This window comes from Vicia villosa, unplaced genomic scaffold, assembly GCF_029867415.1.
Source record: "Vicia villosa cultivar HV-30 ecotype Madison, WI unplaced genomic scaffold, Vvil1.0 ctg.000494F_1_1, whole genome shotgun sequence".
NCBI classification, from domain to species: domain Eukaryota; kingdom Viridiplantae; phylum Streptophyta; class Magnoliopsida; order Fabales; family Fabaceae; genus Vicia; species Vicia villosa.
In genome coordinates, this window is record NW_026705239.1 from 400,228 (window position 1) to 453,342 (window position 53,115).

Below are 53,115 nucleotides of genomic sequence, written 5' to 3' on the forward strand. Positions count from 1 at the left end.
GAGTTTTTAAACTGCAATGTATTTTCAACCATAGTTGATAATTTTTGTAGTATCTAAAAATAATCTCAATATTATTTATATAAAAAATAAATTTAGAAAATCTTAAACCAAATTTGTGGTATTACATTACAATAGTGCTTACTAAAACCATGTTCAACAACAACAACTAAAACCTCACCATGTGGATTGGTTTGGTTGAGACACAGACGTTTTAGCTTTTCTTGGGTCACTCAGAGTTCAGACACCAGAATGCTAACACTGCTGCATGCATTCTTGTCTCAATCCCTCGGAATCAAATAATCACTCTTGAAAAAATTGATATGTACGTACATGTGTAGGTTAATTGATGTTCTTTAAACTGATGTTCTATGTTAGATCACATCTACTTGTTTAAAACGGTGAACATTAATTTCTTTGAGGGGAATTTTCTTTCATAAGCCAAAATTCAAAATAATTGCAACTAGTATTGAATAACCATAATAATATCATGTCTGGTAAAAGTAAACATAATTAAAATATCTTATCAAATCACAGTACAGAACTTCAAAAGCAAACCAAAATTACCAAAATTGTTAAGAACTTCACCATACAGAAATCTGAATTACTTTCAACATAGATGATAAGATCTCTATACTAAGAGTGCCAACCAAATCTCATATGCCAGAAAATGCCTTCTTTGCACCACTGGATGATCCAGCTGGGATCACTTTCAACACATTGAACCTCACTGTCTTGGAGAGTGGCCTATAGAAGTTGCAAAAGTAAAGGCAATTTAGTCAGACATATAAACCAATATCTAGATAATTATATACTAAAATAAAGTATCTTTGGATTAATACAGAAATGATAGAATTCTGCTAGAGTTTCACCTGCATTGACCAATAATGACATGATCGCCTTCCTTAACACGGAAGGCAGGTGACACATGAGCTGGGATGTTTGAATGCCTCTTCTCATACCTAAGTAGAGTAAGTAAGGAAAAGGGGAATTAAAAATATGTTTATCCAAGCATGCAAATTAAAAAAGAAGAGCATAGTATTATACCTCTGATACTTCTTAATGAAGTGAAGATAATTCCTCCTGACTATAATAGTCCTATTCATTTTTGCACTGTGACAAGTTCCAGCTATGATACGACCACGGATGGAAACATTGCCAGTGAATGGACACTTCTTGTCAATATAAGCTCCTGTATTTGAAAACAAAAGGCCATCTCATACATTAAGAATGCTCTGACTATAGCTTCTTTTGTAAATTACAAGTATTTCCAAAACCATGTTCCAAAATACTGATATCGATGCTAGAAAAACTTCAGAGACATCATACTAAAAAATAAAAGCCAATAACTAAAATAGGTATTTTGCATCTTTAACCACGTCATAGAGACCTTATTTCCAATAGGAATCCAATATATACACAACACAAAACAGAGTTAGCAGCACTGCCAGTATCAAAATATAGACAAATATACAGTTGTAAAAATTATCCACTACTAAAATCAAACAGCTCTACTAACATTCTCTTGCATTTCTCTATACTTCTCTAATTTTGATTTGCATTAATTCACTACTGAGATGTGTGTATCTATTATATCCTTCCAAAGGCTACAATTCACTACTGAGATTTGCATTAAACTATTGTTTAACTATATATATACAAACACTGATAGTGAGAGAGAGGCACCTTCAATGGCTTCTTTGGGAGTCTTGAATCCAAGCCCAACGGATTTCCAGAAGCGGTTTCCACCTTTTCCAGGCCTCTTACCCTTGCCAGATTTCTTTGAGCTACGAAATTGAGCAAAAACAACAACCGAATACGGATCAACAATCATCACAATTGAAAACAAAACACACATTGAGATTTGAAGCATTGAATATACCATAAAAACACTTTGGGTTGCTTGAGATAAGCCTTCTCAGTCTGTTACACAAGAAAAATATACATCAATGGAAAATCGAAACATAGCTGAATGGGAAAACGAAAAACGAAGTGACGAGAAGTTACCTGTTCAGCCATGGTAGAATTGCGGAGGGGGTTGTTGGTGAAGCCGCACGGAGTTGAAAACCTTCTGGCTCAGATTTTTGGGAGAGAATAAGAAACCCTAACCAACCTGAATGTTATATGTCTACCCGGTTAGATGGGCTTAATTTGGTCTTAGCCCAAAACATGAAAACCCAAACCTTCACAAACGCCCTTCTTCGTTAAAAAAAAATAATAATAAAAATAAAGCATAATTTGAAGGGAAAAAAAGTGTCGTGACTTTTAAAGTATATTTATTTATTAAAATTTAAAGTATATTTATTTATTAAAATTTAATTTGTATGCATTGTAAATGTTTTCACACATATATTAAATCAAATCATAGTACAAATATTTGTGGAGATACTTTATAAATTAATTTATAAAAATTAACGCAGGAAATTGCTTCTTCACCCAAGACAAGTTGGGCATATTAATATTTCAATTTTTAGGGTTGAGATATCGTTCATTATTCACATATTCAACATACTTATATCCTCTTACGATCATCCTCGTAAGCAAGATCTGTTTCATTGTGATTTTTACAAGTATAATTGTTGTCCACCACAGTAAAACTAACATATATCACACTCACATTCAACTTCCACTTGCCTTAGTCATCTTCCTCAACATGGTGACACGAAGAGGTACCACAATAGCTAGCAACACTTCAAGGTAATACATCCAAACCAATATATGTTTATGGGAGCATTTCAAAGTGGCTTGAGGGTGGACATTTCAACGAGACTCTTGCCCTAAAGCCTATTGTTTCCATGGCTGGAATCAGGGTACAAGTTGAATGTTATATCAAATGGTAAAAGAGCAATATGGAGAAGAGTGTCAAGGAGTCTCTCAGCCGGATCGAATTAAAACACGTTGAACTAAATCTCACCTCATGTTTCTCCTAAAATTTAGTCCGAAAATGCATTTTCGGATTCATTTTTTTTTTTTTGTGTAAGCAAGAATATATTAATGAGAGAACTAAGGGTTCTCCAACCTTGATACACAAGAACGGGACAAAGCCCGACAAAAAGAAACGATATTACAACCAATTACCTTACAACATAAAAGATATAGGATCTTTAATGAAATTGTAAAAATTGCAATTGGGGTTCACATATGCACCTTGTCGGAAAAGTTTTGGAAATACACTTTCGTAAACTCCCTCTACCTTGCTTGATAAGAGTACTATCAGTAATAGTGCTTCTAACGTCGGACGCAAAATGCATTTTATTTCGGCAAAAGAATCGTGATGACGAAGGGAGTCATGAAAACTAATTACTTAACACTTCGGTTTTTAAAACAGTGAGGTAATGTTTTATTATGACATGGGTTCGAACCCTGGTTTCTGCACTTTTATTATTTACAAAAACTAACGCCTTTTTTATATTGGTTTATCAGAAAAATCGAGGGCTCATTAGTTTTTTTAATAAATCTCGTTACAATGTTTACCTTAATATTACATTTTTTTAATAAAACTTGTTACGGGGTTTACAAAGAATATTACATTAATTGTCCATGGAGATCATTTGTTGGATCTTTAATTTCTTGATATTATGGAAAACATGAGGGTGAGATAATTAAAATCTATAATAAAAAATATTTTTGGTACAAATAAAAATCAAATTAAATAAACCTTGAACCTGGATGATTTTCTGCTTTTGCAATACATCAAAGAGAACTTTTCAAGTTTTCTTAGGTTTCATATGTTTCATTTAGATTTTTCAAAATCGTAAGAGAACTTATATAATGGATGTACCTTAGATTTCACGCAGATCACTAATGGTGGATTCTTGAGCGTTGATAACCTTTAAATGGACGACAAAGATTTGCTTAAGGTCGTTGATTGGAAATAGTGAAAAAAACACTTAACTATCATCTCGGTTTTTAAAACAATCGAGGGGGTAGAGTAAAATTATCATTTTTTTACAAAAATGATTACATTGTTTACCTAGAATATTAAAAATTTGTTGTATGAAACAAATATTCGCATAATATCATATTGTTTGCCCAGAATATTAAAATTACAGCATGAGCATGTATCGTACAATATTTGTTGCATACAATTAGGGGTGGGAATAGGCCAGGCCGGCCTACAGGAGCCTATAGCCTAGCCTACTTAAGGCCAGGCCAGGTCTATTTGATAAAAGGTCAGGCTTGGGCTTTTTTAAAAGCCTATTTAATAAAATAGGTCAGGCCTAGGCTATTAAAAATGCCTATAAAGCCTTGTAGGCCGGCCTATATTTTCATATATATTAAAATTAGTCTAAGTAGGTTGGCTTATATATACATATATATTAGAAAAGTGTTAAATAGATTGGTCTATATATGCATATATATTAAAAAAAAATGCTAAATAGGTCGGTCTAAATGTTCATATATATATATATATATATATATATATATATATATATATATATATATATATATATATATATATATATATATATATATATATATATATATATATATATATATATATATATATATATATATATATATATATGACCTATAAGGCTTCTTAAGAAATATGAATTAATTGAAAACATTAATAAGAAAGAGACTTTTAAATAGGCTTTCAGGCCAGGCCAGACTTTTAAAAAGGTCAGGCCAGGCTAAAAAAAACGAGCCTATAATAGACCATAGGCCAGGCTCAGGCCTTATAAGTTTATTGTAGGTCAGGCTCATGCCTTATAAAGCCTAGCCTAGCCTAGCCTATTCTCACCCCTACATACAATGTATTTTTAATATTTTGGGTAAACAATGTAACCATTTTTCTAAAAAAAAATTACTCTAACCCCTTGGTTGTAAAACAAAACCGAGGGGTTAGAGTATTTTTTTATAAAAAAAATGGTTATATTGTTTACCCCATAATATCAAAAATACATTGCATGCAACAAATCTTCGCGGAATATTAAGATTTTTTATCCAGAATATTAAAAATACAGCATGTTCAAATCTCATACAAGATGTTAGAAATCGGCACTTGAGTGTCAGACTTGCCTTCACCAAGATGGATTGTCAATGCTATCATTATCATTATTTTCACTAGCGTATATAATTTACATGCTTGGAATGCATCAAACTTCTAATTAGGTGTTTGTTCCGAAAATTGAAAAATGTTTTTTCAGCAGTTGCAATCCATCAGTAAAGACTTTTAGGAATAAATCATAGTTGTTCAAAATATTCGACAACAACAACAACAACAATAAACATCAACACCATTGTTTGAGATGAATTGCAAAAGTTGGAAAAACAATTTGTGCAAGGTAGAAGAATTTTTTTGAGAATTTCTTTGGCCACCTCCCAACCTTCTAGCTCACCTCTGGTGAAAAACCCAGAATACCCCTGACTTCGGAAATGAACTTCCGAAATGCAGGAAAAAGGTGTTTTCGGAGATGCATCTCCGAAAGCGCCTTTTTTTTTGAAAAAATTGTCTTATTTCGGAAGTTCATTTCCGAAAACACCATTTCGGAAGTTCATTTCCAAAATACTGCGCGTTTTGCAGATTAAGCAAAACAGCCCCCTCCCCCTAATCATTTACCCTAATCTTCTTCCAAACTCACACCCCAAGAGATTTTTGTGCAAACCATTTCCAAGCTACCTCAAAGGCTCCAACTACTTGCTCTATTACATTCAAAAGTCCTCAAATCCATTCAATCGGTAAGCATTTTGATTTTAAGATCTATGATTAAAATGTATATTAGGGTGTTTACAAATAGCAAACAATGTATTAGGTTAGGTTTATACTGATATTTAGGATGTTTAGAATGTGTAGACATAGGTTTGATGTTTGGTTTTGGGGTCTGCCATGGGAGTTGCAGAAAACTCCATCGCAGGGGTGTTTCGGAAGTTCATTTCCGAAAACACCTCCATCCCAGTTTTCGGAAATGAACTTCCGAACTGTATCAGAATTTCAATTATTTTTGTTTCTTCTTTTGTCTCGCATATTAATCGATTTCAATTGTTTACAGGAACATGTCAGGCAACCAACCAGCACGCATCAGACAGGGGAGAGAGTCTCAGACTGCGTCGGCTAGACGCGAGCGGGCGGCGGCGCAGCTGGCGTCGACCCAGGGACGGGGGCAGGGCCGGGGACGCCGTGTGCGAGTTCCCGTGGACGTGGGAGAGGGTACATCTGCTTCAGGATCTAGGAGTCGGCTGGCTCGGGTATCTTCTTCCCGCCAGCGAGAGGAGGAGGAGGAGGAGGAGGTGCCAGTGCCATACTACGAGCCGGAGGGTGTACCGGAGGTTGACCCTCCAGCCGGGGAGGAGGATGAGCAGGAGGATGGCTATCCCGGAGGGCCCTTTGACACTTCCGTGCTGATTCACTACCACGATCACGTCGCTCGGCGAATCTGGGAGTGAGAGGTATTTTTTTAATTTAACCGTTTATTTTTCACCATTTTTTATAATCTAACCGTTTATTTGTCGCTTATTTAATATATGTCCGCTTATTTAATATATGTCGCTTATTTGTTTTTTTGTAACAGGAGAGAGAGCCGCTGAAAATGGTCAACCACGCCCGCAAGATTTTCGGTCTGTTTAAACCAGCAGCTGAGTGGTTTAACGACCATGTGCGAGGTTCAGGGCTCAGCGGGCTCTGCATGACGGGGTACACCACGATCAGCACCGGCATGCAGGGGGCATTTGTGGAGCGTTGGCACAAGGAGACGTCCTCTTTCCACTTGCCGGTTGGGGAGATGACGATCACCTTGCACGACGTGCAGTGTCTTCTCCACCTGCCGATTAGGGGGCCGCTGTTGACCCACTCCAAGATCCAGAGGGTGGAGGCCATTGAGTGGATGACGCTCTACTTGGGCATGGAGCACGAGGTTGCTCACTATGAGTGCGCCACGACTTCTGGGCCTCATGTCCGGTTCACCACACTGAGCACTTATTTTGAGCATCATCTGGACGCGGCTGCCGAGGCTGAGGGTGCGGGTAACGAGCTATTCACAGAGTATCACCGCGGCTGCGCTCTCCGGTGCTGGTACATGCATGTGGTAGGCGCTGCATGCTTTGTGGACAAGAGTGCCAGGTACGTCGACGTGACCTACCTCCGCTACTTCATGGACCTGGATACCGTTCACCAGTGGAACTGGGGGGCAGCTACTCTGGCATACCTCTACCAGAAGCTGAATGAGGCCTCCAATTGGAGGACGAGGCAGTTGGTCGGTTCTTGCACACTGCTTACGGTACGTTTTATTTTAATACATTATCGTATTTATTTATTTATTTATGTTTCGTATTTATTTTTAATACATTATCGTTTTCTGTTTCAGAGCTGGATCACCTCCTACTTCTCCCGCATCCACGGCTTTCACATCGATCCTGCGTACGTGGACGCCATGCCCAGGGCCGCAAGATACGATCTCCAGAGGGGGAACGATGCGATGGGACCATACCGTCTGTACTTGGACCGCACGATGCACGACGACGTCACCTGGAGGCCGTTCGTCGACTACGCTCAGATTGTCCCCTTTGACGGCATTGCTCTATATTCAGGCTGGTTGGCATGCGGGACCGGCATCATGGTCCGGTATCTCCCAGAGCGGTGCATGCGTCAGTTTGGATTCGTGCAGCGGATACCCAGGTCACCGTTTGAGGCTGCTCCCGACACAGTGACCCGGGTGCAGCTCACTGCCATATGGGCGGAGTGGTAGCAGCATGTGGTACCGCAGGAGTACCGTCTCACTCGGGTCACACAGGACTGACACAGTGAGGAAGGGTACGTCACATGGTTCTACCGGGTGTCCCATCCTCTACTGAGACCCGACGTTCCCGGCGCTCCTAGGCCAGCACATGAGGAGATCCTGGAGAACCAGCAAGCCGAGGATGACCACGCCATTGATCTCCTGCCGATCTGCCAGCGGATAGAGATGCTTGGGCGGGACGCCTTGGATCGGGGTGTCGTTCTTCAGGGCGGTCCAGACGCAGTCGCCGTGATGGAGGCGATCGTCACTGATGCGGGCCGTGCGGCGGGGTACAGGCGGCAGAGGAGGGCTCAGGGTGAGAGGGTTAGGCACACCCAGTAGTGGTCGGGTTTATTTATTTTTTGTTTTCGGATTGTATATTGCGCACACTATTACTATTTGGTTCGGCTTGTATATATTATTTGGATTTTATTTATCGTATTAGTATTTTCAGTTTATCTGTTGCTTATTTTATTTGGCGTTTGCGTTTAATTAAAATGCGAGACTGTTTAAGAAAAAACATAAAAAAAAACACAGTTTCTGCATAATTCGGAAATGAACTTCCGAATTCACCCATGAGGTGTTTTCGGAAGTTCATCTCCGAAGACACCCCCCATGAGGTGTTTTCGGAGATGAACTTCCGAATTATGGAAATTTTTTTTAAAAAAAAAAGCGCTTCGGAAGTTCATTTCCGAAGCAGGGGTATTTTGGGATTTTCGCTGGGGGTGACCCCCATAGGGAGGTTGGCTAAAGAAATTTTCATTTTTTTTCCCAGTTTTGCAATTCATCATAAAAAAATTTGTTCAATGAGTGTGTTATAATAACATCTTATTATTTTATCGTTCGGATTATCAAAGAAACCAACGGGTTAAATTATTCATTAATGTATCTTTCAAAAACTCAGAGCATTATTTTATTTTCATGTGATTTGGTAGTAATACATAGAGTGCATTATAAAAATTCTCATGATGCATTATCAACTAAGAAAGTTCACACTTCATAATCCATCTCAAATCCAATAACAAAACCCAAAGCCATATTCTGAGATGACCACCTCAGACTTACAAAATTTATAAATTAACACACTTATAAGTCATGTATTCAAAAGCTTAACCATGTTCGTATAGTTTTGAGCTATATGAAGCATATTTAAATAAGAAAAGTTTAATCATTTCTCTCAAAGTTAGTTGTGTTAAGGAGCTCACACTTGTTCCCTAATAATCTTTGGCATTACCTTAGTAGAGATATCTATTGCATAAATTATATCAGAGTCTTACCACTCTATAAATAGGAGTTCAGGCATGTTAAACCAACCATTCTACTCATCAATTACCTACTATCGCATTGTCTTACTTAACAATATGAATATCTTTTGCAGATATTATTTACATACAAAGAAGTATGAGAGCTAGAACTAGGAGAGAATATTGAATCAATATGACCAGTGACACAAAGCTCGCATCACCCATTCAAGTGACTCATCACGTAAGGTTATACACAAACAAAACCAACAAAAATCAAATTATTTTAATTGGTTTAGATTGTATTTTTCAATTAATCAAGTTACTAATATGAATTCTACTCCTCTAAATATCATTTTGGCTTAGGAGACGAGGTGGTGCCTTGAACTAAAAGACCTAAACGAATGGTACATGCACATAAAAAAAATCTTGCGACATAAGAACATTTTTTTTAAAAATTAAAAGCTCTATTTTAAATAACTCCTCATTCTTTGAAAAGTGATAGATTACTAAAAAAAGTTACATTTTGTTTTTGTCATAATTTTAAAAATTGGATTAGAAAATTTAGAAAAAGAATAATAATATATTAATAGCATATGTTAAAATTCAATTATGAGTGGTTAAATCTCACATCAATTAAGAATAAAGAAAATGTTGAACATATAAGAGATGCGGTCCAATATATCTAATATCTTAAAATTTTGAGTTAAGATAAAGTGTCGAATTCGGTTATGTTTCTTAAACGTTTAGCTCATTCCTACTCGCGATGCTCCCTAGACTCCCTAGTTGATGTAGGACTAACACTCTCTTCCTCAAGTGTGAGTCATATTTGATCTACATTAAAATCTCACTCTCACCTTCCTGTCCTTCCACTAAATTAAACCAAGACTTTGATACTATTTGTTAGTGAGTTTGAGAAAGATTTTGATACTATTGGTTAATGAGTTTGAGAAGCGTCAAAAGCAAAGACTGGTTAATGAGTTTGAGAAGCGTCAAAAGCAAAGGCAACGTGTAGAACCCATAAGCGACCATGACACATTTTCGCCGGAGTATATATATAATGTCTCCCTCTTTTGTTATCATGGAGCATTTGACTCATTATTGCTCTTGACTTTTTCAAACTATTTGACTTTTATTGCTCTTGACTTTTTCAAACTACGGTAAGTAGGGGTGATCAAAACCAAACCAATCCAATAGAAAACCGCAAACCAAACCAAACCGAAACCGCAAAAAATCGCATTTGGTTCGAATTAGTTTGGATCAGTTTTTACAAAACCGCAAGGTTCGGTTCGGTTTGCGGTTTGTATTTTGTAAACCGTACCAAACCGAATCAAACCGCACTATGTTACAACCTAAATTTTACTAACTCACATCCAACCCAAATTTAAACTTATTATACATTAGCATTATGATTACGAACAATTTTCTCATCCTTACACATATAATTTCAGTCCCGATCTTCTAAAATCTCTAATAACATTATCGCACCTTCTTTGCCACATACATCTTCCCTCTTCTTCTATAATCTCTACTCTCTTATATTCTTTCTTTTTCACCTTCTGATTTTTATGTAAATATTCCGTATTTCAGTTTCGTTTTTATCGCATATCTTCTTCTCTAATCTCTCAACACTTTTTTTCTTTTTCACTTTCACTAATCTTTCGTCTCTTCTATTTTTTTTTGTTATAATAATTTTTATATTGTTTTATGCTATTATTTTATGTTTAATATTCCACTTTTGTCTAATTTAATTTTTACATATTAAATGGAAAATTGTTGTCAAAATATAACGAGTTTTGTTGTTATTTGATAGTGTATGAATGTATAAATACAAAATTATGTTATCATCTATATGTGTATGTATGGCTCAATAAAATATTTGTAAAAAACCGAACCAACCCAACCAACCCGCATTAATTTGGTTTGGTTTGGTTCGGATTTTTTTTAAAAGTCAACCGAACCAAACCAAACCGCACTATTTTTTCTCTTGCGGTTCGGATGATTTTTTTCGTTAAAACCGCCCAAACCGCACCGCAAGCACCCCTAACAATAAGTCTTGGTTAGATTTAGTGGAAAAGCGGTAAGTCTTGGTTAGATTTAGTGGAAGAGCAATAATGATATTCTATACTAAATCAAATAGTGACGTGACTTGCACTTGAAAGGGATATTATTAAAATTAAAATATTTGTCAAGTCCCAAATCGACTAGAAATTAATCAATAGAGAGAAGATGAAGTCGATGAAGTGCTAGCTAGAGATGAATCATTTTTAAAAATTAAAAAAAAAAAACAACTTTTTAGCAATTTTTATTGTTTTTAAAAAAGACATGGTTGTTCACTTAAAAGACTCAAGTATCTCTTTATTAACAAGTCAAATTAAAAATTTAGAAAAAATGAAAACAGAAAATATTCTCCCAAAGTAAACGGACCATTTTCCCTTTTTAATGGGTATAAGATTATTTTTTGAGCCAATGGTTGGATATAAGGTTCCTCTCATGCTCTTTCTCTCATGTTTCCATCATGCTCCAATCTCAACCATTAATTCAAGTTTCTCTCTCTTTCATTTGTACTATTATTTTTACTTGGTGTGATATTTAACTATTAGATTAGGAAAAGGAGAGAAAGCATGAGAGAAAGAGCATGAGAGGATCCAAATCCGTTGGATAGGCATAATTTTTGTTTCCCATTTTCTTGAATTAGGACTATTCATTAATTCAATTCAGATGCTAAAATCAAACTGCTACAACTATCTCTTCTTTACTTCTTACATGTAAATGAGTCAGACTGAGGTTTTTAAATCCTGTTGTATGAGTCAATCCAAATAACATTTGGCAGCGAACCAATTCCCATTTTTAATAGATAAAACGGGCGAACAAAGCAAAAAACACACGGTGTCAGACCCGTTCAAATGGCACCATATTTTCTCTCTGTTGGTCTCCATGAAGCTTGAGGTTGTGAAGGACCAGGAGGACGCTCCCAAGTGGTTTCGCCGGAGGCATATGTGTCTTCTGGCCGTGAGTAACCTTGCCCAGCCCCACTAACCTATTTTTATGATACATTGAACAAATGTTAGTTTAGTTTGCAAATTGAGGTAACAACTAATCATACTACAACTTTTAAAAGAAAGAAAAAAACTGAAGTGCAAACTTTTTGGTAATTTCCATACCAACAGTTTCAATAAAATATAAACATTAATAGAAGTTCTGAACTTACTGCCTCTAAGCAGGCAGATAGGTATGTCATGCCGGGCAATGCATCAACTCCACGCTGCAAAAGGTTAACCGATAGTTAAGTCGTGTTTTTATGATAGTTAACCGTTGCTTAGCAACCATCTTATTATGACTGTAACATGGAAGTGAAAGAGACAATCCTGACCTGACGCTCCACTTTTGTCTTGTAAATGAATCCTCCACAGCAAAAAAGTGTCGATGCGACAAAGAATCTGCCCAATAACAAGATCTCTCATATTTGATATGAATAGAAGAAGAATGAGACAACAACGTGAATGTAACTAAGTATATTTGAGCCTTTATTCATAGGTTTTAGCTCTTTTACTAGGCATAACTAAAGACAAACAAAATATAAGAGAAAGTTTTTATACATGCAAGATATCACTCCAAATATTGCCCATCCTCTTGTGGCACCACCTCCTTGACCTTGTTTGTAGTCTGCAACAATGAATAAACAAAGCGACCCGTTCATTCAATTAAAATGCAAGGGAAGATTTTTTGGGGAAAAATTATCATCGGCATAATACTTGCCTTGTCTTCCAGTTAATTTAATAATGTAAACATGATGAGGAAGTTGAGTTTGCAATTTTCAGAGAAAGTTAGTAGTACTCACCGCACATTTTTGTAAGCACAAATTCAATTGGCTCATATCCTTCTATGGGGATTGTGATGTTAACTTCATATGGGGTGTCACGGGCTACCTCACCTGGAAAAGAGTTGAAACATGAAAGTTCGATAAAGACAACTTTGCATGACATTGATACTTCTTAAATAAGTGGTACCCTACATCTCCAATCAAGGATCAACATGGTGGGTGACAAAGTCGTTGGAGGCTTCCCACTAGCAGCAGATCCAGACAATTTAACTTTCAAGCCGTCATTTGGAAGAACCTAATTAGCAGCAGTCAACAATGGTCATGTTCCGATCACCTAGAATTTGGAAAATGTAAATAACAGTTACCCCGAGGGTTGAGACTAAACCAATTACAAAAGTACCTTCAAAATAGGTTTACGAACCAAGGATGAGAGTGAAGCAATTGCACTTGTAAATAAGACTACTTGAGTTTGTGATGTCTGAAAGCTGTAAAAGCAACCGCAACCACACGTTATTTGTAACAACTGTATGCGAAGCCCGCACACATACTAAAACTGATATTGAAGAAAAATGTAATTAACAACAAAATGCAGCAGTGGCAGCAGCAATCCTGACCTAAAATCATGATGGGGTTTCTCAAAACCGAATTGAGTCATGCCATTATAAACCTACAATTTCATAACATAAAAAACAAATTTAGCATTATCATATTTTCGGAAAAAACACCTAATTTCAGTCCTTGAAAGAATTTTAAAACATAAGTTTGATCCTTAAAAGATTATATACATCAAATTGGGCTGTGTGAATATCAAAACAGTCTAAAATTTCATGCAAAAAATAAAAGTCTAAAGGTTACTACTTCCTGGGGCTAAATTAAGACTATCCACTAACCAAATAGAATCATTTTATGACCAATTTGACGTTAATATATCAAGAGCAAGTCTCCTCTTAGTTAGGCATTGTTAGTTAAGAGCATGCTTTGATGTTTTGAGAATTCTACAAGAACAGAATTGGGAATTTTCTTTAATTTAATTATTGGAATGATGCATAGTCTCATCAAGCAAACAAATGAATGGAAGAAAAAAAATGAGAATGGTAGAGCTACTCACAAGTTCCCATGATCGTGGATGAAAACCAACAGTGAAGCCTTGGAATACTTGTGGGCCCGGTTTATCACATGAAATTGCAAGTTCAATTAAAACTCTGAAAGACAAGAAGATTGACATGATTTTTACTTATTCAAAGGTCACACTTCAAATGCTAACTTGGTAAATCAATAGAAATTATAAGCACCAAAGAAGGGTAAAAACTATGAGAATTGAATTCATATCTAAGCCTAAAAGTTACATTCATCAGGGAGTGTGGAGAAGGGAAACCTTCAAATCTACAGTATTATTTCCCCCAAAGTTTCAACTAGAACACTCTTGGGTTTGACTGACAAACTAACATTTGAAAGATGTAATGGCCAAGGGATGGTTGCAGTTTGCATGTTAAAAAGAAAGCTGAGAAGAGAGTAAACTGTAAAATACCTGCAATTCGATTCAAATGCCACGTGACATATGCATCCAGGACGACCTGCAAGTTGAAAAAACTAAAAAGTATGTGATATGATACTTTGAAACAGTATTTAAAATAACATAAGCCGTTTCAATGTGGGATTAAGACAACTAAGGAGGAAAACCATAAAGAAATTTAGATTTACATACATCAATCAGTGACTTTTTATAGGCCCCTCAAAAAGTTTTCCCCTCTATTTTCAGTATCTTTTATTATTCAGCAGATTCCAATAAACTGCTAAACAACCCAATGTCGCAAAGATAGATAGTCGTACCTTTACATTGTCCATTAGGACAGCTCCCACATATGACATTTACCTGAAATACATGAATGTAACATGAGAAATGTTCATGTATCGCAGAAATAACAGATTACCTAGGTTGTGGGGGTTTAGGGGTTATATAAGACCCCTTCTCATCACCAACTCAGCATTATTTTCTATTTTGTTGTTTTCAGAAATATATCATGTGCAGCTCACATGATATTTTTTCATGTTATTATTAGAGAAAAAACAATAACTTCTGCTATGTAAGCCGTAACCACTATCACTGATATGCGAAAACCCATCGCTATTGCAGTGGTAGCAAAATTGTAATAGTGCATCAACGGCTTCCGTCGCGGTTGCTCAAAATCCTGATATGTACTGGTTATTGAACAACACTATATTCCCATTTTCCCTTCTATGTTCTGGAGTCTAAAGAACAATTAATAAAATAATGGAAGTTTCAGAGTAGCACAAACCTGAGCTGTTCTTCCCATTTTGTCATAACTTTGTTCACAACCCATTAGGTCACCATTATAAAACTCCTAAATATTGAGAAAATGGCACAGAACGCATGAGAAAATGTGTTAATAAAGATGATGAGAAATGGAAGAAAAATGTATAATCAAGTTTGCAACATAATGTTTATTGTTTACTCTAAGTGTCATGAGATTTAGCATGTGCACTTACGTAATACTCCCTCCGGTTTTGAATATAAAAAAAAAAAAGTGATCGTGTTTTTTCATCTCAAATATAACTTTCACTCTATTTAATGATGTCTATCCTAAAATACTCTTCAATTAATTTATGTTTTTATTTTTTACTGACTCTTTTATTCTCATGGAACAAGTTCTCAATTCTCATGAAGGGAACTTTTGAGAATATATTTAGATTTTTTATGAGATCATGGAGATTAATCATACTTAACTGAACTTCTTAATAATTGTGAAGTTAGTTATTTTTGCTTATAATCAAGACCAAAGGGAGAGAGTACTTATTATTCTCTCCAGAGGCCAATGCATACTCGCTTTGAGAAAGGGGATTGTAACATTTTTGAAACATGGATTTTGTTTTTTAAAAAACAATTACAATACTACTCAAGTGACTAGTACAATAAATAAGCTCCTTGCACCGTTTCCGCATTCAACCATTGATTACTAATTCCACATATTTAACATTTATACGTGTTTGAAGCTGTTAAGTTTTCTCACTAGTTTAAAAAAAGAGACAACAAATTATAGTAATTTCCTTCCAAAAGAAGTTTACATTTAAGCAGTATTCTTACTCATGGTTTATATTTTCTCAAAATAGAGAATAGAGAACTTACTTGTACAAAATCATATTGGCCAGAACCAGCAACAAAGTAGTTGAACCTATCAAATCGGCCAAAATCAACATATCCCTAAATAGGTTTGGGCATCAGCTGATGAAGTGAAGAATATATTACTTCAAACAAAATAGACACACATTCATAAGAAAAGTTCAAAAACAAGAAGTGCTTAGAAAATTTAAGTGAATTATTTCAAATTACATAGTAACAAAGAAGTGCTTAGAAGAATGGTAACATAAACTACCGTTTGCGATCTAGTCTCCACATCTTTGCAGAATCTTACAACCACATCAGAACCTTGCTGCACCAATAGAAAGTGAACAACTTAGCAGTAATCCTAATAACTAAGCTCAAAATTGAACACAAAAACAAAATCATTCAATATTACAATACCACATGAAGATATAAATAAGCATAACAATAATGAATAATCTAACTCTGTTTACCTTTTCATCATACTCAAAAGGATAACCAGTCCAGCTACTCTAATTAATCAGTTAAGTAAAAACAAGCTTTAAGATTGAAAAAAAAAAACATAATAACTAATAAAAGCAATATATTAACCATATCAATGATATCAACAACTAGTTACACCATTAAAATTCAAATCCACGAATGACCCATTTTTGGTTAGTAACTTTTAACAGTAATGCCCAATAAAAGTTCATAACTTGGAACATAAGGATACGAAATCAACAATCTGACTTGAATTATTGAAAGCGTAGCAATTGGAACTCGGCAATGAAATTGAAGCGACCCATGATAACTGCAAGAGAACACCTGAAGGAAAAGAATCGAAAATTAATGTGTTTCTAAGATCAAATCGTTTAGGTAACTGAAACGAAAGGGGAAAAAGGAGAAGGAAATAACGAAACGACAATCACTTAGGAGTAAAACGATTAAAGTTGAGGAGTGAAACATTTTAGGAGCGAGGTTAGCTTCGGAATGGGATTACAGTGAAATTCTACATCTAGCAGTGGACACAAGCGGGAAGAGTAGAGGGAACATGCAAGGAGATGAACAAAACGACGTTTACAGCTTCGTTGTAGGTCGTCGTTTTGGACTTTTAGGGATCATTAAAAAAAAACTACAACATAATTCATTTAATTCTTTGTTTTAGTTTTTAAAAATGATTTCTAAAGTATTATAATTTATTTATTTTTACAAAAAAGTTTACAATTTTTTTTTAATTTTGGTTTGAACAGTAAAAAAATATTTTAGATATTTTATTATTTTTCCATAATTTTGTCTAGATATAAAAAATTTAAAATAAAAAAAAAAGATTACTTCAATTTGAAATTAATTTTTTTAAAAAAATTATATAAATTATTTTTAGAATATATCTTTTAAAAAGTCATACAATTTTATTTTGATTAAAATCTTTAATAATAATAAAAATTAGAATTAATGGATGTCAAAGTTACTCTTTTAATTTATAAAAAATGATGTTGAAATAACTTCTACGGATTAGATTAAAATTTATAAAAGACTTTAGCGAAATGATGAGTTCTTATTTCATAATAGTGGATTATCCGTCCACTCTCACATCCCCTCACTGATGATTATTTTCAATGGGCCTAAGATCCAGGACCAAAATTGCAATAAATATCTCAACGCTAAAGTTGAGAGGACAATCTCATTCTCACACAAAAACTAAATACATAAAGTTTCACACCCTTCTATATGAGGTATGTCTCAACCCTACAACATACTCTAAAGCCTGTAATAGCCTTAATCACTAGGGGTTGTTATATATTGTACTTTTAGTAAACACACCTTACTATAAAAAATACATTAAAAAATATAGTGAAGGAAAATAGTATAATATACTTTTGTAAGATTTAACATACGTTTGTTTCTTTTGCGTGAAAATGCGTTTTGGATAATAAGTTTTGTTTGTGATTCTTTAATGTAACTATCTTTCATTAATATGATACATGTAATATTATCTTCATAAATAATTATTGTACTTATTCTTTATGAATATAAACTACAAGTTTCTCGTATGTTTGAAATTAGAGACCTCGACTATATGCATTTTCAATTTGCCTTAAGCAATGTTAAATTATACGCATGATTTGATAAAGTTGTTGCTAGTTTGTTTTACAAATACATTTTCATCCTCTTCTCGAAATTCAAAATAATCTTAAAAGATGACATGGAAGAACACATAATTGTTTTGTTGTGATATAATCCAAGTTGTGTAGTCCAAGCCCAAGTTAATTAGGGTTTAGAGTTTGTTACTTAGTATACAAGTTAGTTAGTTGTATATAAATAGACATCATGTGATTCAGTTTTTATCACTCAATAATATCAATCTTTATTTTGTTATTCTCTCTCTCTCTCTCTCTCTCTCTCTCTCTCTCTCTCTCTCTCCCCCCTTACTAAAAGTGCTTCACGCACTAATAATTTGGAATATAGAGCTTTCAATTTGTTTCTTCATCATGTTTTCAAAAACTTCACGTTGGTGGTTGTGTTTTCAGGGATTGTGAATCGCAGCTACTCCATAGATGAATGGTACCAATGGTATTCTGAATTCTCTTCAAATTCTTGACGGCAAAAATTGGATATGCTGAAGAAAATAAATGCATTCTTTGTTCGGTTTCCAAGAAACCCTAGAAGTGGCTAACTCGAAGCGCCGTAGGGAGTGTGTGCGGGTTGTTTATTTCAAAGAATACATTGGATCCAACCAACTGCACTTTTTTTTGTTATAACTAGGAAAATTTCATTTTAGAGGATTCCTCGTTCGAAGGGAGGTAGACTACTCAAGAATTTTACATTTGATTTCTGTCCTAATTTCGAATTGCATAAAAAATTGAGAAAAAAGGAAGAATGTATCAATGAAATGTTGCTTGGTCGACGAACTTCGATAGAATTTCTCATGTTGAATCAACGAAGGAGGCATGTGATATTCTTGTTAAGTATTACGATGAAGGTGGGAAGGTTAAAGTCGTTAAATTGCATACATTGTGAAGGCAGTATGAATTACTGCAGATGAGAGAAGAAGAAAAGATTGCAGGCTATGTGTTAAAGGTGTAGAATCTAGTTCATCTCGTGAAAGACTATGGTGAAATCCTTACTGACATGATGATAGTTGAGAAGGTAATGCGTACGTTAACCTCTCACTTTGATCACGTTATCATAACTATTCGAGAATCCAACAATCTTGAAATCATGAAACTGGAAGATTTAGTTGGTTCGTTTATTTTCGACAACTTGGATTATAGGGGGTATATCGTGATATAATCCAAGTTGTGTAGCCAAAGTTAATTTGGGTTTAAGGTTTGTTACTTTGTATACAAGTTAGTTAGTTGTACATAAATAGACACCGTGTATTTTAGTTTTTATCACTCAATAATATCAATTCTTATTTCAATATCCTCTCTCTTTTTCTCTCCTCACTAAAAGTGCCTCATGCACTAACATGTTTAACCTCACAAGTCAATGTATGTAACATATGCCCTTAAGAGAGTGACTTGAAACAATTTAAATAAGTCGATAAACTGTTTAGTTATTCCAAGAAATTTGATGACCAAGTTGACCAATAATGATCGACGGGCACAAATCAAAAATAAAATCTAAAAAAATCATACTACTAAACTTGTTTAAAGTTTAAAATTTCTTCTAGAAGTCTTAACAAGGATGTTTCATTTTTAGAAGTCTTAATAAGGAAGTTACAAAAAATACTTGCATGAAAACGAACATAACAAGTGGCTTTATAAACAACCAATCACAATTTTTTATTAATTAAAAAAAAACTCTCTCCTACACTATTACAACCAACCCTCCATAAATCTAATTAAAAAAGAAATTAAATTTTATATAAATTTAAAACATAATCTCTTCTTATTGGATGTTTCTAACAATATAGATTTAGGTTTGTTTTCGTGCAAGTATTTTTCGGATGTTATATTGTCTTTTACTTTGATTATATACATTATGGCGAGATGGAGTGGGAAGAAAATGCGACGTTTCAACATCACTAGGCTATAATGAAGCCCGCCAATCTTGCACATCTTGCCACCAACTTTCTCATAGTTTGATGTTTTTATTTCATTAGATCTTCCGAACTCTATAAATGTTCGAAATTTTCATTTTCGAAATGTTAACTTTCAAACGCATTTTATAATGTGTTTTTTATATAATTTCATTCAGAAAATGATTAAAGAAGTTTGTTCCAAAGCTAACATTCGAATACTATTACATGCGAAAAAACCCCAAATATATCAGTAGAAAATGGTAAACTTCAAGTATTTTTGTGAAATCTGCCACGAAATAAAAATCCGTAGAAAATGATAAACTTCTAGTGTTATTGTGAAATTTTCTACTAGATAAAAACACATAGGAAACTCGGAAATAAAATCTGCAAGAAATTCCACAAAAAAATATGATGTTCGAAAGTTAAGTTTCAGACACACCCTTTTTCATTTTGAACTTCTCGTACTATTATTTACAAAAATATTTTATATCACAAGAATTGTTAACAATTAACCAAACATATGTAAGATAATGTGACAAAAGGGTATTTTTTTAATCTACATAACATTTAGTCAAAATATATAGGATATATTGAGCAACTTTTTTTTTACCCTCCCGATTTTTTAGAAGTATTTAAAAACCTAAAAATATCATTTGAATTCTAGAACACAGGCATTTAAAAAATAAGTTATAGATTTCAAAATTCTAACACTATAATTCACAAAATCTTCTTTCTCGTCGCTTTTTCTTTTTAAGTTGACATTTCTTTGATTATACAATCCAAAAGTCCTAAGTAAAATGTGTTCGAATTCTATAATCCAAACAAACAAAAACATCTTTTAAAATATATACTTATTAATAAAATTATAAAATGTGTTCAGATTCTATAATTGGAACAAGCAAAATATCCTTCAATATGTTTTAACTTATTAATAAATTACATGAACCAATAAAAAGTTAAATAAATTACATTAATACTTTAAGTAATGCAAAGTTTTTGTCTCCAATTCTATGAATGTATTCATCACAATTTCATTACTTTTTTTTTATAACATAAAAAAAAAAACAACAACTACTCTAGGAACAGCAAAACCATTTCTATCTTCTTCAAAGTTCTTCACTGGCCAATTAGAAATATCAGAAAAAAACATGCACCCTCCATTAAGCTGCTTGCCATGACTGGCCAACAAATGAGCACAACCATTAGATTTCCTATACATGTGAATAACTTCCACAGCTTCAAACTTCCCCATCAAATTTAGAATTTGATGCAATAGCAATCTTCTTCTTGTTGTTGCCATTAATAAGGTCTACCGTCTCTGTTTTCGTTATAGCGTTAACTCGTGAAAATATTAACGGTAATTTTTTTTTGCGTAAATTTAATTTTAATATAAACTATTTATATGATAAAATACGTGATATATATATATATATATATATATATATATATATATATATATATATAAATTATATTTATAATATGTGATAGTAAAGTACTAATTTAATATAGTCATATATAATAGATCTTAATAATCAAAGTTCAAACTCTATAAAAATGTATAATTTAAAATATGTCATGTTTGAAAAGAAAAATTAATATGTTAATAAAAATTAATATGTTGTTTGTAAAGTTATCAATAAAATATATCATCCAAATCATAAAAAGTATAGATTAAATAATTAAGAAGTGTCTCCCTCAATTTACTAAACAAATAAAAATTAACATTAATTATATCTTGTTGCTCCATACAAAGGTAAAACATAAAAGCAGTAGTAAATAATATCTCTCATTTCACTAAAAATAAATTGAAGTAAATTTTATTAATAAGCAATGAAGTGTTAATTTTGATGTTAATCTTTCTCTCTCCACCACCGTCTAATTCAACCAATAACTTTTAACCACATTCATTTCATCACTAGAGCCTAGAGATAAGCTAACAGTCACTTTAATCTTTTCTTTCTTTTCGTCTCTCTCACACAGATAACCAACAACATCTTCATCTTCAAGAAACCAAATCCAGAAACCCAACCCACCGCCATAACTATTGTCATAACCAGTCCAAGCAAAACATCTAACAGCACTAAAAACAACAAAAAAGTAGCAAAAACACTATTAAGAATCATGAAAATAAAGGTGTGTTTGTTTGTGAGATGTGGAAGCGTAGTCGGCGGAGCCTGGGCAGCTGCCCTACCTAGCCGGGCGCTGGCTCCGCCCAATGGAATCCGTTTCAATAATGAGCTTCAAACTTCCCCATCAAATTTAGAATCTGATGCATCAGGTTGCCAATAGCAATTTTCTTCTTGTTGTTGCCATTAATAAGGTCTACTGCAGCGATGGAATCCGTTTCAATAATGACGTTTTTGCGCCCTTGCTTGACCACCATTTTGATACCTTCAAAAATGCCCTATAATTCTGCCATAAGAGGGTTACAACATCCTATGCTCTTGGCAAAACCTCCATGCCAATTTCCATGCTCATCCCTAATTATCCCTCCACAGCCAGACCTGTCGTTACCGTCATGTGCACCGTCAACGTTAACCTTTACAAAACTCCTTTTCGGACTGTGCCACTAAATCAGCTTCTCCACTCTATCACACTCCATAACCTTTTCCACTCTATTACACTCCATAACCTTGTTCTTAGTAACGGTAAGACTTTAGTAACTATGAATAGTATATAAAAAAATGAGAAATATAATTCTCATGCCACATAAACAAGCTGGAAAAACCTTGCACTACCCACATGCATGAGAATTTTTTTTAATAAAAAAAAACACAAATTAAATGGTGTTTGTTGGCTTAGAAGAATCAAAATACATACCGAAAAACTTTTTTATAATGTAGAATTCAAAAATTATAAACTCGGAAGAGAAATAAAAAGAGGGAGAAGAAACTTCTAAAATTCAAAAAAAAACTTTTTAAAATTTTGAACTTCTAAAAAGTTAGAATGATGGAAAAAGAAATTCTCATCATCGATTTCAATGTTTTGACGTAAAATGTAAATATGCATGTGGCCATTGTTAAGTAACTAATTTTAAGATTTGGAAGCACAAAATAAAGTTGTAAAATTAGAAGAGCATGTAGAAATTAAAAATAAAATTGTAATATTAATAGTTTGTAAAAAATTATAAAGAAAAAAATAATTAGAGGAGAAAATAAAAAATGGAACAAGTAATGAAGCATTAACCAATATCAGCTTCAAGTTTGAACTAGATAATGTATAACCATAGCTTTTCTTCTCAGTTATGAAATTGATAGCACAAGAAGGTGGCTAATCTGTTACAAAACCTGCCCAAACAAGCTCAGTACTCTACAACTCGTAAGATCGGATAATAGTTGGCTAATCTGTTAACCCAACTAATAATTTAAATAAGATTATAGTTGAACATTAGTACTATGTATCCAAACACAACATAACAATCAGGTGATGAAATGAATAGGCACGGACTGTGTCGAGTTACATCAACCCATTCGCAAGTTGTGGAACAGGTCCAATGCTATCCAAAATTGGTCGGGCTACATTATTATACTGGCAAAAACATATCCAAAAAGTTTTTAACAAAATTTAGCATGAACTCACGTATTTAAGAGTGGTAGTTGGAGAAGATAAATTAACACCAATCCCTCTTATCCAATGTTCAATATCACTTTCATCCTGGCTCCTATTCTGTCAGTTAACACTAGCTATCTATTTCAAAAAATACAAAAAAAAAAATCATTCATCCTTTTTTCAACCCAATAAGTTACTTTTGGTCACCGGGTCAGATTTTGAGTAGTAGATTACTAGCGTTGCACATATGACAACGCTAGACCAGGAACCGAGGCACATGAAGGAGGATATATATCTTTTGCAGACATCAATGAGTTCACCACGTCTTGTATTTGATAAGTTAGCATGAAAATGTCTTCAGCCGAATTCTTAGCTGCCCATTCCTCTATCACCCTGCACAAATCATAAACGGATGAAATTCGGAGGCAGAAAATAATAAGATGTGAAAATATAATGTCATAATCCCTAACCTTTCCTTTCTTTTTTGGACAAAATCACTCTCCTTTCCTACTCAAAAGATAATAGATAACTTGATAACTAACCTTGATTGGGATTCTGTTGCAGCTTCGGAGTCAGAAAAAAGGACCTTGATGACCGGCCGTAGCTGTAATTTAGGATCTGGGTCTTTGTCCGCTGCACTAAAGCAATAACCAGAACAGGACCATGTATCTCGATTTAAAAGAATGATTTGCAGGACAGGAGATTTGGTTTTCAGATCTCTAACAACGAACCGAAATGTTGACTCGTCATTTGCACACTCCACCAACCGATTCGCAAACATTTTGTCCATTGTGTACTTGCTGGTGACAAATATAAAGCAGTAAATTTATTCAGCGTATCTGTGAATCCGTATTTAGAAATAAAACAGAAAATATTTTAAAGAAATCACTATCATAGAATAGACTAGAATGAGCAATGTGGATGCAGTCATACCAGTACAAACACAGAGTAAAGAAGAAACATCATGCCACATACAAATTACTCGATGATTATTGCCTAATACACATTTGATGATTAACCAAGTCTAACTGCGAATTTTCAAGCATGTTAAAACCATATCTATAACTATTTACTTTTTCGTATATAAATGCATGAAATTGGTTGGTAAAATCTCTGTATACACTATTACTATAGAAGAACAAAAGATATTGTTACTGGGAATAGACATAACTTAAGCCCATCTTTATTTGAGCCACATTTACTTTGCTTCCCTAAAAGCATTCAGAGTACACACATGTAAGGAGACCTTGAGTTGACAATTCACAGTCAGTGCCACTTCTTTCCCACCAAGTTTTGTAAGAAACAAAGAATTAATATTTTTTCCATGCTGCATTTCTATTGCAAAAATATTTTATTTATCATAATCCATATTATTGCCAAATTTAGCAATAAGCTGAACCAAATTATCCACTGAGACATTAGTTTCACATATTTAGCAATATTTGTTGTTACTGCATCTACTTCTTCACAGTCAGCTGTAATCGAGTCAAAAGGGTATAAAACTTACTAAGTCACCATTTCTTTTCTTCGATAAAGAATTTCAACAGAAAAAAAAAAGTGAATTTAGTCATTCATTGCAAACCTGAAAATGTCCCCTGATCCTAGAACTGGTAGGCAGGTTGAAATATAACATTTGAACAGTCGTACTCCTCCATCTACAGGCGCACATCCCTCACAACATGGGTAGGCTCCAAGGAGAGTTGAGCATTGCGGGCATGTAAATTCATGCCAATCAATATTCTTTGAAAGATTTGATGATCTAGCCATGAAAACATCTTCAAGAAAACCATTAAGTAAAGACTTCTGATTTCCCACAATTTCCACAGTTTCAATCTTCCTAGCATTTGAAGATAAATGATGTTCACCGTCTTTATCTCCTAGAATGCCCGTTATATGAGTACAACAACTAGAAATATTGGACGTGTGTTCATTGTCATTCAAATCTAGACTTATACGAGCAAAATCACTGCAATCAGGTTCATTAGAAAGCTTTCCATTCCCAGGATGGGAAACCCTTGCATTCTCATCAAAAGCACATTTCACTTCACAGGCATCATTGCAGGTTGAAGTTCTTTCCTCATTCAACCCGAAATTCCCAACATCTTCACTAACAGCATCGATTCCAAAATCATCGGCTACATGACTACACCCGTGCAGTTGTCCACACCGCTCAGGAAAGTCACTTTCCACAAGATCATCCTTGCAAATAGTGACAGATGTAGAGCTCAACAGACACATCCCTTGTGCACACGTGTGAGAATTCACATACCTCGTCACAAGCTTCTCACTTATACCTCCAAACGAACAACAACAAGCCCCAAACCAATTGTCAGCAACCTCCCTCCAATTCGCCGACGGCATTTCCACAAAATTCCTAAATAATTGGTGTAAAACCACATTACAAAAAAAACTCAACAAAACTAAGAAGATTTCAGCATGAAAAAACTATAAACAATTTCTCATACCTGATAGGCTTATTGGTCAAATGATATCTGCAACTTCTACAAACAAAATCAACTTCACCAGCGGAAGATAGTTTGTCTACATCTGAACCAAAAAATATTAATAATAAGCGAAAGCAAGCAACGAGAATTGAAAGTGAATTTCGGAGGTTACTTACCGTATTCGATTAGGAGAGGTTGAGGTAACGGCGAGGTTTGATGAAGTGCGGAGAGTGCAGGGTGATCGACGGGGAGTAAAAGGACGAGTTTGACTTCGATGTGGTCTGTGAATGAGCGGAGGGTGGGAGGAAGTTCGGCGTCGAGTAAGACATTGGGAATCGGAACCCTAAGGGAGAGGGAGGAGGAGGTGAGAGTGAGGAAAGTGGGTGGAGAATGAAGGTGGAGGGTGAGATTGTGAGTGTGGTGATGAAGAGAAGGGTTAAGGGTTTTGGAGAATGGGAAAATGAGTAAGCGGAGGATTGGTGTGTGAGATTGTGATTCCCATGTGTAACGCCATTTTTCGTTTTCAATTTCAGGTTCAGCCCCCATTTTCGTACCACTACAGAGAAAACGGGATATGCGTGTTAAAAAATGATTAGTAAGTCGTTACTGAAAGACGAATAAAAAGGAAAATGATTATATGTGTGGCTGCTGGGATTCGAGCCCAGGTCTCCACGGCCACAACGTGGAATTCTTACCACTAAACTACAGCCACATTGATGGAAGAGTTCTTCTACTACTTTTTCTTGTTGTTGTTATTTGATGATCTCATCATAAAATATGCATAAGTTCTACTGAGTAACTAACTAAGTGCAGAAGAATGACTTGGAACATGTTCGAGATTAATTGAAAGACGGTGTTAAAGTGCCACATTTTGAAAATATGTTCATTTATATATTTGAAGACAATGCAACATATTATAACTCATTGTCACTCGTAACTCATATTTATTCATTCAAGTTTTGATTTGTGGCCGTGGGATTTAAGAAAGCTAGATAGATAATGTTGTGTGTTTAAGTGTTTTTAATATTTCAAAATAAAAATAAACAAGCATAGGTTTGTGTATCATTTATTATAGTTGTGCAAAGGGATTCAGATCCTCTCATCTTTCATCTTGTTTAGTAAAAAAAATACTCCCTCTACTTCTTAATATAATAAGAAAAGTTTGTTTTTTAAATTTTTTTATGTTAAAGATCAGAGTATCTTATTTATTTCAATTTTTTATATTAAAGATGAGAAAGGAGTATCTTATTTATTTCAAATAATTGTTTCTGTACATTATAAATTTAATATCAAAGTATTAGGAGTAGAAAAAAGATTTTCAAAAAATAGAGCTTGTTTGATTTCGATTTTTATTACTGAAACTTTGGTTTGTAGCATAGACAAAGAATATAAATTTGCAGAGTTCCTAAAATTAACAAATCTATTTATCTGAGATGAAGTTTCTATTAGATTCGAGTCACTTGATAAAAATTTGAAAACTATTATGAGTGAAAATACTGATTCATCTAATAAGATGCTTACAAAAAAAGTAGTTTTTTTTTTTTTTTGTTGTTTGTTGATTTCAAACAAATTCTTTTAGTTGTATCAAAAGTAGTAAATCCGATCATATAACAATTAATAATTCATATATTTAGGATCATTGCAAAGTTCTAAAGGTTACAAAGAATATGCATTTATAAAGTGGTTCAATAACATTTACCACCGAAAATATCTGAAGATTTTCAAAATAGACACTGAAGATTGATGATGGAAAAATCTTAGAGACAAATGATTGTTATGTTGGCATTACCATTCTAAAAGAGTTTTTTTATATGAAATTTTAATGATCCAATTGAAGTCGGTTGTTACAAATCTATATCCTGACCCGATCAATAACCACAAAAATTTTAATTATCTTAAAATAGGACAATATTGGCTTTAACGACGGAAGTTGTACATCACAAAATTTATTTCAAGTACTTCATTGTATGTAGACTTTTAATATTCAGACAAGCAAATAATTCTATATATGTTTCATTTTAATCAATTGTTTTGTCTTAAAGGAGACAAAAAAAGAATATCTAAGTAGTAATTTATAAATCTGAAACTAATGATTTTGATGCATTTTAGCACTTAACTCTATAAATCTTAAATTGTCTAAAAATATTTGAATTGTCTAACTATTCAATCAAATTTAAAATTGGCATTATTATTATGTTGTTGCGAAATTCGGATCAATCTGAAAAATTATACAAATGGTACAAGGCTCACAATGACTAAACTTGCTAATCAAGTCATCGAAGCTAAAATAATTTATGGAAAAAACCAATTTAATGAGACCCAAATTAGTTAAATAATTTTAGAGTCCACAAGGGGATATTGGGGTCGAATGAAGATTTCTTTCCATCGGTTATAATGGTTCTAATTCAATAACAATACATCCTACTCATATTCATCTCACCTCTATTCACTGTACTGTCATTGTTTATAGCATATTAAGTTTTAACGGTTGTATTGAAATATATATGTACTATCCTTTTGTTGCTTTAAGAATAAACATTGTAGAACAAATTTTAAAAATCCCTAAAATAAAAAAATGCTATCTAATTTGATACAATAATATATTCACTCGTGTATTGTACTTTCAAAATAAAAACCAGTTTTTGCATAATGCATCAAACTTTTTATATACAATCAGAGCAAGTCCCATTCTTAGAGTACCATATATGATGATATTTAATTTCTGTTACATCTATTATGAATAAGTTCTTTTTTTGAACATTATTATATTAGAGTGAGGGCATTTTGGGAAGTCTCCGGAAAACCAAAGAATATAATTAATCTCCAATTTCATTCTGAGCTCATGACCAAGCAAACTGCATTGTAAAACCAAACAAAAATATATCAAACAATAACACATAAAATCACCATAATGCTTCAAAATCTCTTATCAGAAGTATGTCTCGTATCTGACGTACTAATACGTGAATCAACATGTTAGCGTCGTGTCTGTATGTCTGAGTATAGTAATTAATATATTATATACGTGTGTGTGTATATAGTTTAGTGTACATACCAACTTCTTCTTCTTTTTCTTTTTCTCAATATAAGCGGAAAGCTCCTCTTGTTTGGAAAGTGAGTCCTCCAAAGCCTATAAAATTGTCCAAACATTATATAAAAATAATAAGAGAGTGCATATCAATCGCGACCGCACAGCAATTTAGAACCAAGCGCAATAAGAGATAATGATTACCTTCTTAGTTGCCATGAGTTCTTGCTCTAGAGCATCAGCGCGACTTATAGCAGCGTTAAGCATTTCCTCCTTCTCAGGTGGCATGGAAGCATTATGGTTTATGTTACCCATTTTATTTTCCAACTCAGCCATACGTTTCATGACAGTCATGAACTCTTGAGCAGATATGGTAGGGTTAGTCATTTGATCACTAGGGTCTTGGTTTTTATTGTCATCACCGGAGTAAACAGAATTGGAGTAGAAGTTTGCATCTGTGAGCTTCTTCGGCATGGTTCGTGTCATTCTCACCATTGTTACGATTCCCATCACAAAGGCCATCACACCAGTGAAAATCTGTGAGTTCACTTTTCCGTGAATGTTGTACGACTCAGGCATGGCGAAAGATTCTACTCCAACTGTCAAATGGATCGGAAAGACACAAATAATTCAGTTCTGTAGTTTGCGATGGCTAAATTTTTCTAGAATGAAAGATACCAAGTATGTACCTTTTGATACTGCTAATGTGTTATTTTCTTCCACCTTCTTCCAAGCATTTTTATCAGCCATAGGGACGAAATCCTCGTACTTGCAAGCTTTTATAGAAGGGGCCTATTATGTTTATCCACAATTTATTTAGTACTGAAGAGTAAGCTAAGAAACACATACATGGAAATTATTTACAAAAATGAAACTTCCGAAATGTGTTTATTAGATAAATTCCACACAAAATCATAGATGGTGGCACAAATACATGTACTTTTTATTTTGGTTTATATTTAGTTACGGAGTGAGAATGGTCTGACATACCGCGGCAAAGACAGAAGCCATTTGTGCAGACGACAATTGTGCAGTGAAAACTGCCTCCATTTTGGAAGCCGCGCTTTCCTAAAAATACAAACAAAAATAAGGAAATGGTTTTGAGAAGTGAAAAGTATTAAAAGATCAAACAAAAGGCCAAATGTTTGAACAAAGAGCTTCAAATAAGACGTCACACCTCAGGAATTGTTTTCTCTTCCACGATAGGTGCCTCGCATTTCTTTGAGCATTTGTGGTCGCCATTCTGAACCATCTGCAAGTTCGTATATAACAAAAGTTATCATTTGAAGTTATAAAATAACAGGACAGCTTTTCCCACTCCCAACATGAATTCAGATTTACACATCCAATTTTGTGCCGTCCATAAGTACACATTTGAAAATATGTGAGGCTTTTTAGTCGCTGAGCGGGGAAAAGTAGCGCAGAAAAAAATATAGTTTGCAGGCTCACCCTATAAACTTCTTCATCCTTCCATGGACCCTTATCAGAACGCATGCAGCCTCCTTGATCAGCACAGGTACAAGTACCTCCTAAAAACTCTGGCAATTCACTGAAAAACCGAAAGTAATGAACATGAAAATTATGCGGAACATGAAAATAATTGAAAATACTTATGATATGAAAGGAATAAGGTACTATGATGATGTTATAAAAATCACCTTGCATCAATCATTTCAAGCAACTTGCTTTGGTACTTGTTGCCAAGAACCTGATAAATTATAAGTTCAATTAAATAAGCTTCCACTTTCTTGAAATACAAGTAAACTTATTAGGGTATTGTCTATTATGTCTGTTCTCACATGGATTTTTGCTGTGGTCTTTGGGTCAAGGAAGGATTTAACAGTGTTCCACAACATTCTGAATCCAGAACCTGCATTGATGATGAACATGCGATTCAAGGTCTGCATTGAATCAACCAAGTTTATGATATTACAACTCAGCAATCCACAATATATTTATTTGCTTAAAAAAATCTATGTCTTTTTCTCAAAATATCGGCAAAATAGAACAAAAACATACTTCAGGATAATTGTCACCATCAATCTTCTGAAGGCGCGTGATGAGCTCCCTGGCTTGTTTGTTGAAGTTCTTAAGCCCCTATGACATAACAACAATCGGGGATTACGTGAAATTCAAAATTTTCTACTCAATAATGCTAAAGCACCGCTATATTAGCCATTAATTGACAACATTTTGAACTAAATAGCATATTGTAGAACGACAACAATTCGTCCAAACTCCGCTATTCTATAACGCTGCTAATCAAAACAACATTGCTTGGCTAATAGAAATAATCAATTTCATATATGCATACCACTCCTTGCACATCCAAAATGGTGGTGCTTTGATCAATGTGTTTCTTTGCAGCAATGGAACAAGCTGCAAACTTGAGATCAAATGTCCTTTCGAATTCCTTGACATGGTATTTGATATATCGATCAAGGGTTGTGACTTGCATCAACTTGGTGGCATCAACTTGACCCAACCTCTCAATGTAAATTGGTCGTCCATCTTTATCGACTCCATGATGTCCATGAGGATAATATTGCAACACTTCCTCAAACTCCTCAAATTCAAAATCCTATCAAAGAAAACACAAAATTTAGTAAAGAAAAGGTCTTTGAAGTATTGGTACGCCGTTTTAGACAGAGTACCAGTACCAGGTACGATATGAAAAAACAAAAGAAAAACATCTGATCAATGAATGGATCCTACATTGTTTGGTTATTTATGAGTTGATACCTGAACAATAGTGTCGGCACCAAATTCCTTCCTCCATTGAAGCATATCAGACCACATTTGCTTTGATTTCTCAATGTCAAATTTCCTTGCCCTCAGGAATCTGAGTAACATATGATAGTCATCATGCTTCTCAGGGAGAAGTTCATCCAACACAAGAGCTTGACGGAATTCGTCAACAGCTTTCAAATCATCGGCATCACGGACATCTTCGATCTCAACCGACATAACCTTGCTACTGCTTCGCCTACTCCTCCTTGTGAGGGAATCCCTCAGCTTCTTCTTCAATGATCCAACACGGTCAACCTTGTCAAGAGCTGCAATATACAAAGATCGCGTAAGATGCAAGATTCACAAAAACGGCGAAAAGGAATTAAAAGCAATGAAGCCAGGACACAAGACACAGACATCAGACAAGACAGTCACACGTCAACACAGGTAATAATTTGAAAAAATGAATAAATTGGACATAATCACAAATGTCGTGTCACAGACATCTTTTTACAAAGGTGTCGGTGCTAGATAGTTTAAAAGAAGGGAATGGATTGAGATGAAACCTGGCATGGGAGATTCTGGTGCAGACATTGTGTTTTTTTAGTGTTATTATTTACTGTTGCTTCTTCTTGGTATTCAGGAGAATTAACGTCTCATCCTACAATTGCAGAGAGAAACAGTGTACTCCCAAATGCCCTGCATGCAATGCAACCATTAACAACAACAACGAACAATCCATACAAAAACACACACAAAAGATCTAAACTAGGGTTAAATAAATGTATAATACAAAACATGAAAAAAGAGGAAATTACCAAGAGAATGTGAAAAAGAATGGTACCTCTTGAAAAGAGAAGGAGAGGGTGGAAAGAGAAAGAGAGAGTTATAAGAAGAGAAGATGATTCTGAAAATAGGTACATTTGTTTAAGAGACAGTGAAGGTTCCACGACATCAATGACCAAGTCATTTCAGACAGTTATTTTTGTTCCTAATTCTAGAATATTTATAATGACAGAGATGCATGGAAGCTAGAGTTTTTGCGAAACATAAGCTTGTTCCATTCATATTATTTCATCCAATTATATTTGAATAACACTTGTTTTTTTTTTTCTTCAACTTTGTATATCTATTTTTTTCATCACAGTGAACTCTAATGTTTTTCTGTCTCTTTTATTCTCTCATACTTTATCTTTTTCCCTTTATTCATTATCATATAATGCAAAAAATTGATAGATTGTATTCAAAATTAAAATAGGCAAATATTTTATAAATATGATACTCTAAATAGAATATAAGAAAAATATTGAATGATAAACAATATAACAGAAATAATATTGTTCAATGATTTAATCATTTTGATTACAGGCTTAAAAATGAAACTAAAAATGTATTATATAAAACACCTATTTTTTTCAACCGATTCAAGGCGCTTCAGTTTTATTTTACACCGGACAATATTTTAGAGGTCGGCCAACATCACTTAAGGTTTTCCCGACTCTTGTATCGTTTGGTAAAGCTTTGGGGGAAACTGTTCTAGCCGACCAAATGCGTAAATGACAAAGACCCAATTCATTTTAAATTCAGTTCATTGAACATATAAAATCAGTTCACACGCCAAGAACAAGTTACACTATCTGATCTCCACTTTCACTACTCATATTAAATTTTAAACTGAATCACACATTGGAATGTTAACTATGCAGGTTCACCCCGCACTGCCTTAAAAAAAACCAGAGCCACATTTCAAGATCATCCGTTTTTCAACGGTATCTATTTCTAGTTTCTGAACAAAACAACCGCCTTAAAATTAAATGCACACAATCCTGATCCTAGTGGAAACTGGTAGGTTGCCTCGTAAAGTGATTTTGTTGCGGATCGATCCAAAGGTATGACAGGGCTAGGCCGAGCTAAGCCTCGGGTCTAAAAAAAAAATCTTTTAAGAAGTTGTATGCCTTTAAATAAACAAATAAAAATTTCTTAATGCACCTTATACTTCTCTAGCGCACCGCAGAAAAATACATTAACGCCCCCAGGTTTTAGAGATGCATCTTCGGACTCACCAAAATGCATAGTGATGAGCCTTTAATCCGGAGATGAATATTCTTAAACCTTCTAGAGATGTATTTCCGGAGTGTTATGAAGTAGAAACAGAAAAACAGAATCGAAAAATAGCATGTTGACAAAATAAAATTAGCATTGATATCATAAAATCAGAAATACATTTCAAATATTACATTTCAATATTCAGGTGGACGTTGCAACATCTTGATGATATCATCTTGACCGATCTCGAAACAGTCGCATCCAACTTGAATGGAAATTTTGACTCTAAACAGAAAAAAATCTCCCCGTAGCTCTTCCACCAGCGGCCGTCTTCAGCTCATAATTGTTGAACAGAATCTTCTCTTCTTTGTCAACGGATGGCGAGCGGTATTCGATCTTCACAATTTTGCGATTGTCGTCATGTGATAGGAGCTCTTACAATGTGTATTGCAGATCTTCAAAACTGGTGACGAGGTAGAGGCGGATATACACAAAGAGCGGGCGCTGAGATATGATTTCGAGCTTTTTGCGGCACAAGAGGCTGTTGGTGACGAGGTATAGGCGGATATACACAGAGAGCGGGCGCTGAGATGTTATTTCCTATATTTGATAGGCACTTAGCTCTTTATGGACACGATCCCGTCGTACACAAACGTCGTCTACCTGGCGTACTTATCAGATACAACACATATCCATGAGTACAACTAGGGAGCGGCTGTACTGGCATACACCTACTACAGACTCTGAGAGGGATGCCTGTGAAAGGCAAGGACAGTGGCAGGCAGCTATTCTCTTTTGGTGGTAACAGTCTTATACCCTTCTACTTATTATATATTTGTGATAGTACATTAAAATAACCGTGTTTTTTTCAGGCTTGGATACTATAACACTTCCCATAAATTATTGGCTGGGGAGAGGTGCCGACCTACACTGAGCTCATGCCGCGTGCTAGTGCATTTAGCCCCCTCAGAAGGAACCAGGTGTCGGATCTTTACAGGCGTAGACTTGATTGCATGGTTGCTGATGACGTGCATTATGACCGCTTTGTTGAGCAACATGAGACGGTTTCGTTTGATGAGATAGCACTATATTCTGGATAGTTGGCCGCTAGCTCGACCATTATTGTACGTTATCTTCCAGAGCGCGTCATGCGTCAGTTTGGCTACGCATAGACGATACCTCGCGACCCTACTGTCTCCGCTCCTATCGCCATGACCCGTCGTCAGTTAGATGAGGTCTTTGCAGACTGAGAGCATTACATGGTTCTTGAGGAGGCTCGGGCAGCAAGAGTAGAGACAGAGAGCGACTGAAGCTCTCCCATTTGACAACCATATCTCAGTATGTTCGGATGATTCTCTAGAACTAATATATGATTTCTTTTTTTTAAAGAATGGGGATATATCGTTGGGAAAAAGCATAAGAAAAGGATTTAACGGGCAAAAGAAGGGAAGTTCGGAAAAGCCTAGCAGACAGGACTATCAACTCCTTTCTATTACGATCTCGGCACCTTCCTTACTCCCTACAAAAAAGTTACCCCTATTTTGAATAGGAAAGCTCCCAGGTTTCACATCTAAAAAAAGTGCATGACCAGATTGGAAGAATTCGCAATGGGCCAACTTACCCAGCCATGATGCACATGACAGAAGAGAGCGAGCACAAAATGGAGTTTCCATCTTGGATGCTGCGTCGAGGGGTACATCACATGGTATTACATAATGTCACATCCGTACATGCTTCCCGCTGCACCTAGAGATTCGTCCAGACCAGCCCACTAGGAGATTTTGCGGACTCATCAGGCAGAGTTGGACCACACTCTGGATCTTCTTCCTCGGTGTCGTGAGATAGCTGACACGAGCCTGTGAGCCATTGCAGATGATTTATTCCCTGGAGGGTCTAAGCAGAGGTGTGTGGTGGATGTTATGATTAGGCTGGTAGATGAGGCATTTATGTATCATAGACATTGTTCCAGGATTGGTGGGGCACTTGACGCTAGAGGCCGAGCCAATAGAGGGCGTGGTGGGCGCAGAGGCAGAGACGGGGCCAGAGGCAGAGGAGAGGCGCATGATGATGTCCGACACACACAGTAGTGATGCCTGTAGTTTTTTTATATATGTTTTTCTATTTCATTTATGTATGTTACTTTGATGATGTTTTCGACATTATGACCGATATTATTTATACGATGTATTTTTTTTGTTTATCATTTACTATTGCCTTTAAAATGCATTACTTTAATTTTACATTTTTGTAATAAAAATTGAGTTTTGGAGTTGAATGAACATGATTTGAAAATATAGCAAACTGTTCCGTAGGTACATCTGCGGAACACTCTGTTTTCAAAACGTTTCGTAGATGCATCTACGAAGGATTGCATAAATAAAATAAGTTGATTTTAACTATACAATACTATGTTTTTAACACTTCCGTAGATGCATCTACGGAACGAAACAAATTTTTTTAAAAAAATGTGCTTCCGAATGTGTATCTACGAAAGCAAGGGGAAAAATTGAAAATTCGCGTGGTGGCTAAGAGATTCATGGGGTGTATTGAGAAATTCTCAAATTCTAATGGTATTTTTAATTCTTTTGTTTTTATTTTAAATATTAATTTTTTCATAAGAAAAAAACACTACTTTATCAAGTAAAGAGTTATTTCAATATAATGTATCGTAGACATTGTGCCAAGATTGGTGGGGCACTTGACGCTAGAGGCAGAGCTAGTAGAGGACGTGGTGGACGCGAAGGCGGGGCCAGAGGCAGAGGAGAGGCGTAGGATGAATAACAACATTTGAACCTTTTAAAATATATAGACCACATATTTTATATCATTTGGCAATAATTAATTCATCACGCAAAATCTTCAACACTCAATGTCCAACTCTTGTACAATAGCCTAGATCATCAAACATACTTATTGATAATAAATTTTGCTTGAATTTTAACATACCTCACATTTTGAATAAGAAGTTCACGATCATCAAACATTTCAAATCTGACTGTATCAATACCATGAACTTTGTATGCTTTAATATCACCAAGGTGAACTACTCCACCTTGCATCGTCTTCAAAGTTTCAAAGTATTATATTCTTGAACACATGTGATAAGAGCAACATGAGTCAATGACCCAACTATCTTCAGTTTCCAAACTCGATACTACTAGTGCACCAACATCCTCATAACTTTCCTCACCCAAGGCAATTGCAACTTGAATAGAATCTTCATTGACCTTTCTCTCAGGACAATCCCTTTTAAAGTGACAGATTTTCTGACAATTAAAACATTTTACTTTGACTTGTCAGACCTCTTTGATTTGGACATCCCTTTACGCTCATCTCCTCTTCTTGACACATTTAAGCCTTCACCACTATCTTCAATCCCTTTACGCTCACCTCCTCTTCTTGTGAAATTCTGTAAGTTACTCAACTATGGAATTTCTCTCCACCATTTGAAATGAATAGAGTTGTTGTTTCAGATACAACTTGTGAGTCAAAGGCTTTGTCATATACAATGATTCAAGTTTGGCTCACATAGCAACCGCAGTTTGCTCCTTGACGACTTCTCTTAAAACTTTATCCCCGAGGCATAAGATAATGACACTCTTGGCCTTATCTAACATCTTGGTCTTTTGTACTTGTGTAAGCCCTGCAAGCATCACTTTTTCATTCTTCAAAGCATCGATACACTTCTCTTTAATTAAAATTACTTGCATCTTAATTTTTTACAACTCAAAGTCGTTGTTATCGGAAACAACTAATTCTCAAACTAGAATGTCAATTCAAAAATAAATTCTTAGAGGAGGAATGAATTAGAACTTTGACACTTGTTTTTACCAAACATTACAATATTAAAGCTTCAACATTAATTGTTCCAACCATTTTCATTCGTTCTGTTTACATAACGAAGTTTCACTTATTTTAGAATGAATTATGTTTGCAAATCCCACTTTGTTTTAAATTGGCATTTATACGTAATGTATACACACTCAATTACTATTTTTGGTCTTATTCAAAAAATAATGTATTATTATTTTGCTATTAGTGCACGTACTCTAATAAGTTTTCTATGCTTAACTGAGTTCATTGAACGAACATAACAGTACATATATCTCCTCCAGAGTTTTCTGAATAAACATTAACGACTAAATTTCCACAAACTTTTTAGATTTGATACATTTAAAAATTCAAGTTCCTATATTTTAAACTAAGAGACATTCTAAAATTCAAGAAAAATAGTCATTTTCTTCCATTTACCACCCTAAGATGGGAGAAATTGTAGCAACTTTTTGGTGGGAGTTGGTGCTTAAATAAAAAGTTCACACACAAGTAGTGTTACACTCTACCTAGGAATGCAATACATTAAAACCCCCACATATAAGTTATAAGCAAGCAAAAATTAAATGTAACAATGGTTATACAAGCCAGAAATCCAAAAAGATATGAACAAGCTAAACTCCACTCTATTTTTTTCTTGATGCTGCTGAATGATTAATTTTATTCAGAATCAGAATCAGCAGCCGTTGAGGATCTAACAGATCTTCGTTTACTTTCATCGTATTCTTGATCTTCCTCATCCACGTCCTTTTTCTCGGCAATAATACCTGTCGAATGACAGTTAAAAAAAACTTTCCAGATGATAACAAATGAAAAGAAACAGAGAACTGCATACAGAAACAGTACCTTTCTTTATCAGCAGAACCTCCAGTGCTCTTGTGGTAAAATCATCTTTTGCTCCCAGATCTTGAAACCCTACCAATCTATCTACTGCAACTCCTTGTCTGAAAAAAGAAACGCTCAAGCTAATACATTAATATAATAAATCAACTTTATCCTTATTTGGTGTGTAGCATTTCATTTTAGCCAGGCTATTCACTACCATGAAGCAACAATTAGTTTTGGTGCACGTGATAAGATATCACTTTTATTTAAGAGTGATGGGGGAGGAAGATTGAAGATTGTCTTTAGGATTCTTAAATTCATTAATATTTTTTGTATACCTAACAGAGAAAGCACTTAATCAACCGAGAAATTCAATAAGTACAAGATTTTAGTCCTTACCTGAAGAGTATGACACAAGGCAAAGTTTTGATTGCCAATTTTGTAACAAAGAACGGTGCATTCTGCATTTCACTTTCAATAGTTAACATTACATTAAAATAATAAATAATATTATACAGTTACATTGACTGAACTCTGCGAAAACACTAAATATCTCTGTAAGTGTTCATGCTGACCTCTGCATCAAGCCTGATGAACTTCGAATCAATATGCTTTATTGAAAGGGACTTTAAGTGCTTATCCATTATCCTACATTTGTTAATACAACAAGAAAAAGCACTTGTAACTGTTACATCTTCAGGTGTCAAGAGATAGAGACAAATGATAGATTCAATGAACAATAGTTTGAGTAACAAATGAATAACAAGGCATACTTGCATCGATAGAACTCCTTATGGTAGAAATGACAGATCACTTTTTCACTTCCAGTGACTTCACCCAAGAAATCCCCTTCAGTTACCTCCCTAAATTCCCCATGACCTTTCTTCTTCCATGCCTCCCGTTTCTCTGCTTCTTTCTATATAAAACAAATCTTATTGTGAATAATGAGGTAATAACAAATGTGAAAATAAAAATGTGAATAACATTATAGATTCTAGTACATATGGAGTTTACTACCTTAAAGGCTGCAATCCTGTCCGCGTGCAATTTTTCCAACTCGGGATCCTGACATCACAAATGAGCATAAACCTCATATTAGAATAATGGGTTATCTATATCTAGCTATCTATCTATAAATAAAAGGTATTCTTGAGGTTGATTTTTAGCAAGTGTCAAGCTTATATTCACTTCTGCAGCTGCCAAAACTTTTCCGGAAAATAACACTCCACACACAAAACAAGCCTCAGCATTGTCTGGGCCTTAACAAAATGTAAGCATCAGGCATTTTAGGACCCGGAAAATAATTTGATCAAAAGAAGGCCCGATGTTGAAAATACAACAAAATAGATATCTCTGTTACTGTGTATAAACTCTTTCCCTCACTATTGTCAGGCCAGTGAAATAATGTTTTTAAGACCACATTAGGGGTGGGAATAGGCTGGGCCGAGCTAGGCTTTGCCAAGCCTGAGCCTGGCCTGCTATAATATTCAAAGCCTAAGTCTGGCCTGTAGCCTATCATAGGCTTATTTTTTTGGCCTGGGCCTGGCCTTTTTGAAGGCCTTATTGGCCTATTAGCCTACTTCAAAGCCTATTTCATTTGAACATTTGTAAATAAGTCATTCAACTCGTCTTTATATAGACTAACAAATTAAAAGATCAATGAGATTAAATGTTTGTTTGCATTAGTTTATTTGAGTTTACCTAGTACCATAAATTTTGTGATATTATTTGTTTGAGAGAACTTATCGAAACAACTTATGACATTGTTCATAAGATTCTTTTCATCTTATTTTCATAATTTCTTCAAGATAACTAAAATTTATTTTTATATTTTTAACTCAAAGTAAAAAATATAATATAATAATAATAAAATTATTCATATGTATTTAAATAGGCCGGCCTCTTAGGCTTAAAAGGCTTTTTATGTGGCATGTGGCCTAGCCTTTTTAGCTAAATAGGCTTATAAAAAAGCCTAGGCCTTTTCTATTTATCTAAAAAGCCTGGCCTGACCTAGGCCTATGTAGGCTGGGCCGTAGGCCCCTGTTAGTCGGCCTGGCCTATTCCCACCCCTAGACCACATCATGCACAAGCACAATAAGTTAAAGCCAAATACACTTTTGTGTGCGAACACGCGGCTATCCAAAGTAGTCCCTTCCAAATCGTTCTACAATGGGGAACTCAAAAACCTACAACTTCGTAGAAATACACGCTGACATATAAATCCCCCCAATTTTCAGCATGCAGCATCAACTGCATTCTTCAGGCCTGCTTTGTCTACAGAATGGCAATGCACGGCTCTCTTGCAGAAAGGTCAAGCTTGCTCCGAAAGCCTCACAAGGAGTATTCTCAAATAGTCAATAGTTCAATCCTTTAAGTTTTGTTTTATTTTTGTTAATTCTCACTTCATCTCTCTGGTTATTTGTTCTATAAAATCATACCCTTCTCTTGGAGTTGGTGCTCAAGGATAATGAGGTTGTTTTGTGATATTTCAGTGCTCATTTTTTGTTAAGTTTCTGTCCATTTGATTCTTTTTGAAATTGAGAAGTATTTAGACCACAGCTCACTTTCCTTGCAGGGAGGCATGCTTCCATAGACAGTAGTTCACAAGTTTTAAGCACATTTACGTGAAGGGTGTGTTTATTCCTTTCAACTTCTGTTTGTTTCTTCTAATGGGGGTGGTTACAGAGCTATCTGCAACAGTTACAAGTTAAACTTTCCGCTTGCAATTAAGATGATTTTAATGGATTGAGGTTGTGTTTGGATCTATCTATAAATTTGTCCCTGTGTCAAACATTATGCGGTGACTTTGACACTGATTTTAGCTGGTGAGTTTCCATGGTATTTTTATACCCTTCACTATGGCTGTCTCTTGATCTGATACACTACTTTGAGCAGATCTTATGGGAGATAAACTAGTGTTGGAACTGAAAATGAGCACCAAAGGATAATAGGCCACTTATGTTTGACCAATCTAACTTGGCACTTTCAGCGAGTGACCCATCTATCATTACATGCTTACATGTTTGTCAGTTAAGAATAAACAAATTTGTAAGACTCTACCCAATTAGACGCAAGGAGAGGACCATTGCAATTGCAGCTGCCTAATCCATATTACCATTAACTTGAACAAAATGCCACTGCTATTTTCCATGTTTCTATTACACTCTTGAATCTCGAGATCTTTTTGAACAGTTTCTCTTATAGCTTTTCTAGATTTTCCTTTACCTCTAGTTGTTTGACTACTCTTCATCTAATCTACTCTCCTTACTACAAAATTCACCGGTTTTCTCTCTGCAGGTTGGAAACTACAAATGTAGCAAAACAAAATAAAGCAGGTGTTCTATTTAACAGAATAAAACACAACTTCCTTTGTAGTCGATGGCACAAGTAAGGTTTGCAATTGTGACCTATAATCAATAGTGGGCAGCATTAGTTTGTGGCATAATCGCAAGGAAATTTTAAATTCAACGGTTAATAGGTGGCAGCAAGAGTTCCTAGAAATGTAGTCTTCTAAATAAGAACTTAATGCTAGAGGTTACACACTGTCCGGTGGGTTTTTACCGTGTTACCAAACAGTACAATAGTCGCAAACCAATATTATTTGAATATCCTTGCAAAAAAGATAAAGTATTCATCTTCATTCATACCAATGGACCTTGTGATATATTCTTCAAACAAGTAACGCCTCACTTGGAAATTCAGTTTAAAATTTAAATACAACTTGAACAATATGGTCAGTCAATCAATGACACTTTCATATATTAACATCCTCGGTACCTCTATCACTGTCTGTATTTTAGTGTTTCTTTAATTTTTCTTTCATGTACTTATGCATTACATGATGAACAAAATACATTTTAAATGATTAAATTATGAAAATTTTCATCTTTTAGTCAACAATCTTATATATTACCCATGCAAATGCACATATCCTAAATACTAGCAGATATACATATATGATAAGATCGAGAAGTTTAGAAACATACATCCATCAAATCATCAAGGTCAACCTCCTCATTTATAGAACTAGATTGTGCTGCCTTCTCTTCACTAAGCAATTCCTACAGAGATCATATATAACAAGTGTCACATAACCAATATATATATGGCATAGCATAAGAACTCTACAGAACGGCAGCTTCAGTAGAAAATAATCATAACATTAGCACAAGCAAACAGTAACACAATCCGTAAATTATATAGTCCTACTGGAAAAGTGCTAAAGTGCTTCAGCCATAATCTGACAGCAATACTCTAACCACTTCTGGAAAAAAGTGTGTCTGTAACGGACGCCGACACGACACAGACACTTGTGATTACATTTAATTTTTCCATAACAGAGACCAATTCTTGGATATAAAATTTAGGCTATGAATATCATACAATGTAATTAACAAATCAAGCAAAGATAACATTTGGATATATAAAATAAGAAACAAGGAAAGTTTGAGTAAATTAATTTATGAATTTGTGAAGCTGAGAATTAAAAAAAAAAAAAAAAAAATCAACCTTTTGATAATTACGAGCAGCTGCTGCTATTACGTTTCCAAAAGCGAGATTCGTGAGAGTGGATTTTACAGCGTCTGGATTCATCTTTATCTACACAAAAATCAAAATCAAAATTATATTTTGAAATAATTAAGACGAAAAATTAAAAAAAAAAATAATTGTTCGCACCTTCGAGATCTGGATGAAGAAAGTGCAAATGTCTTTTTTAATGGAAGTGTTGAACTCTGCAAAAAAAAGTTGTTCAAAGATTTGAAGATTAATTGATCTGTGTGTGTTTTGTTGATGGAATTTGAAGTTGCAGCGATCTGTGGAAGAGGGAAGTACGAGAATCGAAATGGGTTGGGCCGTTACAGATCAATTTGTGTGAGGTTTCATCCTCACACCCCCGGTTTGACTAGACACCCCACACCCCTATATGTTTTTACCGTATCCTTAAATAATTTTAGGGAAAATACACTTTTTCGTCCTTTAACTTTGGCTCGGGGTCCATTCTGGTCCCTTAACTTTTAAAAAGTGCAAATCAATCCTTTAATTCTTAAAAACAGAGCACGTTTGTCCTTCCGTCTGACTCTGTTAGTAAGCGTGCATATGTGGCATTTTGATTGTCTGACCTGGCATTTAAAAGTTATATTCTTAAGTTTTGTGAACAAAACACCTCATTCTGAACATTTCAAGTACTTGCCCATTGTGAAGAAAAAGTTCGTGGTGCAGCGAAGAACGTTGAAGGCGAATCGTCGTCTAGTGAGGGAGGCCATCCTCAAAGCTTTTGCAACCAGGTTAGAAAGTTCATGATATTTGGCTTGTTTGATTGTGATAGAAATAAGGGTTTTTGCATGTTTTAGTGTTAGAATTTAGGGTTTTATTTTGCTAAATCCGTCAAATCCATGTTGTTACTTCTGATAAATTAGGGTTTCATAGTAAATCGATTGATTGCATGTATGTATTTAATCTGAGTAATTAGGGTTATACATATTTATGATTTTAGGTGAAATGGAGGAGTATATCGTACTCACAATTCACCATAGTGGTGAATTTGTTGATGGTGATCTTAGAGTTTATGAAGGAGGGAAAGTTTATGAGTTGAAAATAGATGTTGACACATGGAGTTACTTTGAGCTGACAGATTCACTTAAGTGTTTAGGGTATAGGGATTTTGAGAAAATCTATTACAAAGACCCAACATTTGGGATGCAACAACTGAATGATGATGCAGGAGCATTAGAAGTAGCCGATCTGTATAAGGTTCATTTAGGTGTAGACATTTTTATTAAACACACAATTGGGCAGGCTGAGTTTGCAGATCCAGCAGGGTTAGAAAATGTTGTAGTTGAGGAGCATGGTGTCACTGAGGAGCATGTAAGAGATGAGGAGGAGAGGGTAGTTGAAGAAATGCTTTCTAAGTTGCATGAAGAAGTAACTGGTAACTCTAATGAAGCTGAGAAGGTTGTGTTAGATGCTGAGAAGGTTGTGTTGGAGGCTGAACATGCTGAACATGTTGTTTTGGAGGCTGAGAAAGATCGTATGGAAAATGAGAAAGATGACAATTCTGATAGTGGTGAAGTGGATGATTCCATAAGTAGTGATGATAGTGAATACAAATATGACAGTGCTCTTGATATTGAATTTAATGATTCTTCTGATGGTTATGAAGATATAGATGAGGATGAATTGGACAATCTAGTTGAACATGATGAAGAGAGAGATGAGGGTGTTAAAATTGGGAGTGGTAGTGAGAGTGAAGGTTTGGTGAGTGGGTGTGACAGTGATGACAGTTATGGTGTGCAAAAAAAACATATCCCTATGTTTAAGATTCAAAAGAATATGGCTGATTTCAAATGGGAGGTGGGTTCCTACTTTAGTTCAAAAGATGATTTCAAAGAGGCAATCACATCATATGCTGTTCACAGTGGAAGAAACCTAAAGTTCACCAAAAATGATAATGTAAGAGTGAGGGTAAAGTGTAAGGATGGATGTGATTGGGAAGCTTATTGTGCTAAATCATCAAGGGAAGAAACTTGGCAATTAAGGAAGGTGATTGATGTACATAGTTGCAGTAGGGATTATAATGTGAAAATGATGACTACCAAGTGGCTGAGCAAGAGGTTACAAAACTCCTTAAAAACCAATCCTAGGATGAAAATCAAAGATATCAAGGCAAAGGCACAAAAGAAATGGAATGTAGGTGTGAACAAAACCAAGGCAATTAGGGCAAGAGTTAAAGCAAGAGATATGGTTGATGGGTCATTCCTAGGGGATTACACCAGAATCTATGATTATTGTCATGAATTGCTAAGAACAAATCCAGGTTCCACAGTGAAGGTTGGTGTTGAACCATCTCAAGAAGGCTCACAAAATCATGTTCCATACTTCAAAAGGTTGTATATATGTCTTGCAGCATGTAAGCAAAGTTTTAAGTTTTCTAGGCATGTAATAGGGTTGGATGGTTGTTTTCTAAAGGGGCTATGTGGAGGGCAAATACTAGCTGCTATAGGTAGGGATCCAAATGATCAAATGCTACCTATAGCATTTGCAGTGGTTGAAGGAGAAAATAGAGACAGTTGGACATGGTTCTTGGAGTTATTGATTGATGACCTTGGTGGAAAAAATGAGTGCCTCACATACACCTTCATGTCATATCAGCAAAAGGTATTACCTTTCTTTTGTTTTCTATTAATTTGATTATGGTTCCTATTGATTTAAGTATTTTGATTTCTATTTCTTTGACTGTGTTGCAGGGATTATTACCAGCCATGGATGAACTGTTGCCCAATGTAGAGCAAAGATTCTATGTCAGGCACTTGTACAACAATTTCAGGAAAAGATATCCTGGGAAGATGCTTAAGGAAATAATATAGAGGGCTGCTAAGGCTACTTATGCTCAGGCTTGAGAAAGAGAGATGAAGAGGATGAGGCTGATCAATGAAGAAGCCTACCTACATATGATGAAGACACCTCCAAGATTTTGGAGTAGATCTTACTTTAGAGGGACTAATAAATGTGATGTTGTAGTGAATAACATGTCTGAATCTTTCAACAGTGTTATTCTTGAAGCAAGGTCCAAACCCCTAGTGACTATGGTAGAGGAGATCAGGACATATTGTATGGAAAAATGGGCAACAAATAGGATGAGGTTTCAAAAATTGGCTGATGATGATGTGCTGCCTAACATCAGAAAGAAGGTTGATAGAACAAGTACTTACACAAATTCATGGATTGTGAGGTATGAGTTATCTTTTGTAATATGTTACTTTATAATTTTCCATCAATTCTCTAAGTTTGCTATTATTGTGTAGGATGTCTGCTGAACACATATTTGAGGTTCATCATGTAGAAAACCATGCAGATAAATTTGTTGTGAATTTGAAGGAATGTGTGTGCACCTGTAGGAGGTGGGAATTAACTGGACTTCCATGTGTTCATGCATTAGCTAGCATTAAAAGTAGGAACTTCAAGGTTGAGGAATACACCCCTGCATATTATAGGAAGTCAATGTACATGAAAGTGTATTCATCTATAATTTATCCTTTGAATGGATCAAATCTATGGGCCAGAACTGAATATCCAGATGTGCTCCCTCCTAAGTATAGGAGGATGCCTGGGAGACCAAAGAAGAGGAGAAATTTGGAGCAAGGAGAGATAGATGGTTCTGACAAAAAAATGAGGAGAATAGGATTGGCAATTAGGTGTTCAAGGTGCAAGCATCCGGGTCACAACAAAACAACATGTAAGATTACTCAGAGTACTCAAGGTACTCAATATAACACTCAAGCAACTCAGTCAACTCAGCCTGCTTCTCAAGCAACTAAGCCAACTCAGTCTGCTACTCAACCTTTGTCTCAACCTGTGTCTCAACCTGCTGTGAATCTGTCTTAGCCTGCATCTGCACAAGGATCTAAGACATCTACTCAACCATCCAAGAAATCTACTCAACCATCCAAGAAGACAACTATGAGGCCAGCAAAGTTGGGTGTTAGAAGACCAACAACACCTTTTGTTCCCCCTGGACCAACTACACGACTAAGTGCTGCCAAGAATATGATTGGCCCAACTACAAGGAGGACAACACCAACCAAGAGGACAACACCCAAGAAAAAAAATTAGGAGGATTGTCTAATGTTATGCTAATGTATTGCACTTTGTACTGGTGTCATTTTGTGTAATGGTCTTAACTCATTTTGTGTCATTTTGTACTGATGTCATTTTGTGTCATGTTGAACAAGGTTATGCTAATGTCATTTTGTGTAATGTTATGCTCATGTTGAAACTCAATCTGTGTACTGGTATTTTGTGTTGCAATGTTAAGGCACTATTGACTGAAATTAAGTGTGTTACTTTTGTGTTTTCACATCATTTTCTTCTTTTCTGTTACTTTTGCAATGTTAATACATGATTAAACTGAAATTAACAGAAATCTTACAACAATTGGATTGATCTTAACAAAAATGTAACAACTGAAATTAACAACAAAGCTCACTTCATTATAGCTTAAACATTACATTACAATAGATGAAGAATTACAATACAATATTTATCGTTTCATTTCATCAAGAACATAATCACAAAAGCTGCACCTAAAATAACAAACAGATAGATTTTCTTAAACTTCATAATCTTGTTTATCTCCTTCCTTAATTCTTCATTTGTCAGCTTTACTTTTTCAATCTCCATTGTTGCATCATCCAATTTTTTTGATAACTTTTCCAATCTGGACATTATAATTTGACCTTTGTCATCTTGAACATCCTCATAAAACCATTCAAAAAACCCACACCCAGGTTGCCTTGTTCCCTGCATTTTACAAAGGACCAAAAATGAACAATGGAGATAAAATGTGAACAACCCCGAAAATACAAACATACCTTAAAATGAGAACAACCCCAAAAATATTTTCCATAGCTCTTCGACGTTGATGACCTGCGAAGAGTAGCCGTATCTCCACAATGACAACTTGGTTTCCATGGAAGATTCTCCACCGTAAAAGAACTGGTTTTCATACTATCATCGCTTTTCTGTTTCATGGAGGACGAATTGAAGCTTGATGAAATCCCTAAATCCCTAACTTGATGTTTCATGGAGAACGAATTGAAAGAAGATACCAATTTGTGTTATCCCTAATCCCAATTCTGGACGCGGCTAGGGCAAATTCTGGGGGAAGAAGGGAGAATGAAATAGAAGATCCATGTCATGTGCCACGTATGCAGAATCAAACGGCCGTTTGCTCTAAATGGATGGAAAGGACAAACGTGCTCCGTTTTTAAGAATTAAAGGATTGATTTGCACTTTTTAAAAGTTAAGGGACCAGAATGGACCCTGAGCCAAAGTTAAAGGACGAAAAAGGGTATTTTCCCATAATTTTATTTCATTTCACAAAAAGTGTTGTGAAAAATCATAGTTTTCAAAAACCTCTTAGATTTTCTGGATTTTTCGTTGACGTTATTAGATTTTTGCGTTGGATGATAAGTAAGTTCCTATTTTTACCGCACCTTTGTAGCATTTTCCAAGCATTTTTAGAAAAAATAAGAAAGAAAATATGTATTTTTACCTTATATCTACCGTATAAGAAAAGTTATAGGTGTGGAAAACATCTTTCTACTCTTTTCTCATTTTGCTCCACATATGCAAAATGTTGGTTTTTTAGTCTTTATACACCTATGACATCACTTTTATTATTAAAATAATTTTTTGTCATTTTCTCTTCTATCAAGGTCTACTTTGATTCAAATTTCAATTTTTTTCATTATCTTCACTCTCTCTCTATTCGTCCTTTTACTCATTCTCTTTCTCTCTCATCCCTCTCTTCCTTCTTCTCTTTCTCTCTCTCTCTCTCTCTCTCGTTCATTTTTCCTCTCTTTTTCTCAGCTTCATTCTCGGACTCCCTCTTCCTTCTCCCTGCGAAGGTGGCCATGTGGCGATTTACTCCGATGGTTTACAATATCTGAAATGGTTGGATTGAGATTTTAGAGTATCAAACTCTGTTAATCGGTTAGAAAGTTATGGTTTTGATTCTGTAGTTAGGGTTTTTGTGGTTGATTTTATGATTTTGTGGTTTATTTTTCAGGTTATAGACTGGATCAATTTTTACCGGTGAGTTTTAAAGCTAACAAGATATGGGTTTTGTTTGGTTTTCTTATAAACTTAGGGTGTTGATTTTGTAGTTAGGGTTCTTAAGCTAACAACAGTCATTTTCATCAAATTTGCTAAGGTGAAGGAACAAGGTATTTTTTTCCCACCATCACATTAACACTATCTCTTATGCTTTACTCTTGAGTTTTTCATATTTCTGTAACAATGGTTGATCATCTAGCAGACTCTTTTAAAGAGGCACTTCGGTGACATACTTTTCAAATTGTTGTAGGTTTTGCCAGAAGGAAAAATCAGCCAGCGTTTTGTAAGCTGAAAACCAACTGATGACGTCGAATTAAATGGGGATTTCATCTGCAATAACAACTCAATATCATAACAATACTTTTCATGCTTACAATTTCTATAATAAAGGCATTCTTTCTTTCAGGCCCATTGAAAAGTTTAGATATATGAAGAAGAATATTGGCATGGTAAGCATATTAACATTGGTTATTGTTCAACACCATCAATTTAATATCCATTATTTTTTTGTTATTCATATTAGCATCCGTCCGGCTACTTCGCTGCTTTATTGACTGTCGCAGTGCTGATTTCAAAGATTTCAGGATGATGGAAACCACAAAGATTATGTAAGTTTAGATTCATGTAAGTTTAGATTCATGTATTCAGCCACATAGATACAGGACTTGATGGAGATATTGTTACATATAATTTGATTTTTTTTTATATTCCTTTGTTTTGGGAGGGAAGCATTTCAATATTTTAGCGTGTCGATTTGGTTTTGTAACTGAAGCTTCAAGAGAAATGGGATTGTCAGTCATCAACAGTGCAACCATTGTGGAAACAATGCTAAAAGCTGTATGTTTTCTTAGAAGAAGTTTAACTTATTTTTCTTCATCATTTAGTTTAGCATCATATTTATAATAATTTCATTTTGGAAATACAATACAACTTCAAGATATTTTTTTATAGATATTCATTTTATAAATGTAACCATTGTGTAAACCGTTGTTATAAAGTCCTGTTTTTTAGATGGAAATACAATTCATATTTATCTTTACCATCGCCGACAAACCAGAAGACGACATGAGTTACACTACCATCGCCGACAAGGAAATACAATACTATCGCATGAATCACAGTGACTCGAAGGCATCATTTCAGCTCTAGAGACATCATATGCCTTGGCTTATCTTGAGAAATACGTACAACTCTTCCACTGACACTTTTTTGTTTTAGGTTACTCTGATTTCATTTGACAGGATATGAAGGAGCAAGGTGTTTTAGAGGACAAATTAGTATTTTTGAAGGGTGTTAGTGGTTCATCCAAACCTGGTGTTCTCACTGCTTTGATGGGTGTATGTGGAGCTAGAAAACTTTCATGTGGTTTCCAAGTCGGTAACACTATATTAGGTACTGTCTTCCCTTATTGAAACTGACTGTAGAATTTTGATCATGACCTTGAGGATTCGATAAAACGCGGATCTCCTCTTCATCTATTATCTTCATCTCACCTTATTTCTTCTGCAGCATAAAACGGGTTTCAAGCATTCCAAGCACAATAATTTGTTTTCACCGGTGGTACTTTTGTTTGCGACAAAAACAAGCATGGCATACCTCCAAAAAAAACATTACTTCAGACCATGATATTATATATGTAAAATAGAAAATGATCTTTTAATAGGTTTGTTGATGTATATATGGCTTACAAATATTATTCCATTATGTTATATCAGATTCTCTTTTAACATTTTCTTTGTTTATAATGTTCTTTACTAATGTAATGACCCTACTTTTAAAAGTGGCAGCAATTTGTTAATGTTTAATATAATTAGTCTGATGACAGAAAAATGAAACTGGTTTGAATTGACATTTTTTATGAATAAAAGGCGAGGATCGACTAAGGTAAGCTTGAATTCCAGTTTTTTACAGTTAATTTTTATTTCCACTTTTCTGTTACATTTTTGTTATGTAAGCTGATCGATTTTTTGTTAGTGTGGGATTTTTCCCGTTTGAACCGATGCGGCTTCCCTTTTGTATTTTTTTCAACTGAATTTATCGCTGATATGGCCTGAGCACTTAGTGACCTGAGTTTTTTGCTATTATGGATTATTGCAACCGGTTCGATTTGGCTCAGGTTTACTTGTGTATTTTCTTTTTGTGTGGTGTTAGTGAACCGTTTAGTGTTGAACTGAGGTTTTTTGGTTTAGAGGTTATGTTAGATGTTAATTGGGTTCTGTTATGAAATATGTCAGCATTTTCTCTTTTTTTGGTTTAGAGGTTATGTTAGATGTTAATTGGGTTCTGTTATGAAATATGTCAAGCATTTTCTCTTTTTTTTGGTTTAGAGGTTATGTTAGATGTTAATTGGGTTCTGTTATGAAATATGTCAAGCATTTTCTCTTACCTTGATAATTCCGTTACAATGTTAACTGTTTTTTCTGTGTGAATGGTTCCAACTGGTTTTGTAACTGTTAGTTTGATTTTGTGTAGGTGTGAAGGTGCGTATGTAGAGTTATATAAAGTTGTTAGCTTAGGTTTTTTTGTGCTCGAACTGTGATGGGCTTGCTGGAAGCAGGCTTTTTGTTTTGGTTTGTATGGCATAGGTTTGGCTTATGAAGCTGGTGCACCTATTATCGCGGTTCTTGATTCGGTCGCACCTGAGCCGGTTATGACCGCAGTTCCTCATTCCTTTGCACCCGAGTCGGCTGTTACAGTTGTTCTTGACTCCGTTGCACCTAACAAACAACATGTCGCAACAATCCTAAGTACTAATGAATTTAATATACCATTTTGGCCAAATCTCTTGGTGGAAAATCCTGATGAGAGAAGCCTTAGATGAACTTGATTATTTCTTTTAGCTTTTGATTCTCCCAAGGTAGATAGACTATCGAGAGAAGCCGGGATACATTGCTTGTATAGTTGGTGTAAGTGGATTCTATCCTCTCATTATTTCACTTGAAGTCTGTTTCGGTTCTTTTCTTTGCTATAATCCTTAGCATCGGTATATCATTGTTTGATCCACAATGTATGAGAATGGTATTTTTTATTGTCACGTAATAACACTAGCTTTATGAGGCTGGTTTCGCAAGCTGTTGTGACTACAGTTGCTATTGTCCTTGGAGCGACATATTTAACAGATGTATGGTAATATTCACACCAGGAGTTGTAAATGTTTTTTGCAAGACTCTGTATCTAAGCTGTACTAAAACTTGTGTCTCAGATACCAACCATACATGTATCATGTGTATTATAAGCTCTTGCAATTTTCAATTTTCAAATCAGACTTAATTGTATCATGTGTATTATAAAAATTCAAGCTACTTTGGCCATTTTCATGTTTTATAACATTCAAAAGTTTACTGTGTTTATAAGTTGCAGTGAGACATAAAAGAACAATCCAACATAATTACATCAGAACCAATAAAATTGCAATGCCATATAAAACAATATTTTGTATTAAATTGCAATTTCATTTCAACTTATGTTAATAGTCTTAGCTGTTTATTTGTAAAATTTTACTCAATAAAGTAGAATATTCTTGAACTCATTCTGACCGGTTCTTTCACCAGATTTTTGGTACAATGAAATTCTATTTTGTTTGCCATGCTTCTTTCTATAAAGGGTCTAGCCTCTTATTATTATATATTAGGTGAGCATTAAAAAATTGATCAGTGTCATGTTTATATAAAAGTGGATTTAAATGTTTATATAAATAACTTTCTGCATATTTGGCTATTTATTAATTGTAATGAATAATAATTAAAAGAAAAAATATACATAATTTATTCAAATCCACCTCCTATTCTTAATTTCCTATTTGTTAAATTAGTTTCTTAAAAGAACATATGTGAACACACGGGTAACCAGACCAAAATCTATGTGAACCAGTAGAATAATTTAATTTATTAAAATTAAATTTGAAATTTATCTGGTATACCCGGTCCAGCTCAAACCAGTACCTGTGCAGACGTACGGGTATCCCATCAGTACCGTATAACGCACGGGTAACCAGACCAAAATCTATGTGAACACACGACTAACACACCAGTAACGTATGAACGTACGGATAACCAGACCAAAATCCGTGAGGACGCACGGGTATCTCACTTTCATGAAATTTGTTTTTAATTTTTTTAAAGAAGTGTTTGTACAATATTTAA

The 53,115-nt window shown here is 34.8% G+C and overlaps 6 protein-coding genes, 1 long non-coding RNA gene and 1 other non-coding gene across 8 annotated transcripts; 1 reads left to right on the plus strand and 7 right to left on the minus strand.

Moving 5' to 3' along the window:
* Positions 1 to 444: 444 nt before the first annotated feature.
* LOC131629016 (small ribosomal subunit protein uS17) lies at positions 445 to 2,120 on the minus strand. The gene is made up of 6 exons (XM_058899816.1): positions 2,005 to 2,120; positions 1,880 to 1,920; positions 1,684 to 1,784; positions 1,045 to 1,189; positions 870 to 959; positions 445 to 744 (listed from the first exon to the last, which is right to left on the minus strand). Exons 1-6 carry the CDS (start codon positions 2,014 to 2,016, stop codon positions 654 to 656), a joined length of 480 nt encoding a protein of 159 aa, XP_058755799.1. The 5' UTR covers positions 2,017 to 2,120; the 3' UTR covers positions 445 to 653.
* Positions 2,121 to 11,333: 9,213 nt separating this feature from the next.
* On the minus strand, positions 11,334 to 16,998 carry LOC131628988 (uncharacterized). Its single transcript, XM_058899791.1, has 17 exons — positions 16,812 to 16,998; positions 16,616 to 16,707; positions 16,374 to 16,412; positions 16,172 to 16,228; positions 15,925 to 15,999; positions 15,077 to 15,142; positions 14,610 to 14,652; positions 14,308 to 14,353; positions 13,888 to 13,981; positions 13,394 to 13,446; positions 13,180 to 13,264; positions 12,972 to 13,074; positions 12,798 to 12,890; positions 12,556 to 12,622; positions 12,330 to 12,396; positions 12,168 to 12,221; positions 11,334 to 11,996 (listed from the first exon to the last, which is right to left on the minus strand). Exons 1-17 carry the CDS (start codon positions 16,846 to 16,848, stop codon positions 11,859 to 11,861), a joined length of 1,209 nt encoding a protein of 402 aa, XP_058755774.1. The 5' UTR covers positions 16,849 to 16,998; the 3' UTR covers positions 11,334 to 11,858.
* A 6,243-nt stretch (positions 16,999 to 23,241) lies between these two features.
* Positions 23,242 to 26,484, minus strand: LOC131629017 (uncharacterized). Its single transcript, XM_058899817.1, has 5 exons — positions 26,076 to 26,484; positions 25,921 to 26,002; positions 25,038 to 25,829; positions 23,998 to 24,255; positions 23,242 to 23,848 (listed from the first exon to the last, which is right to left on the minus strand). Exons 1-5 carry the CDS (start codon positions 26,443 to 26,445, stop codon positions 23,689 to 23,691), a joined length of 1,662 nt encoding a protein of 553 aa, XP_058755800.1. The 5' UTR covers positions 26,446 to 26,484; the 3' UTR covers positions 23,242 to 23,688.
* Positions 26,485 to 26,539: 55 nt separating this feature from the next.
* On the minus strand, positions 26,540 to 26,611 carry TRNAH-GUG (transfer RNA histidin (anticodon GUG)). The gene has a single exon. It is a non-coding gene; the product is annotated as a tRNA-His (tRNA).
* Positions 26,612 to 28,467: 1,856 nt separating this feature from the next.
* Positions 28,468 to 32,574, minus strand: LOC131628989 (phosphatidylinositol/phosphatidylcholine transfer protein SFH12-like). The gene is made up of 14 exons (XM_058899792.1): positions 32,476 to 32,574; positions 32,224 to 32,356; positions 31,670 to 31,983; positions 31,242 to 31,508; positions 30,947 to 31,024; positions 30,727 to 30,828; positions 30,586 to 30,635; positions 30,377 to 30,476; positions 30,105 to 30,179; positions 29,918 to 29,995; positions 29,617 to 29,719; positions 29,132 to 29,526; positions 28,955 to 29,029; positions 28,468 to 28,754 (listed from the first exon to the last, which is right to left on the minus strand). The coding sequence occupies exons 2-14, from the start codon at positions 32,249 to 32,251 to the stop codon at positions 28,740 to 28,742; spliced, it is 1,680 nt and encodes a 559-aa protein (XP_058755775.1). The 5' UTR covers positions 32,252 to 32,356; positions 32,476 to 32,574; the 3' UTR covers positions 28,468 to 28,739.
* A 5,348-nt stretch (positions 32,575 to 37,922) lies between these two features.
* On the minus strand, positions 37,923 to 43,270 carry LOC131628990 (thioredoxin domain-containing protein PLP3B-like). Its single transcript, XM_058899793.1, has 9 exons — positions 43,037 to 43,270; positions 42,869 to 42,958; positions 42,346 to 42,420; positions 39,377 to 39,424; positions 39,133 to 39,275; positions 38,935 to 39,007; positions 38,759 to 38,820; positions 38,381 to 38,478; positions 37,923 to 38,301 (listed from the first exon to the last, which is right to left on the minus strand). Exons 2-9 carry the CDS (start codon positions 42,950 to 42,952, stop codon positions 38,195 to 38,197), a joined length of 690 nt encoding a protein of 229 aa, XP_058755776.1. The 5' UTR covers positions 42,953 to 42,958; positions 43,037 to 43,270; the 3' UTR covers positions 37,923 to 38,194.
* A 4,154-nt stretch (positions 43,271 to 47,424) lies between these two features.
* Positions 47,425 to 47,940, minus strand: LOC131629004 (uncharacterized). Its single transcript, XM_058899807.1, has 3 exons — positions 47,728 to 47,940; positions 47,522 to 47,656; positions 47,425 to 47,439 (listed from the first exon to the last, which is right to left on the minus strand). Exons 1-3 carry the CDS (start codon positions 47,938 to 47,940, stop codon positions 47,425 to 47,427), a joined length of 363 nt encoding a protein of 120 aa, XP_058755790.1.
* A 747-nt stretch (positions 47,941 to 48,687) lies between these two features.
* LOC131629018 (uncharacterized) lies at positions 48,688 to 50,752 on the plus strand. The gene is made up of 6 exons (XR_009291935.1): positions 48,688 to 49,083; positions 49,224 to 49,422; positions 49,537 to 49,581; positions 49,703 to 49,810; positions 50,192 to 50,365; positions 50,483 to 50,752. It is a non-coding gene; the product is annotated as an uncharacterized LOC131629018 (long non-coding RNA).
* The last annotated feature ends 2,363 nt before the right edge of the window (positions 50,753 to 53,115 follow it).

Coding starts and splice junctions, on each gene's coding strand:
- LOC131628989 (XM_058899792.1), bottom strand. CDS start 32,251: ATGTCTGCACCAGAATCTCCCATGCCAG. Junction 31,025..31,241: donor TTTTGGATGTGCAAGGAGTG/GTATGCATATAT, acceptor GTTATGTCATAG/GGGCTTAAGAACTTCAACAA. Junction 30,180..30,376: donor AGGATGAAGAAGTTTATAGG/GTGAGCCTGCAA, acceptor ACGAACTTGCAG/ATGGTTCAGAATGGCGACCA.
- LOC131628988 (XM_058899791.1), bottom strand. CDS start 16,848: ATGTTTCACTCCTCAACTTTAATCGTTTTACTCCTAA. Junction 16,229..16,373: donor CTTTTGAGTATGATGAAAAG/GTAAACAGAGTT, acceptor CTATTGGTGCAG/CAAGGTTCTGATGTGGTTGT. Junction 12,891..12,971: donor GTTGATCCTTGATTGGAGAT/GTAGGGTACCAC, acceptor ACTCTTTTCCAG/GTGAGGTAGCCCGTGACACC.
- LOC131629004 (XM_058899807.1), bottom strand. CDS start 47,940: ATGAAACATCAAGTTAGGGATTTAGGGATTTCATCAAGCTTCAATTCG. Junction 47,657..47,727: donor GGGGTTGTTCTCATTTTAAG/GTATGTTTGTAT, acceptor TGTAAAATGCAG/GGAACAAGGCAACCTGGGTG.
- LOC131629016 (XM_058899816.1), bottom strand. Junction 1,785..1,879: donor CAACCCAAAGTGTTTTTATG/GTATATTCAATG, acceptor TCAATTTCGTAG/CTCAAAGAAATCTGGCAAGG. Junction 745..869: donor GTCATTATTGGTCAATGCAG/GTGAAACTCTAG, acceptor CAACTTCTATAG/GCCACTCTCCAAGACAGTGA.
- LOC131628990 (XM_058899793.1), bottom strand. CDS start 42,952: ATGAATCCAGACGCTGTAAAATCCACTCTCACGAATCTCGCTTTTGGA. Junction 39,425..42,345: donor ACCTTGATGATTTGATGGAT/GTATGTTTCTAA, acceptor TTGTGATGTCAG/GATCCCGAGTTGGAAAAATT. Junction 39,008..39,132: donor AAGGAGTTCTATCGATGCAA/GTATGCCTTGTT, acceptor TAACAAATGTAG/GATAATGGATAAGCACTTAA.
- LOC131629017 (XM_058899817.1), bottom strand. CDS start 26,445: ATGGGGGCTGAACCTGAAATTGAAAACGAAAAATGGCGTTACACATGG. Junction 26,003..26,075: donor ACCTCTCCTAATCGAATACG/GTAAGTAACCTC, acceptor TTTTTGGTTCAG/ATGTAGACAAACTATCTTCC. Junction 24,256..25,037: donor GGATCAGGGGACATTTTCAG/GTTTGCAATGAA, acceptor ATTTGTCACCAG/CAAGTACACAATGGACAAAA.